The sequence below is a fragment of the Myodes glareolus genome, chromosome 5, assembly GCF_982192425.1.
Source record: "Myodes glareolus chromosome 5, mMyoGla1.1, whole genome shotgun sequence".
In the NCBI taxonomy this organism is placed as follows: Eukaryota; Metazoa; Chordata; class Mammalia; order Rodentia; family Cricetidae; genus Myodes; species Myodes glareolus.
In genome coordinates, this window is record NC_142030.1 from 93,125,369 (window position 1) to 93,196,829 (window position 71,461).

At 44.8% G+C, this 71,461-nt stretch overlaps 2 protein-coding genes, 1 non-coding gene and 1 pseudogene across 3 annotated transcripts; 3 read left to right on the forward strand and 1 right to left on the reverse strand.

Moving 5' to 3' along the window:
* Positions 1–3,102: 3,102 nt before the first annotated feature.
* On the reverse strand, positions 3,103–3,312 carry LOC125398353 (small ribosomal subunit protein eS28 pseudogene; annotated as a pseudogene).
* An 18,164-nt stretch (positions 3,313–21,476) lies between these two features.
* On the forward strand, positions 21,477–29,162 carry Il19 (interleukin 19). The gene is made up of 6 exons (XM_048431101.3): positions 21,477–21,696; positions 23,395–23,584; positions 23,719–23,784; positions 26,576–26,728; positions 27,788–27,859; positions 28,620–29,162. Exons 2-6 carry the CDS (start codon positions 23,441–23,443, stop codon positions 28,695–28,697), a joined length of 513 nt encoding a protein of 170 aa, XP_048287058.1. The 5' UTR covers positions 21,477–21,696; positions 23,395–23,440; the 3' UTR covers positions 28,698–29,162.
* Positions 29,163–35,504: 6,342 nt separating this feature from the next.
* Positions 35,505–35,608, forward strand: LOC148122140 (U6 spliceosomal RNA). Its single transcript, XR_015737962.1, has one exon. It is a non-coding gene; the product is annotated as a U6 spliceosomal RNA (small nuclear RNA).
* Positions 35,609–39,632: 4,024 nt separating this feature from the next.
* Positions 39,633–51,172, forward strand: Il20 (interleukin 20). Its single transcript, XM_048431099.3, is given in 7 exon segments — positions 39,633–39,660; positions 47,858–48,030; positions 48,296–48,361; positions 48,471–48,623; positions 49,551–49,588; positions 49,590–49,623; positions 50,544–51,172. Coding segments are annotated over 6 exon segments (528 nt in total). The 5' UTR covers positions 39,633–39,660; positions 47,858–47,871; the 3' UTR covers positions 50,622–51,172.
* Positions 51,173–71,461: the final 20,289 nt, after the last annotated feature.

Consider the following 71,461-nt stretch of genomic DNA (forward strand, 5'->3'; position numbering starts at 1 on the left):
ATTACTGCAGTTCACAGGATTCACAGGTGCGTAAGACTGTTGATGACTTTGTCTCTCTAGCAGTCTCATAGTGTGTTCTAGTACTATGAAAGTTAGCTAGTAGAGAGAAAGCTTTCAGGCCAGTGTCCATTTGATTTCTTAATGCCCTGTGACCAATCTGTGTGGTGTCTTTAACAATAGGTACTTGTCATCAGGTTCTGGTGAACAACCAAGAGAAATGGCAATGAAGTCTCTGCCATACTTCTAACCTATGACTTTAGGGGATTTATCTATCACTTGGCATGGGATTTTTCTTTGGCATCATATGGCTTCTGGGATGCGTATAATATGCGACGTAGGATAACTCCAATAAATCAAATTTGCATTTCTCTGATGACTAAGAATGGTGGACACTTTAAAAATATTTCTGCCAGGCAGTGGTGATGCATGCCTTTAATCTCAGCTCATGGGAGGCCGGGGGCGGGGAGGCAGATCTCTGTGAGTTTGAGGCCAGTCTAATCTACAAAGCAAGTTCCAGGACAGCCAGAGCTGTTACACAGAGAAACCCTGTCTCAAAAACAAACAAACAAACAAACAAACAAACAAAAAATCCTAGCCACTTGTGTTTCTTCTTCTGAGACCCCTATTCAGTTCCACAGCCTAGTTTCTAATTGGACTGTGTGTTTTCCTAGGGTTTAGAGTTTTGAGCTCCTTGCACATGCTAGACAGGATCATTGCCACCAAGAACTCACAGCAAGCCATGGCTGTATGTGTGCATCCTCTGTCAGATGTCTAGCTGCCTGTTAAACTAGCAGACTCTTTGAAGTACAGAGGCCTTTTAATTTTGTGATCACCAGGTTTGCTTGTCGATCCTTGGTCCGTTTTCCCAGATGACTGGAGTTCTATTGAGAAAGTCCCTACCTAAGCTTGAATCCTGAACTGTATCCCTTACTCTTTCTTCTAGATGTTTTGGAGTTTCATAGCTCTTGGATCCATTTGGAATTGATTTGTGTGCAGAGTGAGAATGAATACTCAAATTTCATCTTCTACATGTAGTTACCTGGCGTTTCCAACACCGTTTGTTAGAGGTACTCTCTTGTCTCTAATGTATGTTTTTGGCAGCTTAGTAAAATCAGGTGTGTAAATGTATATCTGGGTCATCAGTTTCATTCCATTGACAGTGCGGCCCGTTACAATGTCCTCTTGTAGAGATGACGTTGAGGGAGGAGAGCTGTTTGGAGAGGTAAGACTACGGTATCATTGGGATATAAAGAACAGTGGGGAAAGAGGGGGGGTGGAAAACACACACACACACACACACACACACACACACACACACGCACACACACACATTACTGGCCTGAATGTTGATTTCCTCGTCTTGACTCTTTGGCCGCTGTTTCCTTGATCCTGAGCCAGGTTGCCTTTAAGGCTATGGTTCTTGGGTGGGTTCCCAGCATCCCTTGTGCATATGGTTTTCTTGACTCTGTTCCACCAGGCTGTGGATAGCCGGATAGCCAAGGCAAACTCCTCCCAGCCAGGACTGCTGTGTTCCTTCCTAAGGGCGGGGAAGCAGCTGGTGGCTGTGTGGTGAAACCCTCCTGCGGCTTTGTCTTTCTTTGGTGCTTTACTGATGGTGACTCTGGCTCCAGTCCCTGGGGAACGCCTCTATGAAATCCCTACACTTCTAACTTCCGTGAATTTCCTCGTTGGAGTCTTTTAGCCCCATCTGTGTGAGGTAGATGCTGCTATGGTTTTGGTGACTGCTTTTGTTGCGTCAGCTGAGGCCAGTCTGATGATAAAGTACACGGATTTAGGAGATGAGGTTTACTGGACGTGCTCATTAAGTCATCTCTGGGATGTGGAGATGCAGCGGATGGAATGATAAAGCATTCCTATTCCCTTTAGTCCCCAGCTGTAGTTCTATCCACCATTTTACCAGGAAGATCCCGCCTCTACTTTCACGATCTCATATGTTCTACGCTCCGCTCACCGTTCAAGCCTCCGGGGCTTTTAGTAGGAAGTCCATGATCACGGCACTCGTTCTTTCAGCCCACGCAGTATCCATCGTCTGGTATCTTCATCAATTTCCTTCTTTGGTGTTCTTTTCATTCTTGTTTTTATTTATGTGTGTATGTGTGCATCTTTGTGAATGAATGCCTCGTGTGTGCGGGTGCCCATGGAGGGAGGACGGAAGAGGAGTCAGAGCCCCTGGAGTTGGAGTTATAGGAGGTTGTGAGCCCACCGGGGAGCGTGCTGAGAATGGAACCGGGTTCTCTGGCGGAACTCAGTAAGTGTTTGAATCATCTCTCCAGCCTCGTCTTCAGTATTTTAAATTTGCATTATAGAGATCTTTTACTTAATTTGTAAGGCCCGTTCCCACTTATTGTATTAATTTTTGAGGCTATCGTGCATGAGATTGTTTCCTTGATTCATTTTCAGTTTGCTTGTCATTGATATGCAGCGAGAGCCCTGTTACACGATGAAAATCTTTATTAGGTATGAGATCTTTCTGCTGTAGTTTCTTTTTGTGTAGAATCACGCCATCTGCAAATAAAGATACTTGGGATTCCTTCTTTTATATTCGCATCCCTTTATTTTCTTCTCTTGACTTATTACTCTAGCTATGCCTTGTCGTGCTGTGTTAAACAGGACTGCAGACAATGGGGCTTTGTTCCCGATTTTAATGGAAATGTTTCATTTTGTTCTCCTTTTTCATGATGTTGGCTGAGGTTGTGTCATAGGTAACCTTTATTATGTTGAGACAAGATTCCTTAACTTCTAGTCTCTTCAGGGTTTTCAGTCATGAAGAGATGGTGGGTTTTGTCAAAGGCATTTTCTGTCTTTTGATCACATGGTTTCCGTCCTTGAGTACATTTTTGTAATATATTTGTTGATTTACTCGGTGTCTCTGGAATGAAGTTAACTTGATCATGATGGATGATCTTTTTGATGCACACATGAAGTCGGTTTGCAAGTGTTTTATTGAGAACTTTTGTGTCTATGCTCAACAGGGGATATTGTTCTATATTTGTTCCTTTTTTGGAAAGCAATACAAATGCTTTTTAACAGTTGCTGGTCACCATGGGCCCAGTGGTGGGTATCCAAGACCCGGCAGTAAGATCAACATGACCTCCAAGCCTCTCATTCTGACTTCAGTAGGGTGAGAGCATCACTCTCTCAAACAGGGTCTTTGATGTTTCGGATGATAGAGTGACTGGTGTCATCCATAAATTCCATGTGTATCTGCATGCCCTGTCCCTGTGAATTGGTCCTGACCAGAACATTGGTTACCCTAGCCAGCTTGATGGGCTCCACACGACTCGTGTCCATGATGGCAATGATCTGGCGGAGAGCCCTGCCTGCGACTTGTGTCCATGATGGCAGCGATCTGGTAGAGAACCCTGCCTGCGACTCGTGTCCATGATGGCGGCGATCTGGCGGAGAGCCCTCTTTTGTTTTGAATCTGGTTTCGATATCAGGGTACTACTTCAAAAAGTGAATTTGAGAGCATTCTTTTATGTCTTATGGAATAATTTAAGAATGGATATTGGTTCTCTAATGGCCTGGTAGAATTCTGCAGAGGTGAGGACTTCTTTTAGTTGGGAATTTTTAAATTACTGCTTCAATCTCACTGTGTGTTGCAGATCTACTTAAAAAAGTTCTGATCTCCTTTTGATTTAGCTTTGACAGGTTATATGCATCTCTGAAGACATTCATTCCTTTTAGATTTTCCAATTTAATGGAATATAAGTTTTTAAGATATGTCTTTGGGATTTTATGAATTTCATTGGTAACTATTGTAATGCTCCCTTTCAGTTCTAATTTTATTAATTTTAGTATTCTTTCTTTTGACTAATATGGCTAAAATCTTTCTTATCATTTCAAAGAAACAATTCTTTATTTCATTGATTCTTTGTAATTTCTTTGTGTGAAGAAACCTGACACTTTTATGCTGACTTCCAAGCCTCTTGCTGAACTTTCCTTCTCTGTGGCTGCAAGTTCCATCTGTATTGCTTTCTCACGCATTTGCTGGCTTTCCCTGCGCATCACTGACTTCCCACGTCAGGTCTTGGACTTGATACATCTGCTTATTTGTGTCCTCTTGGAGGTCATGGATACTTCTTAACAGTAAACTCTTCCTATCCCAGTTTTCCAGTTCAGTATTTTGAATTCAGTAGCCTCAATGTTACAAATTTTTGGAGGAGCTGTGCTGCCTTGCCTTTCTGTGTTTCTTGGGGTTCTGTGTTTGTGTTAGCTGGGAATCTCTTCCAGTTTTGTTGGCCAATCTTCATATTGATCAGCCTATTGTTGAGTTCACTCGCGGGAGAAAAACTGCTGTTCCAGCAACGGCATAAAGCTGTACAAGACACTGACTTACATTTATGATGGTTAATTCTCATTCCCAACTTGATGGGATTTAGACTCCTCCAGGAGACCTACCTCTAGCTGTGTTCTGAAGGCGTTCCACAGAGGGTTGACACACCCTGACTCTGGTTGGTACCATCCCAGGCTGGAGGGAAGCGAGGAAGTAAGTGACTTTACCAGTGTCTGTCTCTCCTCACTTCCTGGCTACTGATGGGCGTACAGTGCGAACAGCTGTCTCACTCTCCTGTTTATATATGTAACTGAGGATGGCCTTGAACTTCTGACCTTCCTGCTCCGCTTCTTGAATGATGAGCTTTCCAGCATGCTGGTTCATGAGGTGCTAGAGATTGAGCTCAGGCAAGTACCCCACTAACTGAGCTCCATTCCAGTCCCCAAATGCCCAAAGCTCACAGTCACTTACTGGAGTATGCAAGGTATTTAACTCTATCTGTTTGACCTCAAAGTCCAAATTTTAGGTGAGTCTCATATGACCAGGTCATATTAATTAGCTGATACACTTAGCTTTCACGGACTTTCTTTTCATATTCAGCCAACAGTTTTGTGGTTATCCCTCTTAAATTTCACCTGGTTGGAATAAACTTATTGTTCCAGATTGTCAAAAATATTTAAGCTCCTCATCCTGTCATTCTTTGTCCCCACTTCTATTCCAAGTGTCACATCCATCTCAAGCTTCTTAAATACGCCCTCCTAAGCCTCGATAAGACAAAGGATGGGCAGAAGAATGGTTCCGTGGGCATGCGCACGCTTCGCTTCTTCAGAGGCCGGGAGTTGGGTTCCCAGTACCCATGTCAGGTGCCTGGAACTCCAGCGCCAGGGCATCTGATGCCCTCTTCTGGCTTCTGTGGGCCTTGAACATAAACACACAGAATACACCTACATAAAATTTATTTTGACAATAAGTGGACGGAAAGGCTAGAGGCTTGTGACCAGGTTGTTAGAAGCCACTACCCTTTAGGTTGACATCAGTTTACGAGTCTGTGACCTTTTCAAGGTGGGAGAATCCCACCTTACTTCTGACTTTTTATCCAGATTTTGGGGATATGCCAAAATCCTACCTTGGAAGCCCAGAGACTCTTTTTACATCACCTAGAACCATGGGCTGATACTAATTAGCTGATACACTTAGCTTCCAGATGTTAGCTTTTAGCCAAGTATGAGGCCCAGAAGGAGCAAACTTTTGGCGCTTAGTGTGAACACTTGTCCTTTGCTCTCAGCCTCCTTCCACCACCTCCAAGCTGTCTCAAAACAGTGGCTTCAAACAACGGCAATTATTTATTTAATCATGGATTTGAAATGTGAACATGGTTTGGCAAGAACACTTGGCTTTTAATCTGGGTGTATGAGCTGGACTTGCAAAGTGAGGTTCACTTGGCACAGCGCTCAGCAGCGCATGCAATTGCTTCAGGTTCCTCTGCCCCTCACTTCCTCATCCTGCTTCCAAGTTCTGTCCCTACTGACCAGTGTGTGTCGCTTAGGATTTATCACCCTGTGCCTCTGGCCAGGGCGCCTGTCTTTATTTGCCTGGCTTCCATTCTTCCTTGAAGAGTTAATGAAGTACACCTTTGCCTCTCTGCTTTTTCTGAGACCTCATACCTCATCTCCCCCATTCTTTTCCACCACATTTTTCAGCACGCTGTGGGCCCTCTTCAAAGCACTTATCCCATTGCAACGAACTGCCCTTTTCATCACTGACTCTTCAGGGAAGGAGATGTCTCTTTGTGTTCCCAATGCCTAGCATACTGTGTGCTCAGTATGCTAAATCAACAACTAGTGTCATGATACCACAATTATTTTTTTAATTAAATTTTTAAAATTTGTTTTACATACCAACCACAGTTTCCCTTCCTCCTCTCCTCCTGTCCCCTCCCTCTACCTCCTTTCTACCCCTCATTTACTCCTCAGAAGGGGTAAGGCCTCCCTTGGGAGTCAGCAAAGCATGACATATCAAGTTGAGGTAGGACCAACCAAGCTCTTCTTCCTCGATATCCAGAATTCTTTGAAGCTAAAATAATCTTATCAAAATGACAGACTGGCAACAAGACCCAGTCCCTATAAAAGGCTCGGAGAAGCGAACTCTTTTGGATCAAAGGTTACATGAGTTCAGATTTGTTAGCTGTTTGGAGACATGTCTCCCACACAGTAAACTCTAGAAGCATCCGTTGCTGGTATTCCTAACATTGCTACATCTGCAGTTTTCAGAGGTGTCTCTATCCTGGTCTCAGGCTCTTTCTGCTCTCTCATGAGGACTCTTCTCTGAGCAGTGTTTTGAACTATGTTGTCCTCTGCCCAATGGTGCTCCTCTACCTCTGGGGACTCCCTGGGGTTAGCATCCCCAGAAGATTATCCTCTGGAAGAGAAAGTATGTTCAAGAAACAGTCTGAGCAGGGTGGTGGTGGCGCAAACCTTTCATCCCAGCACTTGGGAGGTAGAGGCAGGAGGATCTCTGTGAATTCAAAGTCAGCCTGGTTTATAGAGTGAGTTCCAGGACAACCCTGGCTGTTACACAGAGAAACCCTGTCTAGAAAAATTAAAAAGAAAAGAAAAGAAAGTAAAAAGAATCAGTGTCCGGGTGCATCTTTCTCTTGGCAAAGATTTATTCTCCGCTCTAGTCCCACCAGCTTCTCTGCTCTTTGTTTCTGTCCCAACAGATAGATTCAGGGTTTGCCACCTGCCAGGTGTTTCTGAGTTTCCCCAGGTGTGGCAGAGTTACAGAGAAGCAGGAGTGAGTTCATGGCAGGTTGATCTGGTGTGCAGCCACTTGGGATCAGCATCCCATTTTCCTTCCCCTTCTTCTTCAGCTAAGGGGTCATTTGGTGGAAGTCTGGGAGGAAAGGCCAGCTGGTTGGAATAGATCTAATTCCACCCTAAAAGGTTCGATCTACATCTTAATTTAGTGAAGAGTCCAGGTTCCCCAAGTTCCCAGGCTTTGCTCTTGCCTGAACTTTATGGGACAGCAAGGTGCTAAAAGTCCCAGAGTTCCCCCTTATCAAGAAGTCTGTGCCCCATCCTGCCCAAAATTTGAATAAACGTCACTTTAGCATTTTAGTTTGAACTGTGATTGATGCTGGGGGTTAGGAAAGCTTTTCTAGGGAAGGAAAGAATAGAAATTTCAACTTGGCTCTGCGAGTGTATGGCAGGCCAGGGTTCTGGTTAAAGGCTTGCATCGAGAAGGGGTTGGAGGAGGCTTACTAGGGAGAACATCCCCGAAAAGGAGGATTGCAAAGCAAGACAGATGAGGATGGGAGAAGTAGAGCTCATGAGAGCCATAATTGGGGGCAGTTTGAGGAAGCCTCTTGGGGAGATGTTGAAATCTACCGGGAAACGAGAGGAAAGAGTGGAGTTGACTTTATTCCTATTTCTCTATTGTATTTCAGACTTAAGACCCCTTCCTTAGGGTATTCTTCTCTGAGCATGGACCGGACTAGGTTCTCTATCACAGGCTCCCATAGCAACACCATAGCAACCATCATCATTCCACTGGAGCATCTCTTTGAAGGGTCAGGTCCCAGCTTTTGACTCAGTAACCATAACCTAGTAGTTTTTTGTTTTTGTTTTTCTTTAACAAAATCCCCAAGACTGGGTTTTTAAGAAAAAAAAAAAGGAGAAGAAAAAAGATTTACTTGCCCATGATTCTAGAGGCTGGAAATCTAAAATTAGGTATTTCCAATTGGTTTGGCCTCTGGCGAGGGTCTAATGGCAGATGGCATCATAGTGGAGCCCGGCTGAGAGGAAGGAACCTCAATTGAGGAAATACCTCCATAGACAAGTCTGGAACATTTTCTTCATTACCAACTGATGGGAGTGGGCCCAGCCCATTGTGAGTGGGGCTATCCCTGGATTGGTGGTCCTGGGTTCTATAAGAAAGCAGGTTGAGCAAGTCATGAGGAGCAAGCCAGTAAGCTGCATTGTTCCAAGACCTCTGCATCAGCTCCTGCCTCCATCCGTTCCTGGCCTGTGTGAGTTCCTGTCCTGACTTCCTTCAATGATGTGGAAGTGTAAGCCAGATGAAACATTTCCTCCCCATGTCTCTTTGGTCATGGTGTTCCATCGTAGCAATAGTAACCCTGACTAGTAAGACTTCCATGGTAAAGCAGGATTCCGGAGTGAGGGAGAGGGGCAAGCTTGCTCCTTTTGTAATGACTTTCTCAGAACTAAGTCAGAGTACCATGAGAATCCTTTCTAAGGGTGGTTCCCAGTGACTTAAGCACCTCCCATAAGACCTCACTTCTTAATAAGACCAACACTTGTAGCAAAAATAAAACCACACTCAAAGCACAGGATCTAGGTCCTCAATCTAAGTGATGCAGCTGGAAACAGATCCCTTCTCGAAAAGTTGAGAAGTTGAAAGAGTTAAATATGGTGACCAGTGCTTGGTTGACGACACCTCCAACACCAGCGGGGGGGGGGGGGGGGGCTGGTGTCCTCTGCTTAGACCACACACACTGCCCTTGCAGGAAGCCTGCTCCTGGGGTGCAGACACGCTGGCCTTTGATACCAGGTGAGGAAATTATTTGTAGAAAAAAATATGGAATTAGAGAACATCATGTTTAGCAAATAAACTGGACTTAGGAAAGATAAGTATTGCATAGCCTTGTCTCATATGAAATCTAGTTGAAAAAAAGCAACAACAAGAACGTGAAGGAAGAACTATTAGAAGAGAGAAAGGGGTGGGGTGGGAGGTGATAACAAGACAACAATGAAGATGACCAAAGCCCATCCCACAGATGTCTGAAAACACCTTCATGAAATTCATTAGTTTGTGTATATGCAAATATATTTTTAAAAGAAAAAGAAGTTGAATATACCAATACACTGAGATTGTTCACACGGAGCCCTGTTCAGTAGTGAGTGTTACAGCGGTGTTTAGAGGCCCGTGTCTCCCGCTACTGTGAGATCTTGGGAAGCAGGGCTGTCCATTGATATCCATCCAGAGTCTGGTGGTGCAGAGATGACATTTAGCAAGAGTCTTCTGACTGAATGTCAAAATGGCCAAAGCGGGTTCAAGGACAACAGAATGCCTGCTGGTGACTATTTTTTTTTATTCTTTCTGTTCTCTGTATTTGCCATGGCCTTTCCATGCCAAAGGAAAGATTTTTTTGTAGGGATTAAAAGTGTTCTTAAATATGACACCATGTACCTCCTGGAAGGGAGGCACTGCCCCAGTGGTAAAGAATGGGCAGGTAGAGTACTGTGTGTACTACTGCCCCGCTTCCGGTGGGAACATACGGTCAACATCCAGTTGTTGCTCATGCGGCAGCTGGCTGCCTTTCTCAGATCCACTGAGACATGAAGAAGATGCTTCCTCCGCTGCCACTTGAGCTCTGAATTCTTTCTTCAGAGACTCCCTCCAACCTGTCTGTCTCTGGTGCTGGGCCCTGAATGCCCTCTGATTCCCTACTGTGCTGTTCCCTCTCTGGCTGCCTAATAAACCTCCTTTACCCAGTGATCTGTCTGAGTGTTCTCTTGAAATTCCCCCTTCAAAACTTTCACTTCCACCAGCCTGCTCAAATCTTTGGAGGATCTTTGGCGGTTGCACAAGGGAATTTTTTATTGTTTTTATTGAGCTATACGTTTTTCTCTACTCCCCTCCTTTCCTCTTCTCTCCCCTCTCCCCTGTCCTGTGACCCCCATGCTCCCAATTTACTCAGGAGATCTTGTCTTTTCTACCTTCTCATGTAAATCCATATTTGTCTCTCTTAGGGTCCTCTTTGTTGTCTAGTTTCTCTGGGATTGTGGCCTGTGGACAAGTTTCCCTTTGTCTTTTGTCTAAAAGCCACTTAAAAGTGAGTACATACTATAGTAGTCTTTCTGGGTCTGGGTTACCTCACTCAATGTATTTTTTTTTCTAGATCCATCCATTTGCCTACAAATTTCAAGATGTTATTATTTTTTATTGCTGTGTAGTACTCCATGGTGCAAATGTACTACATTTTCTTTATCCATTCTTCACTTGAGAGGCATCTAAGTGGTTTCCAAGTTCTGGCTATTACAAATAATGCTGCTATGAACATGGCTGATCACATGTCCTTGTGATATGATTGAAAGTCTTTTGGGTATATACCCAACAGCAGTATTGCTGGGTCTTGAGGTAGATTGTTTCCTAATTTTCTGAGAAATCCCCATACTGGTTTCCAAAGCTGCTGTGCAAGTTTGCACTCCCACCAGCAATGGAGAAGTGTTCCCCTTACCCCAATCCTCTCCATCATAAACTGTCATCAGTGTTTTTGATCTTGGCCATTCTACAAGGGAATTCATTAAAAAAAACCACCTGTGTGTGTGTGCATGTGTGTGTGTGTATGTGTGTGTATATATGTGTGTGTGTATACACCATTGTGCTTGTGTGTGGGTCAGAAAACAACTTGCAGGAGTTGGTTCTCTCTCTTCTACCACATGGGTCCTAGGGAATGCACTCAGTCTGCCAGTCTTGTCACCAAGTGCTTACCCACTGAATCATCTCTCTAGTTCATCAAAGTTCATCAAGGTAATTATTTTTTTTTCCGAGACAGGGTTTTCTCTGTAGCTTTGGAGCCTATCCTAGAACTAGCTCTTGTAAACCAGGCTGGCCTCAGACTCACAGAGATCCACTTACCTCTGCCTCCTGATTGGTGGGATTAAAGGCATGTGCCACCATTGCCCGGATTAATCAAGGTAATTCTTAAGCACAGCCACAGGGACAATGATCCTGCTTCTCTCAATCTCAAAAAGGGAAATAAGATTGAATCTTAAGAAGAACTCCATACCTTCAGTAGAAAATGATATCCCCAGTTTTGTAACTTTTGGTGCCAAGAGGTAACCATGGGTATGGGAAGGTGAAAGTTTTCCCTTGGTGACATGGACCAGCAGGTCATTCTTCAGTGACAGGTTCCTGGTAAGGAGGATAAGGAGATCAGAAAATAAAGACAGAAAAGTTAAGGTCAAGAAGATCTAATGAAAACTGTATCTTATGCCAAACACAATCATTAAGAAGCACAGGCGTTTACATAGAGTTTGTAGGGGGAAATGAGACAGAGGCCAGAGAAAGCTATCATACAGTGGGAGAAACTCAGCAGGAAGCTGATCAAGCAGTGTTGCACAAGGGAACACAGGATATCTCAAGTTCGTCACAGACTGAACACACAGCGGCTGTAGGACTGATTCTCTGAAGAGGGAAGAATTAGGTTCTCAGGATGTGAAGCCACAGCTCCCCTATGACCCTTGACCCCAGGCCATTACTGGTTCTCCCTAGAATGTTCCTGATTTTAGGCAAGGAGCTTTATTCCTTCTCCATACATAAGAGCCTCAGGGAGAGTCTTGGATTGCCCTTGACCGAAATACTTTGGGGCTCATCTGCTTTGTATCATGGATTATTTGTCTCTAGAGACGAGTACTCTGGATCAAGGGCAACTGTAGCTGTTGTCCCATAAGGTGGGAATGGAGAGCGATCCAGACGGTACAGTCTTTGATGACGAGCCAAGATGCTTAGGGTATAATTCCATTCTAGCCTGCTGAAAGTCCTTCAACCACTGAGGTTCAGAATTGCCACATAGAAGAGAAAAATCCAAACAGCTTCCTTATTTATATGGTTTTAATATAAAACAATATCGTACATAAAAATTCTCTGGAGAGCGTGCAGTAATGGACACCATCTGTGAATGAGATGGGTATTGGATAGTGTAGTGTCAGAACACAGTCCAAGAATGGAGCCGTGTGAGAATTCTGAGTGTGAGAAAATAAGTCTTGTGACCTCAGTTTCTTCCAAACACAGAATCATTCTTGGAATGTGTTTTCATGATCTTCCCAGGTATCGTGGGAGAGGAGTGAGTTTACTTCAGCTGCTGTTCATGTGCTTCTGTGGAAAAACGTGTTTTCGCCATGTGTAGCTTATCCGTGTGATTGCACACTTTACTCATGCGCTTCTTCTCAACCCTCAGAGTATAAAGTGTCTGATGCTCTGAATAAAGCTGGCTGTTGCGTGAGACGTTAGTCTGCCTCAGGTTCACACTGCCGACCAGAGCTGTAACCGTGGAGGAAACTGTGGTACATGCTTGCATGATAGGGTTTAAAAGCATGTATTGGGTCTCTTTCTTCTTCTAGGAGCGTCCTGTATTTCATGTTGTCCAGTTCTCATTTGTACTCAGTTCTAGAAGGCAAAACTGAGTTTCGCAGGAGGTAAACGTTTGTGATTTGGCCAACCTCCCACAGCTGGATATTGACAGAGCCTTGAAGCATAACTAAAGCTTTCTTATAGCCCAGTCAGTGTTTAAACACAGAAATAATTAGTTATGCACAGACTACAGGCTCAACGTATAGAATTTCCTATAGAGTCAAAACTCAAATCTGGCTTTTCCAGTTTTAGTTCACGTAGTGTGACCAACTTGTCTGGATTTGTCTAGGATTTTCCTGATTTGGGGACAAAAAGTCCAGTTCCCCAGAACTTAACAGTTCCAGGTAAATTGGGTTGGCTAGCTACCCCGTCTCTAAGTGCTTACTCCATAATCCAATGTACTTTGACTTTGCCAACCACGCTGATGTGCTAGCTGTAGCTTTATAAGAGCCACAACTTATTTATCCTCATTGCTTCCTAAATGAGATGTCGCTTATGCCCTAAGATATGGGAAGATCCTATTACAAGAAGGACTAGAGTGAACAAATCCAGCTGGAAGAGTAAGCAGGTAGTTGTCTCCTAGCATGGCATCTCTTTCTGTCACCTCTTGGAAGCAAAAACCAAGCCTTCCATACCCAACTCTTATGCTCTTAGGTCCTGGGCTGGGAAAAAGGCGGGTGCAGGCTTCTCTGTGTGTAATGCTGATCTCATACAAATGTGTACAGCTGTGATTCCCAACATAGGAGGGCTGGGAAGACATTGCCACGGGTACTTCTCTACGAGGAAATGGGGACAGAGAACTCATCACCTTGTCCAGAGTTGCACAACTGGTGATATCAAACATACCCAGGGTCTAGCAAAGTCTGAGTACGCTTGACCACTGTGGTACATTTCATGTTCCACGTCTTTTCTCACTAGCAGTTTAGGTTCATGGGCTCCTAAAGAGTTTATGCATGGACACTAGAGGAAAACTTGTATATCGGTGTAGTTTCTTATGTGTACATGTGGTGGTTTGAATAGGAATAGCCACCATACACTCATATATTTGAATGCTTAGTCACCAGGGAGTAGCATTATTTGAAAGAAGTAGAAGGATTAGGAGGTATGGCCTTGTTGAAGCAGGTGTGGCCTTGTTGAAGGAAATATGTCACTGGGGGTGAGACTTGAAGTCTTGACTTGAAGGTCAAGTGTTTCAAAAGCTCTCACTGAATCTGTGGACCAGGATGTAGCCTTAGCTACATCTCCATGTGTGTCACCATGCTCCCTGCCATGATTATAATAGATTAGACCTCTAGAACTGTAAGCAAACTCCCAATTAAATACTTTCTTTTATAAAAGTTGCCTTGGATATGGTGTCTCTTCACAGCAACAGAACAGTGACTGAGACAGTACATGTATTCATGTTTTAAAAGTCAGTTTCTTAAAGGAATGAATCAGACATTTCAGCTCTGCAGTTTGTGGACGATGCCGTTTTCTGTGTTTAAACATTGGTCCTGTGTGAGAAAAGCATCAGTGACGGAAAAGCCACTCTGCGACACACATGCGCTTTACCGCTATGGGGCTTCAAAGTTACTGGGAAAAATAACTCATCTTACTTTGATACAGCTGGAAAAGCTGAAGGTTTTTTTTTTTCCTGTTTGATAATCCTTCCATACCCGTAAAATGCTAAGTTCGAATGTTTTCTTCTGACACCACATTTTGCTGTGTCCTCAACATAGACACATGCACTGGGAGAATAAAAAGGCTGCATAATTCAATAGCCGGTACAGCTTTTTTCCAACCTCTGCTGAATTTAATTCTGTTGGATACTGAAAAAGAATCATGCAGACTTCCTGGGCCTAAATTCCTTAAAGAGTCTTCCCTAAGGAATGCAGACTAGCCTTTTCTCTTTCTTCATTTTTAATTGTTATTTATGATGACTATTATGAGATGATGATGATGATGATGATGATGATGATGTGTGTGTGTGTGTGTGTGTGTGTGTGTGTGTGTGTGTAATGTGTCAAGGCACACATGTTGAGACCAGAGCTCAACTTTTTGTAGAGTTGGCTCTCATTGACATTTACGTGGGTTCCAGGGACTGAACGCAGGTCATCAGGATTGCACAACAAGGGCTTCACCCACCAAGCTGTCTTGCTCTTCTGAAAGCAGCGTTTCTATGACACCAGTCCTGGTCTTCCCTCCCACAAGGTGTCTAGCTGCTCCTCAGGCCGCTTATTCACTGTGGAATTTCCAAACACCATGCCGATGTACAGGCGGATGGGAGGCAACACCAAAGACCTACATCTTTGTCCAAACCTTCGGGAGGCCCCTACCATTCACTCACTCACTCATTCATTCATTCATTCATTCACTCATTCCCTCCCTCAACAACCATTACAGGAGTGCCCACTCTGTGTAGCTTTCTAGGGATAAAGCAATGAGCAAAACTGACGACCTCCTTGTCATCACGGGACTCATATGCAAGGCAGAACTCGACTTATAAGTGTTCGAACTAAAGAACTGACTTAACAAAGGAACAATTTATTTTAATTATCCTGTGTCCTCTAATCAGAAGGCCTGGCCTCAGTTCCCCTGAGCCGTAAATCTGAAGGGAGATTTCTGAATGCCCATACCTTCTGAAGTTAAGGTGAGCAGAGCACAGAAACACATTTGCTGGTGCTGAGGAGAGACCAAGGAGAGCAGAAACGCTGCGAGGGTAAAGAAACGCGATTCCAGAAGGAATTTTAGGTGCCTTTGCATTTTGGACCTAAACTGAAAATTTTAGCTCGCTTCTAAGTAGATAGTCCCATCTACTACAGCCGGGTTCCATGCAGCATGGCATGCCGAATGAGTAGGGTAAATTTCCTAGAATCCTCTAGGAAAGGGAGTCTAAACTTCTGGCTTTCTGAGTCTACCTGATCCTAGGAGCAGGTCTTCCAAGGTGACTCCCTCCCCCAGGAACTCCCTGGCTCCTCTGGGTGCAGTGCTTTTCAATCGACATGGGTGGTTTTACCAAGGAGGGAAAAACCACATTCAACTTCCACAGAATGGCTTTCTTCGGACAGGCCTACACTTGTTAGCCGGAGAAGATGCTGGTGAGCTGCTCCCCACCCCGTTTCTCCAAGGGGGAGAAGAAAGAGATTTCTTTTTTGCTCCAGGAAGAAAGTTTGACGTTAGCAGAGGGGACAAAGGTCCTCTGTATGGAAAGAGCCCCGGATGTGAGCTCCAGCCACAGAGCCACCATGGGACTTGGCTGTGAAGTTTTAAGAGGCACTGTTCTTTCTGAACCCCGGCTGTTTCCTCCTCCATAAGAGGGAAAGCTTTTCTGGATGGTCTTTCACGCCTGCTACCCTGCAGGGGTTAAAATCAGAGGTACCAGAGGGAGCCCCTTCTGATTGCATTTGGTTTGTCAGTCAGCACTTGACAGCTCTTTAACAGCTCCAGGCCTCAGCTTCTTCCTCAGAAACAGGAGATCAGAGATGGTATCTACTTCACAGAGCAAGTGTGAAGATTAAAGATGATAGTACATTCTGGTGTTCACTGCAGAGGCTGGGCACAGTACCAGCCAGCTAGTGTGGGACCCCATTACTGGCTGTATTTCATTTATGACCTGATTTCTTTAAAGGAACCTCACCAGTACACCAAGTTTCAGGAGTTGGGGGGGAGCTACACCCCTTTAACTGTTGGTTCTTCTAATAGGATGTCCAGTTTAAGCTACCAAATTTAGCAAACGGAATCCCAGGATGCCCAGTTTATTCTGAACTTCAAGGATACATGGAGAGGAGGGGAAGTGGTGTGGGTGGGGAAGCAGGAGAGACTTGAAAGCTGGATGGGTGCTTGACTGTCAGGAAAGCCAGGAGGGAGCTTGCTGGTGAGCAGGGCTAGCAGAATGTGGTACTTGTCAGGAGAGGAGGTAGGAGATGGAGGCCAGGTTTGGACTGTGGTGGGTCTGAGAGTCATGCTGACAAATGGAACATGGAGGAATGAGTGGGGGTCCCCACACAACTCTAAGTGCCCTTCTACATCATCTGACTCTAGGATGAGAGGGGATCACCGGGGTAGGCAGGCCACCCTGTCGGGAGCTGGGTTTTGATAAGTCTTTCACCTGGTCCATGATAGCAGGTTTGATTTTTTTTCCTTTTTCTTTTTGGTCTGGGAGCACCAAACCTGTATGTAATTTAATGAGTATGTAATTTAATAAGTCTGCCTGTGAAGGAAGGGCAGGTTGCTTGCTACTGCTGGAAGTAAGCCTGTTGAATGACTCTGGGACACACGCGGGACCTGTCTGAGCACGGAGCAGGTCCCTTCTGTTCCTTGTCCCCGGCCATTTTCATCTCCGTGGAGGCTGTCTCATGGCATTGGAGCCACGGACACTGGTGACAGAGTCCCAGGCTCTGATGGTCCTGCTCCAACGAGGCGCCCGATAGCGGCAGCAGGGAAGGAAGAAAGTCCACGTCGCCATAGTAGAGTGGCAGGTGGATTTGTCTTTCTCTGCTCACTGACATGGGCGTGCCCAGGTTAGATCTCTCCTCCAGCTAAGGAACTTGACTAAGCACAAGTCAGAACAGCCAGGACAGATATATCCTTTCCTCCGCTGAGCCAGCTTGAGGTCCCGCAGCACTAAGCGCCTTTCCACTCCACCCGACTCTGGGATGCGAGGGGAGCGTGGGGGTGGACAGGGACTCTGTTTGGGAACAGCCTGTTCTTGATCTCTGTACTGTGGAGATGGCGGAGATGGCGGCTCATCCCCAGTTCATTGCTGGGGTGGGGAAGGCTGACCTGCGTGTTCTCTGCTACTGCATCTGACTCATCTCAAAATCCCAAACTGGGAGAAACATTTTTGGGGGTAAATTTATAAGAACTGGAAAACTTACCTTTTTAAGAAATTGTTTTATTTATTTTATGTGTGGGGGCATTTTGCCTGCCTGTAAGTCTGTGTGCCACGTGTGGGCCTGGCTTCCCTGAGGAAGTCAGATTCCCTGGAACTGGAGTTTCTGATGTGTTTGGTTGGTTGTTTCTCTTCTCTCTCTCTCTCTCTCTCTCTCTCTCTCTCTCTCTCTCTCTCCTTTTTCTTTCTTTCTTTCTTTTTTTTTTTTGAGACAGGGTTTCTCTGTAGCTTTGTAGCCTGTCCTAGAACTAGCTCTTGTAGACCAGGTTGACCTCAAACTCACAGAGATCTGCCTTCCTCTGCCTCCCGAGTGCTAGGGTTAAAGTCGTGTGCCACCCCTGCCTGGCATTCTTTCCTTCCTTCATTCCTTCCTTCATTCCATCCTCTCTCTCTCTCTCTCTCTCTCTCTCACTCTCTCTCTCTCTCTCTCTCTTTCTTCCTTTCTTTCTTTGTCTTATTATGTAGCACTGGCTGTCCTGAAACTCACTACATAGACCAGGCTAGCCTTGAACTCACTGATAGCCATCTGCCTCTGCTTCCCAAGAACTGGGATTAAAGGTGTGTGCCGCCATACCCAGCCTCCCACAATTTATTTTAAATTTGACGTTATCTACAATTCAAAGGATAGCTATAATCTGTGTATTTGCCAAGATCTTTAAACATTTTATATTTGTGCCCCCCTTTTTTTTTTGATACAGGGTCTCACTGTGCAGGTGTGGGACTCACTGTTTAGACCAAGTGTTGCCTTGAACTCAAATATCCACCTACCCCGGTCACCCGAAAATAGGGATTAAAGACATGTACCACCACACTGGGTTTATTTGTTCTTGAAGTTCTTATTTGCATTCCAAATCGAGTTTTCATTCATCAGTGCCAACAACACCCTTTTTTTTTCCTTTACAGATTTCTTTTTCTGTCACACTTTCGAGTGTTTTCTAGTCTTCCTAATGGATTCTTCCTGAAATTTAATCAAAATTATTCCAGTAGACCTAGCCTGTTCTTCCCAATCATGCCCTGAGGCCGTGTATCTCTCAATTCCATGGAAGCTCCTTCCCAGGGAGAGTGAGGGGCCTGCTAGGACCTGCGCTTGGGGGTGGCTCTGCTCTAGTCTTTCACGGACAAGAACTTGTCGTGGCACCAACACGAATGATTCACGCAGCTTGAGCGAATGCTGGGTGGGGATGGCGGTCCGGAGAGCCTGAAAGACACTGCGGGACCGCTAGACTCAGTACTTGCGGCTCCAGCTTCTTGGTTTCCCCTCACATGCTTACCGCTTCCCTATAAATGAAGTCCGTTGTTGGTGTGGAAGGGGACAGAGTCTCCCATCATAACCCAGGCTGGTCTGGACATGAAACACTCCTCCCCACCTGTTTCCTGAGCTCTGGGATTACAGGCAGACACCACTATGTGCAGCCCAAATAGGAAACTGAGCCCTAGTCTTGTACTGGTGGCTTAGCTGGACCTAGCTGTCCTGATTTTCAGGCTACATGTACCTCTGTGTCTATAGCCCACATTCACAATTTCACTGCAGTTTCAGAAAAGGTATCATTCTATCTCAAGCTATATTTTAATTTTTAAATGTTAAATATTAGACAGCAAAGCTTCGGCTAGAGAGGAATCACTTTTTCTTGTTCTTCCTCTCAATTTAGGAATTTAAATGGAGCTGTAAAGTTAATCACAAGCTAGGCAGAAGTGGTGCACACTTGTAATCCCAGTGCTCGAGAGCCTGAGGCAGGAGGATCATGAATTTGAGGTCAGTCTGTGCTACATAGCAAGGCTCTGTCTCAAAAAAAAAAGAAAATTAATAATGCCTTCGAGTTGTTTATTACATACCAGCCTCTGTGCTGAGGGCTAGCGTGTAATTATTTAATTTCCACACCAGGCCTACATGGTTAGTACTTAGTAGGTACTCTTTGTACAGAGGAACCAACAAGCATGTAGAATGAATGGCTGGTATGCAGACTGATAGCCACCGGGAGCGGGGCCTGACAGCCTGGCTTGTGATCACGGCCACTCTGACGTTGCGTGCTAGAAGTGGGTTACAGATGCTGCACACATTTCCTTTCCTCTCAGAGCTTCTGAGTGTGACATCCTGGACCTGAACTGAAAGCCGGATCATTCGCATCAATGTGGACAGGGACTCTGCATGGTCATGTTGCAATCCTCTCACATGTGGCCCCGGGCCCTGAGCCAGGCAGCTGAGCCCATGCTGGGAAACTGGCACTCACCTCCCTGGATTTTCCAGGGGATGAGGATGCGGGGCTGCCCAAGTCTCCCTTTCCAGAAGGAGCAGTGATGGAGGTCCTGACATTCGCTTGCCTTACTCTTACACACTGTCTTACTCTTACACACGGCGTAAATACTATTTGTTACTTACTATTTATATACCGGTATATACTATGACACAGGCCAGGCCCATTGGCTCGTTGGAATCCTTTAAGTTAATTTTACCTGTCTGGTGAAACTTCTGTGAGGTTTTCAGCAGCTTGTGCTTCCCAGAGAAGAGGGAAGGCCTGGTGCAATTCCGTCTACACTGCCGTGAGCAGGGAAGGCCTGGTATAATTCTGTCTACACTACTGTGAGTATGGAAGGCCTGGTGTAATTCCGTCTACACTGCCGTGAGCAGGGAATGCCTGGTATAATTCTGTCTACACTACTGTGAGTATGGAAGGCCTGGTGTAATTCCATCTACACTGCTGTGAGCAGGGAAGGCCTGGTGTGATTCCATCTACACTAATGTGAGCAGGGAAGGCCTGGTGTGATTCCATCTACACTAATGTGAGCAGAGAAGGCCTGGTGTGATTCCATCTACACTAATGTGAGCAGGGAAGGCCTGGTGTGATTCCATCTACACTGCTGTGAGCAGGGAAGGCCTGGTGTGATTCTGTCTACACTGCTGTGAGCCACAATAGCCTACAGGTTCTCTCAGCATGCATTGTTTAATGAAATTTAAGACTTTGGAAAGAGTCTCCCAGATTCTGGGGTTCATTTCTCTTGAACCCCACCAGAGACTGTTCCTCTGATTCTCCTTCTTGTCTTCCAGTGCCCCATCTGCGCCTCTGTCTCTTTAACTTGGTAGCAGGAGTAGGCTCTTGCGGGGAGGAAACTAGTTTTTTCTTTTTTTCTTTATTTTCCGCCTTGCTTTTTAGTTTCTCAAGACAGGGTTTCTCTCTGTAGCCTTGGTTATCCTAGAATTCAATATGTAGACCAGGCTGGCCTTGAACTCAAAGAGATTCACCTGCCTTTGCCTCCCAATGCTGGGATTAAAGGCGTGCGCCACAACTGCCCAGCCAGGAAATTAGTTTGGAAAATTATGTTTTTATCTATTCCTTGAAAATTTCCTTCTTTCATATACTGCATTTTGATTATATCCACCCACCAGTACCTCCCTCCAACTCCCCTATTTCCCTCCAACTCACCGCAGTGCCTCCACCCCATCTTTCTCCCAGCTCCATCCCCCCCCCACTTTCTAAATTACTAATAACCTTCTGAGTCCAATTAGTGTTGCCCATATGGGCATGGGAGTGGGGCCATCCGCAGGGAAAATGACCCTCCTGGGGAGGAGTCGATTATACCCTGTCTTTCTGTTACTTACAATCCTGAACCCTGGAAAACTTCATGATGGAGAATTCTAATAAATAAGAAAGTAGCCTGGATAAAGGGCCTTCTGGCCCCAGTGTAAGGGTCCTAAGTTCTGTTCCCAGCTCTGCCACTGTCATTTCTCCTCGCATCACTCGAGAACCACAGGGCCTTCGGAGGGACGAGATCGAGGGGAAAGAGATGCCATGCTAAACAAACAAACAAACAAACCCTTGCCTACAGGAGAAGAAAGATTGGATTCCCGTGAAGTTAAATGAAGTAATTTAATGCATGTAAAAGCTTGGCGTGTGGTGAGTCCTTGGAACTTGCGTGTGACATCAGAGCCAGAGGACCTGCAGAGTCTCATGGAGCTGGCTGCCGACAAAGCCAGGCCATCCGCGCTTTCCTGACTGGTGTGCTGCAGCTCCTAGGAAAGTGACCCAACTTGGATTTTTCTCCATGAACACAAAATTAAAAGTAATTCTCATTTACGTGGTCACAGGGAGTTTTTTTTTTTTCCTTCCCAGAAGCTGTGTGTCAAAATTCAGAAAAACAGGCCATTTCTTAATGATGATTAATCAGCTGTATCACAAAGAAAAAGAAAGAAAAGAAAACAATTAAGGAAATGGAATACTAAAGAAGTGAGGATGGGGAGGGCGGAATCTCCTGAAGGTGGACCCACCCAGTAACCCTGGTCAGCATTTCCTCCTAGCCACAGTATAAAAGTGATCAACCCTTTCCAAATGGCAAAGGACACAGAGAGACCAGTCCCCTGCGGCAGGAGGCGCCGGGAGAGGTGAGGCAGGCATGGGCTGTCAGGAGCCTCACTCGGGTCCTTAATACTTCACGGGTGACTGCTGTGTATGACCTGTGTTGTCCAGGGCACTTTGGTTTTTTTTTTTTTGTGTGTGTGTGTGTGTACTTGTGCATGCATGCATGTGTGAGTGAGTGCATGTGCGTGTGTGTGTATGTGTGTGTGTGTGAGAGAGAGAGAGAGTGTGAATTTTCTGGTACCTTCTTTTTAACAAAAGGAAATGAGGAAAGGATAGAAAATAGAGTATGAAGGAATTAAATATCTTTACCACAGCCTTCTCATTCTAGGAACTTAACTGTTTGCAGAATTACTGTCTTCTTAAATACAAAGCACATTCCGGGTTCAGTGGGAGCTAATCAGAAATGGGTTTTTGTCTAGTGTGAAGTTGTGATCTCCAGCAGAGATGAATATGCAGAACTGGTTTGTAAGAGGAAGGCTTTGCTCTAAGGAGTGAGTGAAGACAGGGGTCAGCTACTCAGCCAACTCGGGTGACCTATTTCATTGTCCTAATTCTTAGTTCCCTCCTTGGTAAAATGTGGATAGAAACAAACCTTCTGAGGGGTGGGTGTCACATGAAACATGGCAAGTATGCAAAATGTTTCATACATTGCCCAGCTCAACACGCCTACCGTGTAGGACAAGGGTTGCCTCCGCTGTTACCTGAATTGGCCAAGATGTCTGGACTCTGTTTTAGAAGGAGCAGAGTCGGGTTAGGGGGCATGGGATGCTTCCTACCAATTTCCCTTGCCTATGGGGTCTGTTTCCTTGTTCGGTCAGAGAGTTAGAAAATCAAGTTCTGTAGGGAGAACTGTCTGTCATTTGGGAGGTTTCAGTATCTACCTGCTGGTGTCCCAGGAAGGATTTCCATTAAGAAAAGGCTCGGCTTACTCTTTCTTGGCTTTTTGGACAAGGGGCTCAGGATTCCCAGGACGATGTGGTCTGTGGTGGTGGGGAGTGGGGCAGTGTGGCTCCCATTCAAGAGCCCGTTCACAATTACAGCCCTCTAGCACCATAGTGAGAGTCTAGAAGCAGGTGCACTGTGGCTCCCCAGCTGCCTAGCTGTGTTTGGGGCCCTCCTCTCCTCACTGGCCTCTGCACTCACAGAGGGAAATGAATGCCTCAGTGGTAAGACTCACACTGTGTAGAGGGCAGAGGGCAGAGGGCAGAGGGCAGAGGGCAGGGGGCATATTGCATGCTGTTGTAAGGTTTATCTCTTTGTGTTGCTTTGGCACCTTTGTGCCAAAAGACAGATCCTAGGCTGCACAGTGATGTGTGATATGTCTCTGTGCATGCTTAGCTCCAAAAACGATTTTAGGCAGATAAGCACTATGGGTTCCTTCCTTTGGGGGCAAACACCAAAAAGCCATTAGGTTTTTTTTTTTTTTTTTTTTTTTTTTTTTTTTTTTTTTTTTTTTAGATCTGTTGCTCAATCTGTTCCTTTTATTGAGTTTATTAGAAACAAGACTTTTCACCCCCGTTGATGAAGGGCAGAGTCAGAGCATAGCATGATACAGGCTGCGTTGAGGGCCTGTTGGGCATAGGGTGGGGGATCAGAGTCAATGACTTCAAGTAAAACCACAAGAGGAGATGTGAGCCTTTGAGGCTCCCCAAGGCCAAGGCCTCTGCCATGAGGTCCCCCGGAAGAGCACACACGCGGTTTTGATTGTCTCTGCTCTGCAGTCTAGGCAGACGGAGAACCGGAGAACCGCAGTCCTTGCTGTAGGACATGAAGACCCCGTGCATTTCCCGCTGGCTCCTGGGCATGGCGCTCCTCCTCTGCTCCGTGCACACCCGCAGCCTCAGGAGATGTCTGAGTTCCGTGGACATGGACCTTATAGGACTCAGTATCTGTGACATCAAAAAAGACCTGGTGAGCACGGGTCTGAAGGAATGGGGTCTGCCTTACCTCACGTCGTAGCCTGAAAGGCATGTGCCTTCCTGTTACTTGTGTGGTATCCTGAGAGAGTGGAGAGTTCTCATTGATGCCTGTCCTGTTTGTTACAGCAAACGAAAGACACCTTCAAAAATATCACCATCCTGTCCTCACTGAAGAATCTGGACAGCATTAAGGTACCAGTTGGTTTGTGTCTGCTTTTTAAAGACTTAGTGCAAGGAAATAAGTCCCTACCCAGGGTGCTCTTAATGCTCCAGGCTCCTTTGTCGGCTGAGAAGTCTGGGCGGGACAGTATTCCAGGGACTTTGAAATCATGGGCGTGACCAAAGGAGTGACACTTTCCCAGAGGGTGACAGAAGTACCGGGTACTCCAATGGGACAGGAATTCAGTGACTTGGAGATTGTTTTTGGAAGATTCCATGGGGAGAAATGAAGATAAACAAAAACAAAAACCGGAGTCATTTAAAAGCGGAGGAGGCTGTAGATAAGAAGATAAAAGGTCTAAGATACAGGGCGGAAACGGGTGTGATGCCACTGAAGGCAGGGCTGTGTGACAGGGACAAGAGCAAGCAGGTGTAGGAGGCAAAGAATGTGCTGAGTAGGGTAGGGAGCTGGGGGGGGCAGCTACCTTTGGAACCAGGCAGAGCCTTGGCTTTCTTTCTGACAGAGACAACAGAGCAGCCGAAGAGACTTCTGGGATGAAAGTTGTATCACTATTATAGAGAGTCTGGGAGTGTGCTCTACAATTGGCAGCTGGATGGGGAGGCCAGTAGGGCTTCCAGCTCCCTGCCCAGAAAGGATGTTACCAGCTGGTAGTTTGCTGCTGAGTCTTTGTTTTACAAAATGAACCCGTGAGGTGCTTTTAGAGTGTGTGTGGGTGGGGGGGGAGGGCAAGCTTATGCTCCCAGCACTCGGGAGGCAGAGGCAGGAGGATCGTTACAAGTTTGAAACCAGTCTGTTCAAGTTTGTGAGTTCCAGGCCAGCCAGGGCTACGTTGATGCACAAACCCAACTTTCAGTTCAAAGGGAATAAGAGATAGTTTATTCCATAGCCAAACAGGAACAACTACACCCTGGAATCTAGATTATGCCAAATGGAGTGTTTCAAAGCAGTGCAGCATCATGAAGTTTGTATAGCAATAGGACAAAAGGCAAGCATAATTGAGGCATTTAAAAGGTAGTGCTGGGAGCATAAGGTAGGCAGGTTACAGCAAATTGTGGAGAATCTGCTACAGGCCTCAGATGCTATCTGATGACATTCTTAGCTCTAGGGACACGAGTGGTCTATTAGTGTATTCCAGAAAGTGTCTCCTGGTAGTCACAGTTGCTAGGTCACACACAGAGATGCATGCCTGTCAAGGGGGGGTCAAAGACAACACGAGATAATTTGACTCTCTATACACAATGTTACAACTCCCCACAACCACAGAGGTTCTATCTAGTCAGTTAGCCTTGGAGAATCTTAATCATATTTTAGGCTTTTTTTCCCCCCTGACAATTTCCAGTTTATGGTTATCAAGACCCTGTCTCAAAAAGCAGAGCAAATTGAACAACAACAACAACAACAAAAATGTTTTGACCTCTGCATTTATCCTAAAAATGACCTACATTTTACTTGTTGCTGAGTTCTTAGATGACAAACTAAAAGTATGCATTTATGAGGAACTGAGACTTCAAAAGGTGAGGGAACGATGAGCTAATGGCAAGGCCAGGAGTAGAACACCCGATTCCAGTCTATGCCTCTGTTTCCAGACTCGTTCTCCTCCCGAGCTGGAGATACAGCTGATGTGGAGTAAGGAAGGGAGCTGGTGAATTAGGTCTTTATTATATATTCCTGTCGTTTCTTTTCTCCTTCATTCATCCCATTTCTTTTCTCTTTTAAAATTATTCAGTGATTCAGTGTGTGTGTGTGTGAGAGAGAGAGAGACAGAGAGAGAGAGAGACAGAGACAGAGACCGAGACAGAGAGAGGAAAAAAACTTTTGGGCTTTAGTTCTTTCCTTTCTTCACATGGGGTTTGAGGGTGAAACTCAGGTTCACAGACTTAGTCAAAAGTTTGTCAACTGCTGAACCAACCTTCTGCCTGCCCTCCCTCCTCCTCCTCCTCCTCCACCTCCTCCTCTTCCTCCTCATTCTTTTTCCTCTCTCTCTCTCTCTCTCTCTCTCTCTCTCTCTCTCTCTCTCTCGGATTGATTTTTTTCTAATGCCACAGTCTTTAATAACACAGCAGTGTGTAACCCTTTTCTCTGGCTAAGAGATCCACTGAGGGCAGGGGAACAGAAGGTCCTGATTCCAATTAGTCTGCCACTGTCTAGGTAAAGCTTCCCTGGGGCTAGAGGCTGGGGAGTGAACCTTGTGCAGCACTTCCTCAGGCCTGCGGAGCGCAAACTGCTAGAAGGCAGCTATCCACTGCTTCTCAGGGCTGTGCTTTGTCTTTGAGGCATCTGCTTTCCATTGCAGTCCACTGAGCTCCCCAGACGTGGCTGCCGGTCGCCAGTCTCACAAATTTCAGCTCCTCGCCCTGGCCCAGTGTAAGGGGACAAATTGCGAGAGAGTCCAGTAGTGTGTGGGGTTCAGGGCTTAGTGGTCAGGATGAATATATTGGTCATGCCTGGTAAGATCCCTGATGTCCAGGAGCCAAGGATGTTGCGAGCTGGGAGATTACAGAGCAAACAGCCTTGGCTTGTGGGATGCGACCCCTCTCAAAAAGGAGGCACCTGGTTCTTGGAGGGAGCTGACACCTTACATTTTCCCAGGGAGGTTGTGGTGAGAATCCTTGTCTGTGATGGCATTCCAAGCCCTAATCTTTGTGAATACATCTCCTGGCTGTAGGTGGCTTGACTGTGGAAAGCATGGAAGAAAACCCTGAATTCTAGAAAAGAATGTTCAGTTCTGTAACTTCTTGTACTTTTTCACCAAAGTGTTGCGAGCAGAGGGCCTCTAGGACACGCTCTAATCTGTGTCTGTAGCCTGTAGATGTGTGCTGCGTGACCAGCCACCTCCTGACCTTCTACAGAGACACGGTGTTCAAGGACCATCTGGAGACAAGCAACGAGGACATGGAGAAAATCAGCAAGCTCTCCAACTCGTTCCTCCAAATGCAGAGAACACTGGAGCAATGTGTGAGTCAGTGTGTCCGAGAGTCAGTGCACCTGTGAGTCAGTGCACCTGCGAGTCAGTGCACCTGCGAGTCAGTGCGCCTGAATCCCAAGCAGCTGCTTCCATTCTGTCCAGAATGAGCCCAGCACTGGTGCTGTTGGGTTATTTCTTGCCCTGTTATTCACTTCTGAGTCCTTCGAGGCTTTGCAATGGTTTTGCCTACTGATACCTTGTCAGATATGTTGCCTCATGGAGTGGCCAGCTGATGCCAGAGTATCTCCTAAGTGTAGAGTGGCCTCTAAGAGGGACACGCCAAGGGTTTCATTCTGACCATAAGCACACCTCTGGACTTTCTGTTTCTGATCCTTTGAAATTTCCATACTAAGGCATTTCTGGGAAGTCGTACAGAAAGGCCTATCTCCAAGGGTCACCTGTAAGTTCACTGTCACTTGCTAAAAATCAAACAGAGACAAAAGTAAAAATCACCAACCAAAACTCAGGCCAAGAGAAACTGTGGGCTCCATCCTAATGGCTGTGGATGAGTTCCTGTGTGGTGTGGCTCCTCTGTGGCAGGTGATGGCTTCCCTCTCTGTCTCAGATCCCATTAACGGTTAGAAAGGGTAGCAGTCCCTGTCCTGCTTTAAAACTTACAGCTGGGCAATCACATGGATATAGTTACTCAAATAGTTAACCCTGTAGGGTGTTGCACTCAGCACTGTGACAAGGTAGACCTGGTGCTTGCTCTTCTGAGGAGCAGAAGCCAAGGTCAAATGCAGACTTTCTCCACGCCTTCTAAGCTTTAAACTTGACTAGGGAGGAGGAGCACGTAGGGGAGGGGCACGTAGGGAGGAGGGGCGTATAGGGAAGAGGGGCACATGGGGAGGAGGAATATCTAGGGAGGAGGGGCATGTAGAGGGAGGGGTATGTAGGCAGGAGGAACATCTAGGGAGGAGGGGCATGTAGGAGGAGGGGTGTGTAGGGAGGAGGGGCGTGTAGGGAGGAGTTGCTATGCAGGGAGGAGGGCTGTCCTGGGAGGAGGGCATGTAACAGTCTTCTAATGAGTGCTGCCTTGTGTCCCGCAGGTTCACAGTCAGTGTAACTGCAGTCAGGAAGCCACCAATGCAATCAGAATCATCCAAGACAACTACAATCAGGTGAGGGCCGAGGAGAGCACAGGGAGGACAGAAAATGAGATGCTGAAGAGAGTACAATGCGTCAGCCTTCTCTCCAGGCCCAATCATTTACTCTTCCCTCCAGTCTTCATGGAAGGCCCATCTGAGCCGATGCCTGCAAAAATGTTGTAGGTCATTGGGCAATTCCCGGGTCCTCTCCTCCATCCTTCCTCTACTGTGTTCTTACACCTTCACATCAGGCCTGGCCTGTGTAAGATATGATCATACAGGGGGAGCAACGGTTCCCAGTAAATCTGAAACTGTTACCCACGAAACATAACACATACAATGTTCTTGTGGTCAGGACCTGGCCCTTGGCACCCTGACTAGTGCCACACTCAGTACTTCTCACATGGGTGTTGATGCAGGAGAGTTACTAGGGTATGTCATCTACAGATTTGATTGAGGTACAGTAGTTCTGGCGTGTGACCGAAGTTCCTCATTCTCAACCCTCTCAAATGATGCCAGTGCACTGAAGGGAGAAGAAGTTAGGACTGTTTCGGGGCTCGGCTTTTGGGAGGACAGCCTTATTGCTGGAGGGAGAGTCAAGATTCAAGTGGTTTGTACTGGAGCCAGATATTGTTCCAAGACCACTAAGGAGGTGTCACATGACTCTCCGCATCAAGGCTCCAAGTGAAAACTGCATTGGATAAATTGGGGGAATGGAAGGCACAAATGGGTTATGTGAATTATACACATGATGCCGTTTTTAAATTTTATTTTTTTATTTTTTTGGTTTTAGCTGGAGGTCTCATCTGCTGCCCTTAAGTCTCTGGGAGAGCTAGAAATCTTCTTAGCCTGGATTGTGAAGAATCATTGAAAGGCTTCTGCAGATTGACACTAAGTGCCTTGTCTGACTAGGGATACACAACCCACTGCGAGCTCTCTCTCTCTCCCGACCCCTCAGTGGTCAACAGCTAACTCTGAAGAGGAGAGAGATGTGGAAAGCTCCCATAATTATCTAAAGTGAGGGTCTCTTCTTGGAGATTGCTGATGTGGAAGGAGTCCTCTCTTCTGGGCTGGATCCTCACCGGAAGAGTCAGGGTTTGAGTTGCTCTCAGCAGCTGCTGAGGTCTCGGCTCTCTGATTCCACCTGACACAGCCGAGTTGGCAGCTATGGTATTTATGGCAGTGCGTGGCTGTTGAACGATCCCGGACACTGTCCCAGCTCCTCTAATTTATTGTGAAGTGGCTTCTCCCAAGCCTGTGCTGTGCACCTTATGGTGAGCTATAGTGCATATTGTACTGACTGTCATTTATGAATAAACTGGGCTTTACCTATGAGGATGAATTGTCTTCTGACTCATTGATCTATGGAAATGAAAGAGACACCCTCCCCAAATGGGGAACATGTGGAGAAGCTTAATTCTAGATGGGGATAAGATGCATGTAGGTTTTAAAGAAAGTTGGAGTAGAGAAGTGCTCTGGATGAGTATATGACTACAGTTTTCATCGCTGTAACAAAAGGTCTAGGCTGGGTAACTTTGACAATAAAAACAAACTTATTGCTCATAATTCTAGAGGTTCTAGGGAATGGGCTTGACTGTCTGGACCCTGACAAGGACAGGGGCTGTCACGGTGGAGGGAGCACGGTGGGAAGAAGACAGTACATTGAGACTGAAGCCAGAACAAGTAGGAGCCAGGCCTGCTCTTTCTCTTTTAAATATGCTTTTATTTATTCTTTGAGGATTTCATGGATGTGTGCCAGGGTCTCTGTCACCACCATGGCCAGCAGAGTAATTATCCATAGGAGGCAAGAAGGTAGTTTGGTTCAACATGATTGAGTAGCTGGTGTTGGTTCAAACTTTGGGAGTCTGATGCCAGGCAGTTTATTTTAGGTATAGTTAAGCACAGCACAATTTGTTAAAAAAAATCCTGTTGATAAATAACTCAATCCTGTGTGCACAAGAAAACTTAAGGCATGACTATGTTAAGACTCTTTATAAAATATGTGTGACATCTTCCATAAAGATAGACTCTATAGATTGACTGAGAAAGACAGACTCATGACAAGGGTCTAGGGGGAGGATCCTATGTGGCCTCAGTCACACAGATAGTGCAAAGGTCACCAGGCTACTAACCACATCCACTTCTGGCCTTCTGGGTGGGGAACAAGTTATACATCTCTCCCCAAGAAGAGACAACACTTTATGTTTTGCATTCCTGGTCCTCAGAGGCCTTATCTGTGAGCACAAGGACTCCTGCGCCTCCTACATATATGTGCGATGTGTTTCCTCCAAATCCACCCCCAGTTCCTCCTCTCTCACTTGCAGTGCCACCAAGTCCAGTCAGTTCTGCCTGTATGTGCATGGGTGTAGGGCCACCTGCTGGAGCATGGACAACCTACCCAGGGCTACATTCCTGAAGAAATCTGATGCTTGCTCTCTCAGCACCTATGACAAAATCATAAGGGCTTTGATCTACTTTACTTAAATTTTCTAATTTGTAACCTGCCTTTCTTGATTTAATTGTATCAATATAGAATGTAGGTGCTCCAGTTATTGGTAGTTGTCATATAATGAGAGGAAGGGTTCAATCAGTTCTCTTTATAAGTCATAGTCTCTCCCAAAAAATCACTACAAGCTCTTTGCCAGGGTTCTCGTTCTTCCCATAATTTGTCAATTTTGTAATTATTAAAAGGTACTCTAATTTCTGCTGACTCTATTCCTGCAAATTGATGAAATCTCAATTTTCTCTTTAGAATTAACTCAGAAACCTTTTCCACATAAGTTTTTAAGTTTTTACCCAGTTTATGTGGTAAAAAAGATCCATTCTAAGATAATATCTTCCCTCTGCATTAAAATTCCTGTAGGGGAATGTTTGGAGGATAATATGACCAGAATACAGTTAAGATTAGGATCCGCATGATCCATGTGCACCTTCTGTAATTTCTCTTCAATCAAGGTCAATTCTCTCTCAGCTTCCACTAATAATTCCCTTGGACTGTTTAAGTCCTGTTGCCATCTAAGATTTTGTTTACATTAATCAGGTCATCAGGACTTATCCCAATAATGCACCATAGATGGGAAATGTCTCCTAAGAATCTTTGGAAGTCATTAAAGTCTTCAATCAGTCTCTCATAATTTGCATCTTTTGTGGTCTAATTTTTTGCAAACCTATTTTGTAGCCTAAATAATTAGTAGAATCTCCTCTTTGTATTTTTTCAGGAGCAATTTGTAATCCACAACAAGGCAAAATTTTGTTTACTTCTTCAAACATTCTTTCTAAAGTATCTACATTTGAATCAGTAAAATATAATCCACATAATGGTTACCATAGATTTAGGAAATTGTTTATGCATCATTTTCAATGGCTGATTTACAAATTATTGACACAGGGTGAGGCTATTTAACATTCCCTATGGGAGAACCTTCCATTGATATCATTTAGCAGATTGAGAATTATTATGAGTAGGCACTGTGAAGGCAAATTTTTCTGTCTTTTTCTTATATAGGAATAATGAAGAAACAATTTTTTAAATCAATAACTATGAAATTTAGGTAATAGAGAAGACAAAGGAATGCCAGACTGCAGAGAAACCACTGGCTGAACCACCTTATTAACAGCTCTTATATCTGCTACCATTCTCCATTTTCCAGATTTCTTTTTAACAATAAATACAGAAGAATTTCAAGGTCTGGTTGTTTCTCCAACATGTTGAGATCTAGTTGCCTCTGTACTAACTGTCTAAAATCTGCAGTTTCTCTGTTTTTAAAGACTATTGCTTAACCCATAAAGGTTTGCCTGTCAATTTTAAAGGCAGGGCTGTTGGTGCCTTTGAAATATAAGCAGCTGTTGTGTCCAGTTCTTGTACAACCTGAATGGTCAATGGCTGTTCTTTAGAAAATCTTCTAAAATTTTTCCCAGAAACATACATTAATTTATGGTTTGTTAATTGGGGGAATGTTAATCTGAGTACTCCATTGCTGTAACAAATCACATTCCCACAAATTCGTTGTTATGTTAGCCACACATGGTTCTGACATTCCTTTCTGTCCTTCTGGCCCTATACATTCGACCCATCTCACACTCTGCTTTACCCAAGATAAAGTTCCAGTCCCTAAAAACTGAACATTTACATCCTGCAGAGGCCAATTTGAGTGTCAAGATTCTGATGAAATTATTGTTACATTCACACCGGTGTCTACCAGACCTTCAATGACAGCATCATTCACTCATATTTTTAATTTTGGTCTTTGTTCATTTATAGAAATTTTCCAAAATACTCATTTTATAATTTCTCCTGACTTATTTGCTCTCTCTTCTATGGCTGTTCCATTATCCAGAGCAGTATGGTTTCTTACAATAAATATTAGGTTCATTTATTGCTCTGGGAAGGAGTTTCCTCTATGATGGCAGGGAAAAACTGAACTGGATTTGGAACAGGGGTCTGTGAGAGGCCCCTCCCAGAATGCCCTGTCTACAATCTATTTTAAGATAACCTTGTTTGCCACAATTATAATATTCGACATTTTGATTTTTCCTCAAACCTCTAAAAATCATCTCTCCTATCCATATATCATCATGTTCAATGTTAATTGTATCTCAGATCCATTTCTCCAAAGGTGCTGACTTTGTTTTAATGCCCTAATTATCCTTTTGCATAGAGAACTGTCATTTTCAAAAGCTAGAGATTCAATTGTTATTTGTTTAGATTCTGAATCATTCTATTTACTGCTGAAGTCAATCTTTGTAAGAAATCCATAAAGGCTTCCATTGGGCCCTGTATAACTTTAGTAAAGGACTCAATTTTCTTTCCTGTTTCTCCAGTTCTGTCCCAAGCATTCAAAGCTGTTCCATGGCATAAATCCAAGGTGTGGTCATCATATACAGCTTGCCTTTCTATAGTAACATATTCTCCTTCCCCAAGAATTTGATTTTGGGTGATTTCCCTACCTCTAGCTTTACTCCATTGTTCAATAATCTTAGCCTCTTCTCAGAACCAGGCACTCTATTGTCCTTGTGGGCCAGGCTCTAAAACACCTTTAACCAAATCTATCTTGTCATTAGGGATAATTCTATTACAAACTGACCACGAGTTTAACATTTGCTTACAAAAGGTGAACACAGGCCATATGAGACTATTTCTTTCTTAAATCTAACACTGGCACAGGAGTTCAGTTAGCTGTAACAGAATCTCTGCCTTTTGCCAATTCCTGTAAGGCTACTGGATATATTAAGGTTGGTTGCCTGAAAACCTTAGGCTATTCTTCTCTATTGTTATTATGCAAAGCTGAAATTGGCTCTCTATTAAATTCTTCTGTCTGGATTTGAATATCTCTGTAATCTGTTTCATTGTGTTTTTCTAAGGCCTCTATCTTAGAACTCAAATTAACCAACTCCTAGGGATAAGACAAAAATGACAATGCTGATGTTTACAACTGACATTACATAAATCCCATTTAAATTAGATATCCTCTCATTTAATCATTCTATTTTTAAATTGTCTAACATATCATCATGCAGAGATCCAAATACCTCCATTATAATGATTTTTCTCATTTTTAAATTTTGGAAAAAAACTCCCTCTTTTAGCTACTTCCTCCCTTTAAGAATTCCCAGTTTTCTCACCATATCTACTGATGACGTTGATGAAGAGGTGAGACTTATTGCTGATGCGTAGAACAGTAAACGCCTGACTGGATTTCAAGGCAGTCACCTCGTTTAACAGCAGCCCAAGAAGGGGGAATTCAGGGAGAGCCTGCAATGGACAGCAGTGGACACACGAGGGGGGGAGGGAGGGGGAGAGAGGGAGGGAGGGAGGGAGGGAGAGAGAGAGAGAGAGAGAGAGAGAGAGAGAGAGAGAGAGAGAGCAAGCTATCTGAAAAAAATGAGCAAGGGATTGTTTGGAAAAAGAACGTGTGTTTTGGGGGGGGGGACTATCTGCTATCTGAAGGCTACAACAGAAAAATCCCAAACTTGCCCAGAGGCTCAGGCAAAAGCCAGAAAAGAAAAGAAAAGAAAAGAAAAGAAAGCCTAGCCAGGTTGGACTGGAGCCCCATGTGCTGCTCTGGCCTGGGCTGGTGACTTTTTTCATGCATTCATATCCCAAACGTTGAGTGCCAAATGTAGCACGAATAATAAAAACCCAGAGACAGATATTGTGGTTCAGCTTGAAGATCAGAAAAGCAAAGTAGTCAGCTACTGGCTCTTACCTCTACCTCAGACTGAAATGACGATCCTGCCTCCATGCATCCTCAGAATGAGGCTTAGACCTGTCTCCTCCCATTTTTGTGACTAACTAGTGTGGCTACTGGGATTAAAGGTGTGTGCCACTACTGCCTGGTCTGTAAGGCTGACCACCAGTGGGACTGTTTTACTCTCTGATCTTCAGGCAAGCTTTATTTATAAAATACAAATGAAATATCACTGCAGGTTAAAGTAACTTATCCTATGTCACACAGCTCATACATAGCAAAGCCACTCTTCTATCCCAAGAACATGGTTCCAGAATGAACAGTGACGTTAAGAGCAATAGACACGTGCTGAAGCCCTCCTGGCAAACACTGAGTGAGAACTTCAGCGCTCTCCTGAACTCCTCAGGCCTGTCCTGCTAGGTCCAGAGTACTGGGAGCAAATAAAGAAGTTTAGCAGGGCTCAACATCTACCGTTTTCTTAGTCAGGATTTGCTAAAGGAATAGAACTAACAGAATGAATACATACGCATATGTGTGCATGTGCATGTGCATGCATGTGTGTATACACATATACAACACACACACACACACACACACACACACACACACACACACACACACACGGGTGGCTTATAGGCTGTGATCTCAGTAGTCCAAAAATGGCCATCTCCTGACCAAAAGGCCAACGTAGTTGTTCAGTCTATGAGACTAGATGTCACAGCAATCCCAATCTGATGCTAAAGTCATGCGAATTCCTAGCCAACTGCCAGTCTTCAGTCTATGCTGGATATGGAAGAAGCAGGTTTTTATACCAGTGAAGGGATGCCTCAGTCACATGGTGGATGAGCTTGCCAGCAGGCAAAAGCAAGTTTCTTTTTTCCGTGAGCTTTATATAGGTATATAGGCTGCCACCAGAATGTGTGGCCATGAGTCAGGGTTGATCTTCTCACCTTAAATGACCCAGTAAGGGAAATCCCTCAGAAACATGCCCAGGTGTTTGGGTTTTAGTTGATTTCAGGTGGAGTCAGGATGACAACCAAAATCTGCACCATGAACTGTAGAACTGTAATTCAAACTCCACACCCCGGACCCTCAACCCTGGGGTTTGTACAGCGATGAGGAGAAGCCTGGAAGAGAGGAGGTTTACTGATTTGATGACCTGGATCTGCAGGGAAGAAATGCTGTTGATTTCGGTGGTGGTGGAAGTGGTAGCAGAGGAAGAACGAAGGGAGCAGAAGAAGAAGGAGGAGGAGGAGGAGGGAGAGGAGGAGGAGGAGGAGGAGGGGAAAGATAGCTCTCCTCTCATCTCAGCTAACAGTTTATCTGCACCCTCCATGCTGCGTCCACTTCCCTCACATCTCACCTCTCAGACTTGATGAACGCATTCTGGTTTGCAGCTTGTTTTGTTAACTGTACACTCGGCAGAGTTGGGACCTTTTGTTTTGCTGTTTTGTAGAGTTGGTGTTTGAGAAACATTCGCTAATGTGCTTACTCGGGCATCATCTATTCTATTCTTTAAGTGGAACAATACAAAGAAAATTAGCATGGCCCCGGTGGAAAGGATGTGCAGATTTGTGAAGGACTCTGCCTTTTGTGATGTTCTTACAAAGATAGTCTGCTAAAAATGAACCGAAGCAGAAACCAGCCTCAAGAATGAACAAATGGAATTGTGTAAATTAAAAAAGTTTCTATAAAGCAAGAGAAACTATCAGTGTGGCAGTTTCGGTAGCAGTTTCCTCTGAAGTTGAAGCCTTCCATCTTGGAAGGAAACTTCTTAAGACTTAGGCTGCAAAGGGAAGCGAAACGAAACAACGGGAGAAGAGTGTTTACAGTGAGGTGAGACAGCTTAATGTCCTAAGTGGGAGGTGAGACTCCCCATCCTGCAGGGAAGGGAGCTCCACTGAATGGTTTCAGAAAGTCCTAGAAACTGACTAGATGCACGAGGCTCCTCTCTCCTGAGAGTATGTAATAATAAAGAGTTCTGAGGGTCACTCTCAGACAGGCCAAGTTGTAAAGAAGGTTCTCCAGTAACCTGGGAAAAGGAGAGATCAGCTAAGTTGTCTAGAAGAAACAGACCAGCCCAGCTGCCTGCAAGAGGGTCAGACTCACTGAGGCACGTGGAAGGACACTCTCCAACCTGCTGAAGCTGTGCAGTGTGCGCCAGACTGGAGATGAAGTTGTCTGTGAGGTATTTCTGCTCTTGTAAGTAGCGCCATGCCCATATTCCTGTAAGTAACCCCGATAGAACTCATTGGTTCAACCAGTTGGGCTTTGATGGTGTCTGTAATCTGGTCTCTCATTGGTTCCCTATCCGAGGGGCACAGACGCTTGTCCACATCTCTCCAGGAGAAGTGTGTCACACAGCGAGAGCAAACAGTCCGCAGAATGGAAGGAAATCTTTTCCAGCCGTACTTCAGGTAGGGGGCTGACATCCAGAATTGACAAGAACTGAAACAGAAGCACCAAGGAAACCAAACAGTCACTCAATAAATGGACTGATACTTCAATAAACTGTCAGTTCTCAAAATAAGAATTACAAAGGCCAGCAAGTACTTTTATGAGTGTTCAGCTTCCCTATACGTGAGGAAAACTGAAACTTCTTTGAGAGACCACTCTGAGGAAAGAGAGTCAGAGCCCTGCTAGGCACACAGATGGAAGGAAGCTCTGGCACATTAATGTACCTTTCACTTAAATATTTAATATGGCTACCTCCCCAAAGACTTGGTGGGATTTCACCCTACCTTCTACTTGGCCCGAGGGAACTGTTCAGTAGGACTTTCAAATCTTCTACTGGAGTGAGTCTGTGGTGGGAAACAATCATCTTCCCTGTCTTTGTTCTGGATTATTCAATTTCCTGTCACAACCCAAACAAGCTAATGCCAAGGAGATTCTGTACGATATACACAGGGGATTCTGTATCACATACACAGGGGATTCTGTACCATATACACAGGGATTCTGTACCACATAAACAGAGGATTCTGTACCACATAAACAGAGGATTCTGTACCACATACACAGAGGATTCTGTACCACATAAACAGAGGATTCTGTACCACATATACAGAGGATTCTGTACCACATAAACAGAGGATTCTGTACCACATACACAGGGGATTCTGTACCACATACACAGGGGTTCTGTACCACATAAACAGAGGATTCTGTACCACATAAACAGAGGATTCTGTACCATATACAGAGGAATTCTGTACCACATAAACAGAGGATTCTGTACCACATAAACAGAGGATTCTGTACCACATAAACAGAGGATTCTGTACCACATAAACAGAGGATTCTGTACCACATAAACAGAGGATTCTGTACCATATACACAGGGATTCTGTACCATATACACAGGGGATTCTGTACCATATACACAGGGGATTCTGTACCATATACACAGGGATTCTGTACCACATACACAGGGGTTCTATACCACATACACAGGGGTTCTGTACCACATACACAGGGGATTCTGTACCATATACACAGGGGATTCTGTACCAAATACACAGGGGATTCTGTACCCTACCACAGAGACACTTGCACATTCGTGCTTATAGACGCTGTATTTATGATATGAAGACCATTTAGCCAGCCTAGACATCCATCAGTACATGAATGGATAATGAGAATGTGATGTATATGTGAAGGAATTTTATTTGTGTGAAGAAACCCCCTAAATTTCCATAAAAATAAATGTACCCGAGGAGGTTGTCACCATACATATCTTGGGTTCTTTGCCTCTATTATTAAACAGGGTTCTTAACTCTGTGTGTCATGAAGTTGCTATCATATTAGTGAAACTTATGAATTCTACTCTGAGTAATATTTCTAAATATACACAAGAGCTAAGAAACCAATCATGTTAAAATACATCTACAGGAATATAAAAATAAAGTTCTGCTTCTTTGTTTATATGTGAACACAGCTTAGCAGCACTGGTAAGCCCTGAGTATGAATCATATTTTGAGATATCTGCGAGCATTATCATGAGATATACCAGGGACAAAGTTTCAGTTCTGCCGTGCTGTCGTGACTGTATTTGCTGTCTGTCACCGAAGAAAATGGTCATGCTTGATTGAAGGTTGGTGTAAATATGTCCTTCTTCCCACCTGCCTTCTCCCAGGGTAAGAACTCGCAGTTAGATGAGCTCCCAGGACCCTGTCTTGCCCATTTAGGTATCATTTAGCGTGATCTCATCCCAGTGACTGCCCCTAGGAGGGTTTTCCATGTTCCTTTATGCAATTAAAAGGAAAATAATTGTGTGAATCCTGAATCTTCTTGGTGAGGAAACCTAATTCAAAACTTCCCCTGGATCCTTGTACCTGACTCCAGCCTAAGGGAGATTCTTCCCAAAGACTCACAACGTGCAGGTGGAGTTGTATGAGGGTTAGCCAATTCCAGAACCTGAGAAACGATGCCAGAAGGAGGGTTTGTGCACGTAGAAAGGGAGGGAGCGAAGTGAACTGGTGGAATGCTGCATGATATAAAGAAGGGGAAATGACGCCATTCATGTTGGCAGTGGGAGGACAGGGAAGTGAAAGTGCCCTTCTGACAGAGTCAGCTCTTTTCTTTATCCCCACCCTGCCTGTCTTCCCAAGCATCTGCAGCAAAATTCCCAGCGCATAGGCAAGGGAGTGGCAGAGGCTTCTTTCTACCTGCCAGGGCACCCTATGAGCTGGGCTTCTTCCTCCAGACCCGGAGATCCGTGTGTTTCCCTGCAAAATGATGCAACAGGGCAGGAAGCCCAGATGTCAGCAGTTATGACATCATGGACCAGGAAAACCCTGAGTGGGGAACTCGGAATCCAGTGTGGGAGAAGGAATCTCTAGATTTCCTTCTAGTTGTGACTTGCTTGGGAACTCGGGTTTGTTTTATAAGAGGGGATTCTCCCCCTTGTTTTTCTCTGAATGGATGCTCACAGCCAGTTTAGAAACCCCGCTTTTCTAAATTGACTTGATGTGCACATGAAATGTGAGTTAGGATAGAAAGACAGGGAAAATTATGGATATGAAAAGAAAAAGGCACCTCAGCCTGGGAGGCCTCTCTCCGTTGGGAGTCAAGAATTCTCACATAACTAACGGCATTTGCTTAAGGTTTTCCCTTTTCTGTTCTGATTTGACAATTTTCTCGGAACTAGACACTCCAGTTCAAGCGATCCTGGTGACACCTAGTTTCCCTCATCAGATCCTAAACCTTTGCGAGTCACCTCCGGAGCCCCTGTGTGATGTCACTTACCAAAGAGAGAGAGAGAAAGGGGGAACTGAGATTAGGGGAAAGGGTGGAGGTACTCCCAGGGAATTCCATTCCAGTTCAGTAATTCTGCTCTCTGCGTGGCTACCTTTATTCAGAGGGAACACGCAACCAGAGGAAGTCACAGCCCTTATTCACAGCTCTATCCCGTCATCCCCTCAGGCAGGACTTGTTGAGGAAGGAAGGTGTTGACAGGAATCAGGGTACAGTGAAGAGCTTTGGGACTTGAGGAAATGGGGTGCCATTGGACAGGTCCCAAGGGCTTTCCCGTTCTCACCTCCACCAGCTCATTTCCTTCATGTGGCATATATATATATAACTCACTGGGAGTCTCTGTCTGAGACAGACTCCCAGGGGACCAGAAGTAGCAGCCTTTCAACTCAGGTAAGAGACTTCCTCAAATAATTCCAGGAATGAGCCCAGCCCACTCCATCATTTACCCAGATAGATTGAAGGTCGTGACAAAAGGAACATTTTCCAGGATGATGAACTCTCTTAGGGGACCAAGAAGTTTCACTGTTACCTCTGTGTCTGTCGGTGATGGTGGCACAACTCTTAAAACAAATGGGTGTCTGACAGATGCTGGTCTGAATTTGTGATTGTGTTGATGCAAAAATTATAGTTCTCATCTTAAATCGAATAAGGGAGAGAATTATTCTGGAGCCATTTTAAGTAATCATGGTTACCCTAAATTCCATGTTCCAACACGGAAGACGTTTCATGAAGTTTTATAGTTCCACAGAACAAAGAAAGTAGGTTTCAAAAATAACAATTAAAAATATTTAAGGCTTTCTCTTACATAGGCCTGGCTAAAAGAAGGGTCTCGAAAGACCTGTTTGTTCATGCCTGTTTTTAACGAGGCAATAGTGGTTAAAAATTATTTAAATTCTCAAAGTGCACTCCCATATATACAGAATATATCTAAAGCACAGACATATGTCATCCTCGTAGTCTTTGGAATAAAGAGTTTAGTATCTGAAGGAAGAGCAACTACCCAATAGGAACAATGTACTCTGGGATAGGAGTAGTCATCTCATAATGAATTTACCACCCCAAACAATAGGGACCATGTTGTACAGCCAGAATAGGGATAGGGACCAGGGAGATCACACCTTGACCAGAATTGTATGATTATGGATGTCTTGGCCTTAAAAATGTTTTGTTTTTGTAAGTTTAAAAATCTCATGTTATTTGTCTCAAAGAAAGGTTTAGGACCATTAGCTATCTCTGTTTGCTTAACTATGTGGTCACATTGATTAAATATACTTTTTGTCTTTTATCATTATTTGCTTCATGAAATTTAATTTTATGAATTTTTAGTTTTACTGCAAGCCAAAGGAAGCTGGGCCAAACAAATAGCATTAATTCAAGTGAGCACTTACTTAAAAATCAGTTTGAGACTAAGTAAATTATGTTAAAGATCAAAGAAACAAAAATCACAAGCCGACACTGTAGAGACACAAACATATAAAATCACACGCAAGATATAGTTTAAGAAATCAAGATTTTGAGTGTTATTGTTTGTTGGGATTATACTTTCTATATCCTCAAAGGAAATAACAGCCAGAAAAGGTGGTGGCACATGCCTTTAATTCCAGCACTTGGGAGGCAGAGGCAGGTGGATCTCTGAGTTCAAGGTCAGCCTGCTCTACAGAGTTTTAAGACAGTCAGGGATACTCAGAGAAACCCTATATCAACAAAATAAAACAAAACAAAAAAGGGAAACAAATGTCTATTAATTTATATATAGTTTAGCCTTAATAAAAGCTAATATTTAACAGTTTTATATTAAAAATATTTTGAAGAAATTATATGAATTTTATGTTATTATATTATTAACACATATTGATTATCTTATATCAATAATTAAAATATATTATTGCATAATTAATATGTTATTATGGCAGTTTATGAGCTTAAAATTATATAAGTATATAGTTATAATTTTTTAAAAGAAAATCCTTATCAAAATCTATGAATATAACATTAAAATTTTAGTTGAATGGAATCTTATGGCTACAAGAGCTTTGTGTAAACAGCATTTTCAGGTTTGTGGAATATCTGGTATTTCCAATGACATCATCTTAGTAGGCTAAATTGTCTAGAGAACTCAGATCTATAAAGTGATATGTATTTCTCAGGCCTTAATGTATGATCACAACAGCTCCGCTTGTGAAATCACATGGGCATTTTAATTGGGAATGCCCCAAAATAATTTTTGCACATAATAAAAAATGAATTTACAGAAAAGGAGAACTGAAGTGGGCATAGTGTGTCAAAACATCCTTTAGATACGAATTTGTGAAGACAATCAAAAACATTCTAAAGCAATTTTCATGGACACAGTTGTATGAATTAGGTGAACCTAGGTTAGAAGAAAAGGGTAGAAAGTTTATCTCTATTCCTCTAAGATGTGAGAAAGTCTTATTGATGTGGAAGAACCAAAAGTGAGCTTTCTCTTTCTCTCTTTCCGTCCCCCCCACTCCCCTAAGTCCCCCTCTCTCTTTTTCTAGCTGAACCGCTGAGGAGGGAGGGTTTTTGTTTTGTTTTTTTTTTTTTTTTGCTTTTGTTTTTTGTAATTGTGTCTCAAGCCACTTTCCAGGAGTTAACTTGAGGGTTACAACTTGTGCCCTATCAGGTCGGGCCACCCTTTCCTAATAGGGCAGTTAAAAGAGCCAAACACACAGTGGAAGGTGGGGAAAGAACATCTATTCAATAAGGTCACATTAGGAAGATGGACAAAGAGACCCAGCGAACCTCTCAAGTCTATCTGTAGGGGCTGAAGGGAGAGCCAAGCTCCAACAGAGAAGCCAAGGGTGTGCACACCTGAGTTGTCCAGGTCAAAGTGTGGTCATGCCATCCCTGACTTGCCATCGTCCAGGCTTCAGTCTCATCCTGTATGGTGGTACAGTTGTTAGAACTATTTGACACCTTTTGGGAAGAGATTCGTTTTCTCTCTGGCTTGTGCGCTTTCCCTTTTCCAGGATCAATCAGATTTCTTGGAAGTTCCCATCTTTAGGGTCCATTATTTCAACAATCTGATAGCTTGAGACACAAGTGTCTCCTTAGAATGTCTTTATTTCTGCAAGGCCACTTATGTGGTAATGGTGGTGTGTGCTCTGTGTGTGTGTGTGTGTGTGTGTGTGTGTGTGTGTGTGTGTGAAGAGAGAGAGAAAGAGAGAGAGAGAGAGAGACAGAGAGACAGAGAGAAAGAGAGAGAGAGACTGATCTTTACAATGACATTCCTCAGAAAAAGCCACGTGTTGTTACCCAAGAGCAGAGTATGGAAGGGTCTAAAACATCTGTTTCTGGTGTCAATGGCACTCAAATGTTTAATGGGTTCCTGGTTAGGAAAACAGAAGCAAAGGAACACAGAAGCCATATTTAGCAGGACTGATGTGTCAAATGACGGACAGGGCAGCTCACCAACAATGCTTGAAGGTGGTCTCAGGATAAACCTCCAGAGATGTCGGGGAGGGACAGCCACAGATGAAACTTCATTTGGTTGTCTTTATCCTTTCCTTTCCTCCCTCCGCCTCTCTCCTCTTTCTTTCTTTTTTGTTTTTTTAAAACAGGATTCCTCTGTGTAGCTTTGGAACCTGTTCTGAAATTCACCTCAGACCAGGCTGGCCTCGAACCCACAGAGATCCGCCTGCCTCTGCCTTCTGGGTGCTGGGATTAAAGGCATGTGCTACCATCACCTGTCTCATTTGGTTATCTTTAATAACTGAGGAGTTTCTATAAGGGTCTGAGACGGTTGGCTTTCAGACTGGGAAGAATTTTAGGATTGGTTTGTATAATAAAGACATTTTAATATAAATATGAGCATTAAAAGGAAAATCGTGTTCAAGGAAAGCTGTAGCTCAGGGAGGAGATACAGGAACAAGGTCAGAGACAGGGGAAAGTAGGCAGCTAGCTCAGAATTCATCTTTAGTTTTGATAAAAACACTTCAAAAGTTTTAAATTAATTTTTTACTTTAGCATCTAACTTAACTCACATATAGCTTTCTCAAAGAGCTCTTTTTATTATGAATTACCAATTTCATCAGGGTTTTTTTTGAAGATCATTTTACATTTTAATTAAGGCAGGTTGCCTATTTGTGATTTTTAAATTTTTTTTACTTTCATTTCATCACCTAGGACTTTGTTAAGGATACAAGATAAACCAGTTTGGAGGAAGTAAATGTTTCTCCTCATTTTCCCAATTACTTTCAAGTTAGTAACTTACTACACATAAAGCCGGGTAGAGTACCAGATGGCAGATTATCTTCAAATACTTCCACCTTTTTGTGGAGTTCTCTCTCTCCCGAGAGAGAGAGAGAGAGAGAGAGAGAGAGAGAGAGAGAAGAGAGTGTGTGTATTTCCTTTTCTCCTGGAAAATTGCCTGTTTATCTATACTAGTGAGTGAATTTGTGTTTTGAGTCAGTTTTGGTGTTGCTTTGGGGAATGACTTTCTCAGTTTTTACCCGGAGATCATCTTCTCCCACTGAACCTCGGTTATTCAAACACAAGGGTGCTCAGCGGCCTGGTGACCAGTCCTTCATGCATCTGCCCCAGGAATAGGGTGTATTTGTTGTTTTTCTGCGTGGAGCTGCTGCCTGTCTGGGATATTCCCTTTGACACCTCCACACTTCTGAGTGTGGTGGAGGAGGGCTGAGGGGGATGGGGAAATGGGGGTGGGGGGTTGACAGGTGCCTCTGAAATTCCTAAGCTGAAAGCTTGGCAAGGTATCAGGAGAATCAGCAAAAGCCACACAGAATTGTGCTTAAGGAGAGTCAGGAGACAAAGGCCAAAAGACAATAAACCAAAGCATTTCAAAGACAAGGAAAACCAAGACAAACAAAATAAAAACCAAACTGCTTTCGAAGTTCCAAAAGCAAACAAAGCCCAAATGCCTTTAGAGACCCAGTAGCAAGAAAGCAAACACACAAAAGTAAAGCAAATGCTTAGACTAAATTCTTCTACAGCAGACAAACGGGTAACCTTAAACCAGGGCTTCTCAACCTTTCCTAACGCTGCACCCATTTAATATGGTTCCTCACGTTGTAGTGATCCCCAACCTCAAAATTTTTTTGCTGCTACCTCATAACTGTAATTTTGCTACTATTATGAACCATAATGCAAACATCTAATGTGTAGGATATCTGATACGTGACCCCTGTGAAGGGGTTGTTTGACCCCCAACGGAGTGGCGAGATGTCTATCAAATTAGGACAATTAACTAGCTCAGAACAAGCACAATGGAGCAAGCATCTAGCAAGCCAACCGTGCTGGAGCCCTGGAAAGACCTCACCAACAACTCACCTGAGGAAGTAACAGCAGGTGACCTGAGCGTGATGGGTCCTTCCGGGTGCCTGGCTTCCAGTCAGGTGACTCCTTTGGTGAAAAGTGGATCATTCTTGGAGTCCTACATCACGACACCATAATTGTCGATGTAAAAACCGCAGCTCTCATCTTTAAAAAAAAAAAAAAAAGAATCAGAGATTTTATTCCGGACTGCAACAGATTTAGGTTACCCCAAATTCCACGTTGCGACGAGGAAGTCATTTCATGAAGTTTTTATAGTTTTTACAGAAAAAAAAGGAGAGTCGCAAATAAAGATAAGTTTAAAATACATTGGTGGGTACCTCAAAGAGACTGTCCCAGCACAGCGGGGAACGCTGTTCTAGAGGACCAAGATGCTCTCTGATAACTGTCTTAGCTTTGGGGCTGTGGAAGTTAGTAGTCTAAGTTAATAGATTCCAAAAGGTTTCTATATATCAGTCACAAAATGTTAGTTCAGAGTTGGGCAGGGAAGCACTGCTCCGGAGGGCGAGAGCTAGCCCAGGATCAGTGACTAGCCTCTAGGCCTGCAATGTTCCAGTCTCACTGCAGTACTGAAATACTATCAGTCAGTCCTTCCAGGCACTCTTTTTCACAGTAGACTTACTCTATACCCTCTATGTTTCAGGCAACAACGTCAATCTCAACTTAAAGTGAGTCGTTCTCTCCCTGTGTGCTAGGTATAGATACTGTATTTGACTTAAATAGAAGATAAGTTTTGGAGTGAGTTTAATAATCACCATTTTGGGCTAAGAAAATGAAACCCAGAGAGATGAGTTGCCATACAGATATAGTGTGCCCAACTCATTCTGGTTTCCTTGTGAATTCCTATTGAAAAAAAATGTCGAGTTCAGTCTATGCCCCCAGTCTTGGGCAAACTGAGACAACTGACAGAGGTGGGAGCTTCTAGGGCAGAAATAGTATGGTTTTTCCTACCCTCCAAATCCACTAAAAGCAGCCAAACATATTGGGACATTAAGTAAGCTTATTACACTACTCACTGATTGTGTGTGGGAGGAGGGGCTGTGTGTTCATGTGAATGTGCATGTGAAGTGCATATATACTTATGTGTGTGATGTGGGATTCCCCTCTGTATGCTGTGGATGTGTTTTATTGCCATTGATTAATAAAGAAGCTGTTTCGGCCAATGGCCAATAGCAGAGAAAAGCCAGGTGAAAAATTAGAACAGAGAGAGAGAGAGAGAGAGAGTAGGAGGAGTCAGAGAGACACCATGTAGCTGCATAAGGAGACAGACACCGTGGGAACCTTACTGGTAAGCCACAACCTCATGTCAATACACAGATTAATAGAAATGGGTTAATTCAAGATGTAAGAGCTAACTAGAATATACCTGAATCATTGGTCCAAACAGTGTTGTATTTGATAGAGTTTCTGTGTGATTATTCAGGTCTGAGCAGTTGGAAAATGAATGAGCAGTCTCTGTCTACATGTGTGTATGTGCACATGGAGCATGTATGTGTGTGTGTATTGGGGTAGGACTTGTGTGTTTGTGCACATGGAGTGTGTATGTGTGTGTGGGTAGGACTTGTGTGTTCCTGTGTAGTTGCATGTGGAGTATGTATATGTGTGTGGGAAGGAGTTGTGTGTTCCTGTGTATGTGCATGTGTCTGCGTGAGATCAACATTGACGGTCCTTCCTCAGTAGTCATCCATCTTGTTTTTGAGACAGGGTCTCTCACTGAGACATGGAGCTTAGTGATTTGGCTAGGCTAGCGGGCTAACTACCCAGCATCTCCCTGTCTGTGCCCCTCCAGCCCTGGGACTGCAGGTGTGCCCAGCCCTTCACACAGGCTGGGGGTCTACAGTGAACACCAGTCCTCACGCCTGTGTGACAAGCACTTTACGGACTGAGCCATCTCCAGTCCCTCATCAACACTTAAAATTCAAATATTTTACTTAGACTCTCCAGATTTTATTATAATTTTACCTGGATTATTTTGAGGGAAGAACATCTATAAATAATATTTTCATCGTATACTTTTGAGTATTTTAATTATGAAACTACATATATAAAGGTGCATGAGTCTCCTTCTGTTTCAAGGGCTCGATATGACACTGTCAAATTCTGTTACTATTTAAGATTTTGATATTGTTTGCTACAGAAAATTTCTTGCTTGATGTAGCATTAAAATATTCTGTCCCAATCCTAGGTTCACTATCACAGCCAGCAGGTAAGGAGCAGCAGGCATTGGCCATGAGTTAACAGAGAACAATATTTCAAGAGAAATGTCAAGAGGGTTGCGTCATTTTGTGACAGAAGCGAGACTTACTTTCCTTATCTTAGGCTATTCTAATTTTACCTTTTAAGATAACGTTAAAATAGCTCATTTTAGAATAATTTATTACTGAGTTTTAACTCAGTAAGCATTGCCTTTTTAGCTGAATGACCTCATCCCAAGAATACACGAACTGTTTCAAATGTCTTTCTGCTTTTTAGTGGATCTCATTTTTTTCTGCCTAAGGCCTGAGGTACCGGCCAGAATAAAAACACATTGTTATTGGATCTCCCAAGCATGTCCGACTATGGCTTCCCTGCAGAGGGCGCTGTGGAGCCCCAAGAGCCTCTAAAAGGAGACCGTGAGGCGGAGCCCTTACAGTTGCCCATCAGTTCTTGCCTTTCCTCGGCTGTAGGGCTGTTGCGAAATAATTGACTCTGTTTTTTGGCTTCAGTGCCTCAGTGAGTGTATTATGCTCAGTGAAACACTCTGATCACGATAGAGCCAGACTCTCTGCCCCGTGGGTGTCTATAAAGTCTAGACAACTTTCCCCTAGGTATTTTTGGTGGCACGGTCACAGTTTCTGTGAAACTGTTTTCCCCTGTAGGTCTAAGGGGACCACAGAAGGAGTTGCAATGGCTTTCTGGAAGGGGCGGGTGCCTGGGTCAATTCCCTCAAACAAGTTTTGACATTTCTTCTGAAATGTCATCGTCTGTCAATTCACTGCAAGTGTCTGCCGCTCCAGGCTTTTCCCTCTGGCAGTGACTGTGGAACGGCAAAGGTGACACAATAAAGGAGCCACGACCCGTGGTACTACCCGGCACCTAGGCCCAGAAGGTCCGGGAACGCTTCTGTCGGAAGCAGCTTTTCTTAGGACGCTGTGTGAACACATAGCATCGCTTGCAGTCAGGGAAGGCTGTCTGGTTCCCACCCAGGGGACACCTGGTGCCGACCTATTCTTGCTGGATTGACTAGAGAAGACAATAGTCCTGATCTCTTTGAATTTTCACCTCTGCTTTCCAGGATCTCGGTAGAAGATGAGAGCTTTCAGTTTTGCCTTTGTTCTGCTCTCCGCTGTGGGTTTTCTCCTTTGGAGTCCTGTGACTGGACTCAAGACGCTCCATTTGGGAAGCTGTGTGATCACTGCAAACCTCCAGGCAATACAAAAGGATTTTTCAGAGATTCAGGATAGCGTGGTACGTAAAGGAGGGAATCCATATTTCTTGTCTATTTGTCCTCTTCCTCCTTTGTCTGTCCGTCTTCTCGGGGTATCTCTGATAGTGTGTTAATGGAAACAGGAGAGACTCCAGTGCTGGACAGTGTAGTGCCAAGAGATGCCTGTACTTAATAGTTTAAAAATGCCTCAATGGGTCCCTAGTGGAGAATAGGCCAAAGGTTGTGATAGCTAAAACCCTGGCAGCAGCCAATGACCTGTCTTTTCTTGTCCTTTCTCCTATTTAGCAAGCCGAAGATGAAAACATAGACATCAGAATCTTAAGAACGACTGAGTCTCTGCAAGACACAGAGGTATGGACTTGATCTGGGGAGCTCTGGGGAGGAGGTGAAGCCAGAGCTTCTCCATCAGGCCTGGTCTTGTCTTCTTTCTCATTCATTCACTCTCGGATGCTCTTCGCAGCATTCGGAGAGGTGCTGTCTCCTCCACCATTTAGTGAGATTCTATCTGGACAGAGTATTCAAATTCTACCAGAACCCTGACCACCACATCCTCCGAAAGACCAGCAGCCTCGCCAATTCTTTTCTGATCATCAAGAAGGATCTCTCGATCTGCGTGAGTAGAGCATGGGTACATAGTTTGAACCACGTAGCAACCAAGCTTTGTTTTCCTATTCTGTTGACTGGGTAGAGAAGTTGAATCCAGCATCACAAAACAAAACAGAACACCAAACTGAACCAACCAAACAGAAAAGTGTTGAACTATGTAACTCTTCAGAAATACTCCATTTTATCGAATACATGTTCTATTCAAAAAGCACTTTAAAAAGTCTGAAGAAATATAAAATGCTGGCTGTCTGATGTTTATAATTATTATCTAGTATCCATGAAAGGAGTTTTCCCCCTATTGTAAGGCATTGTACAATCTTACTAGGGCATTTTGTGCCCTAGGTGGTCAGTCAATAGGCTCTTGGACGTGATCTTGGGTTGTGATAGACCTTAGGATTGCATTCTTTCCATAAGAGACTGGGTTTGCTCTGGAGCCTCCTAGACAGGAGCTTTGGGGCACAGGAATCAGAAACTCCTTCAACACTGCTTCTCTCTAAAAGGACTCAGTGAGTTCCATATTTGAAACTGAAAAGTGGCTTTTAACCTATGTGATGGTTAGTTAAACGATCCCAAATGATGACCCATGAAGAGACTTTCCTACAGAAATGTAGGAAATGACTATTTACAGGATTATAGGTAAAACCCGAATTCTCTGCTTAATGCAAACAAGGGCAGAAAAGCCAAGTGTTAAAATAAAATTAGAAACAGAGAGATGACTCAGCAGTTAAGAGCACTGACAGAGGACCCAAGCTGGATTCCCACCAACCACATGGTGGCTTGTAAGGCTCTGTTAACTCCAGTCTTAGGGACCTGACACCCTCTTCTGGCCTTCACTGGCACGGCATGAATGTGGCACACAGATCTATATGCATGCAAAGTACCATATACAGTAAAAGGTAAAAACAAACCTTACCATTCTTTGGGTCTTTTCCAGCACTCCCGTATGGCATGCCATTGTGGGGAAGAAGCAATGAAAATACAAGAAGATTCTGAGCCACTTCACAGAGGTATGCCCCACTTTTGTAGGGACTGTGGTAGGTGTGTTTTTGGAACTGAGACTACAGATACGTGGGAGGTATATTCACGTTGATAAAAAGCCGGTTAATAGTTCACTATGGTCTCAGGGACCATTTCTAGAAGGATGCTCTCTCTACATGATGCCCTACCAGTGAAGAAAAAGTGTCTATCTAGAGACACCTGGATCTTCCAAGGAATGTAAATGAGAAACATTATTTTCCAATATGCACACACATGCATACCTTCAAAACCACTCACTTGCAATATCATACATACCCATCTGTCCTGTTTCTCACATTGATACTTTTGCACATCTGCCTAGAAATCCTAAGTCAACTCCTCACTGACTTCTTCCTCCTCCTCCTTCTCCTCCTCTTCCCTGTTCAGGATTCAGCCTAGTCATCACCTCCAGGAAGGCAGTGGATGCTTCTCCCAGGGTTGTCTCCCTCTTACCATGATGCGGGCACTCCTATCATTTGGTCGTCAGGCTGCGTTTCCCTTCCTCAACCAAGAATTCCTTATGGGCAAGGACTGTCATTCACTTCTGAACTGGTCCAGCGTTTGACACGTCAATATTTATTAGATCTAAGCATCCACAGTAGGGAACACTCACAGACAACACAGACACGCACATAGACAAACACACATACACACACAATTCTTGAGGAAATGGCCTTATTATTTTGATCTGTGTGAGTCAAGTTCTCTCTGTGTAAGACCAGGGCAGTGGGCTCAGTAGTCTTCCTTCCTTCCTTCCTTCTGTGAAAATTTGATATGGCGCCACCTCTTATAGTCTTTTCATCTTGAAGAGAATGCTCTTATCACTAGCTGACCTGATGATAGGAGGGAGGAATGTCCTTGGGCAAATGTCTTTTGCATCTCTGACAGCAGGCATCTCCTCTTCCTTTAGCTTGAACTTCAGGCTGCGGTAGTAAAGGCGCTGGGGGAAATATTCATCCTTCTGAGATGGATGGAGGAGATGATATAGATGGAAGTGATGAGGCTGCTGAGAACACTGGTACCCAAGAGTCCCAGTCCTCCGGACCAGGAAGACATGGCCCCAGATGCTGCTGAGAACACTGGTACCCAAGAGTGTCTGTCTTAAGTATGATGAAGAATGGCCCCAGATGTTCCTGAAAACATTGCTACCCAAGAGTTCCAGTCCTCAGTACCATGAAGACATGGCCCCAGATGCTGCTGAGAACATTGCTACCCAACAGTGTCTATCCTAAGTATATTGAAGACATGACCTCAAACCACCACATCTTTGTCATATAACTTATTGCTGGTCACAGTGTATGTTATTTATGTATTATTGGTTTACTTATGTGGATGCCTTTGTGTGTCCCCAATATTACCTTACATTGTAGTTTTGTAAAATTTTCTGTCTTTTCTACTGATAGCTGTATTTATTCATTAATATTGTATTTATTTTCTACTGAACTTCTATTTATTTTGTATTTAAACACAAGACCTTAAAAGATTATATTTATAACCTGCCCAGACAGGTGATGTATTTTCATATAATAAATGAGTCATTTAAATTTCGGAAGAGCGGCTACAGGAGTTCATGTTTAATTAAGGGCATACTTACTGCTGAAGCCTAATGAGTCAAGTGAGCCAATGGCTTCTTGATATGAATTTTGGGAGGAGACATAAGAAAGGAAATTATTTTTGGAAGATGATATCAGACAGAAAACTTTTAAGTGTCATACAATTATTGAGCATTCCAACCCAACTTCCCAGACTCAGATGTGCATATCTTCTGGCTAGGGACGCCTTGGCCCATATGTATTTCTATATAAAGTTTTCTTTGAGTGACAGCTGCCTGAAGTTGAAAATACCCCTAGAAAGGGATACTATTGGGGGTGAACCTGAATCTCAGTTTCACGCAGGATCCTCTGGCTCCCTCGGAAGGAAGATGTGTGAGGATCTGGGCTCCTCTCTTCTTTCTCCTGTTGATCCATCTCCAGCTCCGTGTCCTAATTCATTGCCACCTCCAGTCCTGTGATTGACCTCAATGAATGACAGACGGAATGAGGGGCTTGAGCCTTCTGGGTCTCAGCTCTCCAGCTCTGAGCACTGCCCTCTGGGCACTTCTATTTTCTTTCTTACCCTTGGTTCATTACACGCTTGTATCAGGCACCTTGATTATGGCACCGATTTTAGTGGGCTCAGGTTCTAGGACAAAGGTTTAGAACATGTGGATGCCCTAGTGCTCCAGAGTCTTCCCAGGGAAGGGTACGAGCCATCTCCCGGGGCCCTCCCATTTGGATTTTCTCCAGTCATTCAGGCTAGTTTGTTGCTGGATCAAGCCTCTGTCTTTGTGTCTTTGTTTAATCAAAATGCTTTCTTTCCAAGAGCTCTTCAAGCTGAGCTCCCCTGGTCCCAGGAGCTAGCTTCTGACCTGGCATGGGTCCCTTCTTTCTTTCCCCTCCCTCAGAACGGTGTCCTCTAGTTTTGTAATGTTCAGTGTCCCAAGCCAGCTTGGCTCCTTGGAGTCTACTGTTGCCTCTTTTTATTGCCTCCAATTTCTGCCTTGACAGACTTTTAAGAATTAACATTTTTTTATAAGTAACAAGTAGCCAATAGAGAAAATTGGAAAAATGGAGATAAATATGAAGAAGAAAATTATAATCACCCTTATTCTCACAACCATAGGAAATGATTTTTAAATATTCAGTTTCTCTTACTCTCCCTTCTCTCCCCTCCCTCTCCCTTCATCCCTTTCTTGGTTGAGTTTACATGACTGAATTCTCATTCCCTCCGCAGGATCCATCCATCTTCACTGGGTTCTTTGTATGGTTGTACTTGGCTTATACGGTGCAAATGAGAGATTCAGCAGTGGATCAGGGTTTGAGGGAGAACTCCAGGAAGGTGGGCTACTGGAGGACACATACTGAAGAGGGGCTCACAGGGGTTCCCTAAGCTGCAACGGAGGAATCAGTGCCCCTACCCTGTTCTCAGTTCTTCTTTGTGCAGTTGAGTAAACCATGGCCTGAAAATGTTAAGTTAGAAATTCTGAAAACAATGATCTATGACTTTAAAACGACTTTTATTATAGTGTGTCGTTATGGCTGCTAGTCTTTTATGATGCCCAATTTATCCATTAAGCTTTAACATAGGTGTGTATGTATGTATAGAAGAAAATGTAAGCCGGAGAGTTCGATTCCCGGCCACCGCAAGTAGTTCTGTACCGTCTGTCAGCGCCCCCCGCCGGCCTGCAGAACAACTCACAGGCTTCCACTGTCCACTGTAGATCCGTGTAGAGTAGTAGGCAAAAGAAGAAGAAGAAGAAGAAGAAGAAGAAGAAGAAGAAGAAGAAGAAGAAGAAGAAGAAGAAGAAGAAGAAGAAGAAGAAGAAGAAGAAGAAATAGAAGAAGAAAAAGAAATAGAAGAAGAAAAAGAAATAGAAGAAGAAAATGTAACGTAGCCAGTCTTCTGTCTGAGGGTACATGCAAATTCAACCAGTTCTGGATTAAAAAAAAATTTTGAAAAAGAATCACATCTGTATTGAACCTGCATAGACATTTTTCTTCTTTATTCCCTGACAGTCTCCCAGCTATTCACATAGCTTTTATATCATATTAAACATTATAAGTAATCTACAGATGGTTAAGGTACGTAGGAGGATTGTAGGTTGTGTGTAAGCACTACACCATTTTATATAAGGGAGTTGGATGTCCATGGAGTTGAATATTCATGTGGAGAGAGGACAGCCTGGAAAACAGTCTCCCATGAAAACTGAGGGACTGTATATAAGGTCATAATAATTGTAACTTTGGTTATCCAATGGAAGACTTAGAACAGTGGGAGGGGACTACTCTAACGAAAATGAGTGTGGTCATTAAGTACTTATGGGAGGCTCTGTATTGGGAGGCTGGTGAGGAAGGCAGTCTCATCACCATCAACAAGTGAAGATGTGCCAGGGATGCTCCCAGGCAGCAGAGCCGAAGGCGGCCTTATTTGCTTCGCACGGCACTAATGATGGGGCTAAGGTATGGCTGCAGGCAGGAGGTAGAGAACTGCCTCCCAATACCTACAGTCCAAGTCCACATGGCCACTGGTGACGGGTAAAGTATGCCTGCAGGCAGGAGGTAGAGAAGCGTCACTTTGGCGGGTGGATGAAATGACCAGGGCGGAGACAGCACTTGGTGGCTCTCAGCGCTGAGAGTGTTCAGTCTTTCCGCCGAGATGTGGAACTACCCATTGATTTCCCGGTGAAACCTATCTGTACAGCATCTCTGTTGAATTGCAGTCTCCTCTCTTTCCAGACAAGCTTCCTCAACAAACAAAACTGCAGTGGGTTTCTCTGCAGATTGCTGGAGAAACATGCTTAACCCAGAATGGCCTACCGGCTCTGGCCACAATGAACCACTAGGTTGTGGATGAACCACATCCCCTCTCTGCTTTAGCCTCTGATGAGAGATTGCTATACAGACGGCAGCTAGACCATACATCAAAGCAAAACTCTGACCTGCAGTCTGCAGCAGTCACCCCAGGAAACCAGCTCGGCATCTTCAGCCTGAGGAGTCAGCCTACCGGTAACCTCCAGTCAGATTTCCTGCTGTTTGGGTAGCTCATGCTCTCCAGCAACAAACTCAGGAGGCAATAACCCTTGTAAGCAATTGGCTCCAAATGACCAATTTATTAATAACTGACCCAGAAATCCTAATACGTAATCCCCAATCAACCCCACAGGATGCCCGGTTCAGGCCTAGATCCCTACAGCTTCCCCAGGCCAACTACCTCAAACCAGAGCACAGCTGATGGTGTCCATCTTGTCCACAACAAACCTTCCCACACCTCCGCCCACTCTGGAGTCTCTGCTAAGACACGGGAGACGGGAGCAACCTCTAAAAGGACAACCTCTGCCTGTCTTCGCCTGGTAGCTTGTTTTTGTGGCTGTTGGAAATATTTCTATAGAGCTCTATCAACGTGGAAGCAGTAGTATTGTATAGGTGGTTCTGGATTTGTTTCCACACACTGGATTCACCACGTCTCAGGGCAGCAGACGAATCTGCTGCCATCTTCCCTTTCATAGCCCAGAGGAGCCTGTGTGGTTCAGCACCTGGAATGGGTGTATATGATCAGGCAGGCCAAAGGGATGGCCCATGCTCTGGATGCTGGGAAGCCTGGATTCACTTTCCCTCTGGTGAGAGACCGGCTCCTTTTCAGAACGCACAACACCCCCGACCTAGGAATGAAGGCCAGAGATTCGTGACTCAAACAGTAGAAAGGACCCGCTCTATCCCTCATTTTCACCATGACTTTGTGGCAGTCCAAATTCTCTGTTTCCAGAGTCAGGCCTTTCCTGCCTAATTTGCTCTAACTTACGTGTGTCCTCCTCCATGTAGATGGACAAGACTTTCATTTCCTTGCGGGAACCTTCTGTTCCTAGAGGAACAGACTGTGTTTTTCCTCAGGTTCTAAATATTCCCTGCTCCACCCATCTTAGCACACCCCACCCAATAATATGTTGTCAGCATAGTATTTGAATCCAAAAGTAAGAGAGGAGACAGCGTTCAAATAAAAAATTAAGATGTAAAAACAAACAAAACCAAATTCCATTTTGTTTGTTTGTTTGTTGCATAACTGAACCTCTGCTGGGAATTCCTCTTTGCTCAGCAGGCGGCACAGCAAAGGGTAAAGGCGTGACGAGCTACGGCCACTCCCTGTTTCGCTGGAAGGCCAGGAGAACACAGGTGACACACTCACCTCAGCTCTCATGAGAGGAGTGAGTCAACCCTTAACGGGAAAAGGAAGATGCAACGCTCAGAGGAAGATGCAATGCTCAGAGGCCAGGAGGCATGAGTCAGGGGAGCCTGGTGCCACTCAGAGTGTGTTCTCTGTCTTAGTAACCGAGCACAGGGAATGTGCTGATCAGTTCAGAGAGCAGCCTGTTTCAGAGAGGGAAAGTGGCTTGTCAAAGGTTGCACAGTAAGCTGTGGCGGAGGTGGGGCCACAGTTATAAAGTTCTGGTGCTTCCAGTAAACGTAACCTCAATTCATTCAAGAATGAACTATACGCCATTGAGATTAGAAACACAGGCTCTCTGCTTCTGCGGAGGACTTCTTATCTAGGTCGGGCTGGCCAATGAAAGCCACCACAAGCTGCTAGTATAAGGAGTCTTGGTGAGAAGACAGAACGTACAACACAGATACAGAACCCAACTGTATTTCTACATCTCAACAGCACACTAATGGAACCTGAAGTTAAATAAAAATTGCTAATTATTATTGTACCAAGACTTGAAATACTTGAAGATAACTTCAGAAAGAGCAGGGCTGGAGCGACGGCTCAGTGGTTAAGAATACATACTGTTCTTGAACCTAGCAGGGTACTAGGTTCCGTTCCCAGACTCTTGAGTTGGGTGGGTGGCTCACAACTGCCTGACTCTAGCATCAGGGCGTCTCTTTGGGCACTGCACTCAGGGTTGTTCAAATTCACACACACACACACACACACACACACACACACACACACACTTAAATTAAATTAAAATAGTGGGGCTAGAGATAAATCTCAGTGGTTTAGAACTCTTACTACTCTTGTAGAGGACCTGGGAACAGTTCCTAGCACCCACATGGGGGCTCACAGTCACCTGTAACCCCAGTTTCAAGGGACCTGGTGCCTTCTGACCTCCATGTGGTATGCATAGACTCACAGAGGCAAACACATATGCCCATAAAATAAATAAATCTTTTAAAAACTTTTAAGTTTGAAGGATCTATTTTTCATCTTTCTACGTGTGGTTCACATGTATGTGAGTGTGCATGCCTGCACATGGGAGGGCTCATACATGTGGGGTTGTGTGTGTATGCATGTGTGTGGAAACCCCAGGCTGATGTTGGGGATCTTCCTCGCTAGTTCTTCCACCTTGTTCTTTGAGGCAGGGTCTCTCAGTGACGCTGGAACTTGCTGGTACGGTGGCTTGTCTTGCGAGCCAGCTTCCTCTGGCGATCCTGTATCCACCTTCCCAGACTGGAATTAGAGATGGAAAGCCACATCCACCAGGCACTTTGTAGGCTCTGGGGATCGGAATTCCAGTCCTCAGGCTTTCATGGCAGACTCTTCGGCTGCTGATCTCTCTTTCAAGACCTGAGAGTTGTGCTGAAAGCTGTGAACAATTACAGAGAAGAATGAGATGCAGAGCAGCGGTGGGGAGCTCTGCCACGTACATGAGCGAGAAGACACCACAGCGGTAAGATGCCAGAACGGCCCAGAGTGACCTATACAGTGCTCTACAATGACAGTAAAAGTCCGGCAAGTCTCCTTTAGATAGAATGAATAAAGTAGCCAGGCAGTGGTGGCGCAAGCCTTTAATCCCAGCACTTGGGAGGCAGAGGAAGGCAGATCTCTGTGAGCCTGAGGCCAGCCTGGTCTACAGAGCGAGTTCTAGGACAGCCTGGGCTCTTACACAGAGAAAACTTGCCTGGAAAACAAACAACCAAGACCAAGAAACAAACAACAACAAAACACCATGAAACAGACCAGATCATAATTGTATGAAATATTAGGATTTGAGAAATAAGAAAATGAAAGGATTAATACTATCTGACCTCAAACTTTTGCAAAATGCTAACAAGCGAGACAATGTAAAATTAGTATGAGGCTAGATGGACAGAGCACAGGACAGATGAGAAAGTCAGGGAGAGGCCTGTACGTGGAGAGACAACTCATTTCCAGAAACTATGTGGAGGCATACAACAGCCGTCTCAAGAAATGATGCTGCAATAACGGCAGCCAGGTCTTTAATCCCAGCATCTGAAGCAAGAGGTTAGCCAGCGCAACCCACCTGAGTCAGAGCAGGAGACCCTGCTGAAAAAGAAAACAAAAGATGGATGATTGACAGATAGGTTGTCTGTCCAAGTGTTAGAGGGATGTGGAAGAGCAGAGATGACCCTATTCTGCTACGAGGGCTGGGAAGGGGACAACTGAATAACCGAATATCCATACAGAAAGAACGCCCATTTACACTCCATTCTTTAAAACTTCGTCACAATGGGCTATAGTTCTAAGTATACATCCTACGACTGTGACACTTGGATATCTTGGAAACCTTTGTGGACTTTGAGTTGCTTAGATGTGCTCAGACATGACACTGAAATCACAGGCCATGAAAAAACACGTCTGTAATCTGGACTTCATCAAAGCTTTTTGTTGTTTTTTTTTTTTTTGCTTTTTGGTTTTGTTTTTGTTTTTGGCTGCTCATTAAGAGTCATCTTAAAAAAATGAAAAGAAAATTCATTGTCCAGAGAATATATTTGGAAGCCCTCTATCTGAAAGAACTTATGCCCTCTTTGAACGCTTTCTATCTGAAGAAACTTACATCCTAGAAGTACAGAACAGTTGGAATTTAACGATAAGAAAACAGAGCAATAAAAATTAGGCAAAAGATTTGAACAAAACCCAAGCTAGATAAAGAGGTGCCAGAAAGGCATCCAAAGAGGCACTCACCATTGCTCCCATTTGCGTAAACGCGAACTTAACGGTGAGACAGATGATACAGCACTGCCATTAAAACAGAATTAAGACTGTCTACACTGGGTACAGTGGCATTGGCCTGCAGTCCCAGTCTTTGAAGGCTGAGGTGAGAGGGTAGCCAGTTCAAACTGGCATGAGCTACAGTGTGGGACTCTGTTTAAGGAAGGAGGGAAGAAAGGAAAGGAAGAAAGGAAGGAAGGGGAGGAAGAAAAAGAAAGAAGGAAAGAAAAAGCCTATCCCAAGTGTTGAGCGTGTGTGGTGTGGAAGAACAGAAATAACCCTACACTGTAGTGGGGGATGTGAAGCGGATGACATCGGCTTCAAAAAGTAGGTTCACATTCTCTATACAGTAGGTAATGGCCATGTTTTCAGTCTTGAATGTATATTAAGTTGTTAAGTCTGTAGCAAGCAAAAGTAAAAGTATAATTAACAAATAGCAGACAGAAGGAAGCAAAAGACAACCAAACACCATCCAATTCTTGGCTTATAACATTCAGTAGAGGAACTGGAGTAGCCCAAGTGAGAGAGCCGGCGGAAAGCAATGGGAGCTTCCGAACACCCAGCGGAACGGGGGGCGGGGGATTCTGAGAGCTCCTGTGAAGACAGCCTAGGTAGGGGCCTCCCTGGCCTCCTTCCTGTTTCCATCGCTGCTCCCCGCCTCCCACAGTGGGCATTTTATATCTGGGACAAACCTTAGTAACCCCTGCTGGCAGTGCTTTACTTTTTAGCTGTTCTCAGGGACACAGCGTTTACACCCTAGGGCTGTTTTGTTCTTCCCTCTTCTTGTCAACAGGCGGAGGTGGCCAGCCTGACCCAGGACTTCACTAGAGATAAAGATGCTGGAGTCTGTGACTAGGGGGTCCTGCTCACTCCTGTAGTCTGCTTTCAACAGGCTTCAACAGCACGCGATAAGTTACCAGTAGAGGGTACGTTCCAGGCACTTTCTTAAAAGCCAAGCAAGCCTCTTCCTCATGCCTGATCACCCACTTTCTAGGTCTTTATCCAAGAGAAAACAAAGTGCATGTCTGTGCACAGACTTGCACCTGATTGCTTATTTGAGCTTCATTTTAGATCACTAATTATCAGCAACAACCTACATGCGCACCCATAAAGGAATGGCTAAGCTGTGGGGTATGTGTGACCCCCACATATGTGTGGGGTATCTTGACCCTCGTGAAGGTTCTGTAGGCTCCACCTATGTCAAATCTTATCGTATTTTATGCCTTAAATATATGTGGTGTATTTCATGCCAATCATAGCCCAGTAAAACTACTGGAAACAATTCAAAGCAACAGTCTGAAGGTACTAGGGTGGTAACAAGCAGGCATAGCTTCAGGGCCAGGATTCGGAGGAGGGAAAGCCAGAGAGCCTCGCCTCGCACTGGGGACCACCCTTCCCATAGGAATGTAGTTTAAATTCACAAAAGTGCATACAGTTTTAGGAGACGGAGAAGCTACATAGACCTTTCTAAGAATTGGCAGACTTAAGACAACAAATACACAACATACTCAGAGCCTACTGAAGAGGAGCCCCAACAACCTCCTGGCTGGGCTTCAGGAGACCCTAAAGACCTAAGCCCCAGGAGTAATGATGACTCGGAAGTAGGCTAACTAATAGGATGAGAAAACGTGCTCTGGGTAATCTCAAGCTGTAGAATAAGGTGACTTGTGGTTCCCCGTCTCCTGACCTTCTTCAGAGGCAAATACTAGTTTGCTGTAGAAGGTCAAGCTGAGCTTCAATTTTATCTTTGTGAGCCCGCAAGATGGCTTAGTGGGTTAAGATGCTTGTCGCCAAGCCTAAGGAACTGAGTTTGATCCCCAGAATTTGCATGGTGGAAGGAGAGAAACAATCCCACAAGCTATCCTCTGACCTCCACGTACATGTCAATTTGTGTGCGTGTGCGTGTGTGTGTGCATGTGTGCATACACACACATACACAAACTAAATTTAAAGATGTATCTATATTGATCTATCTATAATCTCTCTCTATATAAATACATATGCAGATACAGATATAGATATCTCTGAGATTTTCCAAATATGAAGACTGGACCTCAAATAGGATAATCAACATACTATGCGGTAAAGCAGTGGGGTTGAAAGAAGATGTTGAAACGGCATTGAGAAAGGGTAGTTATTAGATATATATCCTTCAGAGGAACTGTGATAAGTATATACAAAGAAATAAAAGACAAGATTGTTTCATATTCTAATCCTGAAATAGAACCATAAAAGTGGAAATATTTGAAATTCTAGAACTAGAATAATTCAAAACTTTCAAATTCAGTGTATAAAACTGAATGTAGATTAAGTATAAATAAAGAGAAAACTCATCGACAAGGACATGGGTCAAAGAAAAATGTCTGGAAAGGAACAGAGAACAGAAAAAAATCATATAAAAGACTTCATCTTTGAAGATGAAAGTTGTCCTGGGCTCCTTCACGCTCCATCAGCCATGTCTGTGGGTGAAGCATGAATCTGACCAATACTACATAACAGAGGTCCCTGCAAGAAAGACAAGAGAGTCTGGGGAAGAACTGGTATTTCTAGAGATGATGAACCAAGGATCTCAAAAGCTGGCTAAAGGCATATAATAGCATTTCAATGAGAAATCCTACCCTCCCCATAGGTTCACACTAAATGTTTGGTCCAGCTGTTGGCTCTGTTTGGAGAGCTGGTGGAAGGCTTTGGAGGTACCTAGAGGAGGTGGGACACCTGAGTAGGTCTTCCTCACCGTGTCACCCCCTCTGACTTTACCATAGCAGTAACTTGCAGAGTCGGGGATTCAGTCATAGTGTCCATGGCCTGCGTGTTTCCCATGCACTGGACTGTCTCCTATATGCCTAGAGTTGGCTAAAAACCTAGGATTTATTCCAGGTAGCTCCTGTTCTATGGGTTTAGGACAGTAACAAAACCTTGCTTTGACTTCGGAATCCAAAAATACAGAGATAATCTGTGTAATCTATCTCACAGAGCTTCAGTGACTATCATATTGTAAGATGTATTTTGTAAAGTGTTGCATAACTGCTGATTTATTGGAGTAGAGCAGAGAGTCCCACCCACCCTCCCAACGTTGCCAGCAAGGGAAGGCAACACTGTCATTTACTTCCACTGAGGTACAATGCAACCAAAGAACTTGAACTCTGTCACACCTAGGGTTCAGACACCCAAAGACAAGGCTCATAGACGTGGAGAGGGGCCAGACTGAAAGAGGCTTGGTGACAACCTAATCTTCAAAGATGAGTTACCATGAAAGAGAAACAAATTTGGCACCGTGGTCTTGATCCAGTAATAGGAACCAATGCCACTGTTACTGATGATCTTAATCACTGTCCTATTGCTGTGGAGAAAGACATCATGGCGAAGGCAATTCTATGAAAGAAAACCTTTAAATTGGGGGCTGGCTTACAGTTTCAGAGGCTTAGTTCATTATCATCATGATGGGGAGCCTGGCAGCATGCATGGTGTACAGTAGTAGCTGAGAGATGCATCCTGGTCTGCAGGTGCACTTGCGCACACACACACACACACACACACACACACACACACACCACACAGACACACACACACAGACACACACACACACACACCACACACAGACACACACACACAGAGATAGATAGATAGAGAGAGAGAGAGAGAGAGAGAGAGAGAGAGAGAGAGAGAGAGAAGAAAAAAAGAGAGACAGAAACACTGGGCAGAGTGTGGGCTTTTGGAAACCACAAAGCCTCACACACTTCCTCAGTGACACACTTCCTCCAACAAGGCCATACCTCCTGACCCTTCTAATCCTATCAAAGAGTTCCACTCCCAGGTGACTAAGTGTTCAAATATATGAGCCTAAGAGGGTCATTCTAATTTAAACCACCACACCAATCCCAACTTCATCCTGCCACATGTGAGTGTGAAATATAAGTGGGGAAAGCTGGTTCACCGACTCTGAAGCACTGAGTCCGATCAGGTGTGAAGCTGAAGAGTGCAGCCCCGTCTTCACCATCAGTGGGGCACTGGCCCTGAAGCAAGGCAGGTTCGTGGATTTATGAGGATCACACCTTTGGGAATTCTCCAGGAAATTCCGCATAAGCCTGATGTATTTAAAAGAATAGATGGACCACAGAGACTGGATATTTTTCATTTCTAATTAAAAAAATCTCTCTCTCTCTCTCTCTCTCTCTCTCTCTCTCTCTCTCTCTGTGTGTGTGTGTGTGTGTGTGTGTGTGTGTGCGTGCGCGCCTGGGAAGGCTAAAAAAGGACGTTGGAGATCCTAAAGTCAGAGTTAGAGGTGCCTGTGAGATGGGTACTGGGAATTGAATTTGGGTCCTCTAGAAGAGCAGCAAGTGCTCTTAAACCACTAAGCCAGTTCTCCACCCTTCAACTCTAAATTTAATCACAGGCTACAGAAACAGGGCCATTCAAGCTATCCTAGGCTCCATCATCATCATCATCATCATCATCATCATCATCTCTGTTTTATTGTGGGAAAACACTCACTTGAGCAACTAGATCTAGTGTGCTGTGGAGCCATCCCCAGGGCCTGGGGTGAGGGGGTGGTCACTTTTCCAGGCAGGACAGACCCAGTGGAGGAAAGCACCCTTCCTTCCTTTTCCTGGCTAATGATGTTCTACAAAAGAACTTCCTCTGGAAGATAAAGTCTGCATAGAGAAAGTCCCACCCATGGTTGTTTCTCATCCTTTCTTTGATTACCTGTACCTGATCACATAGCTATGGGCAAAAGCTAAAGCTCAGGAGCCAAAAGAAAATGGGAAATGTATTGGCTACGAATCCACCAGGAGGCTGCATTTCAAGCCTCACAGGTAAGCCTTTCAGGGCAGGATCTTTAGTTTCTCTTACTCTGGGGCAAGAACAGACCTGCTGAGCCTTAGCCTGGTTTTCTTGGTCTGTTTTAAGCATCTCTCTCTGTTGACTGAGCTAAGCCTCTACTACCATTCAAGGCCTCTTTCAGTGTGTCCCTTTGTCCCCCTCACCACGAGTCAAAGGCTCTTCTGGGGCTCAGCTCTCAGTCTCCTGCTGCCACAGCTGTGGAACTGCTGCACCCACTGTGTGATCCTGAGTGAACTATGCAGGCAATTGCTAGATCAAGGCGTAGCATCATCCTGTGTGACCTCATGCTGCTGAATGCACCACCGGGCACTGTGCCCCTGGAGAAACCAGTGTCTGCCATTGAAGGAGGAGCTGAGAATCTCTGACTCACAACAATTTATGTTAATAGCACACAGAAATACAGGTTTGCCTACACGTCCCCTGTTGGCGTGGCATTGTTTATAGCAATCTAAATTTGTTTCCCAGCGACAGAGTTGAAATCCATTTAGATGCTTTAGGAGTGTTTCTGTCTGTCTCCTTTCTGAGATCCTTTCTTCTGAGGTTAGTTTAGGGCAACTTTGCCGCAGGCGCTATCCCTAACCTTGTTCAGGAGCTTAGTACAACGAAATCATGTCTTATTTTTCTTACTCATGTGACAGATATTGGCGTGGGAGGCTGATGAGGGAGCATGGGTTGTCAACTCAGTAAGAGCAGGGATGAGAGATCAGAGGATTTGTGCATTGGCTCCAGCTGGAATGACACACCTTTCCAGTATTTTGTTGGTCTCGCTGTCACGCTGACATAGCTAACGTCAGTGAAATGGTGCTGTATAGTTTTCCCTGCCCATCCAAAAGAGAAAACACGTAAACATGTAGGAATGAATGAAATGTCCATCACACATTTATGTGGATAGGAAATCTTAAGATGCGTGCTTGAAAATATCGAGTTAGTTAGGATTGGAGACATAGTTGTACTGTTTCCCAGGCTGACTGGGAACTCACCAATGAGTGACGACCAATGGGTCATCCCCACTGCCACTGTTGTGGTGTACCTACTGTCTCTTTGCTTTCTAGCTCACTCTGCTTTATGATAATGAAGAGTAGGCATGAAAAGACCATCCAAAAGATCCTTCCTAGTGACCCAGAAGTTGCAACCTCTGGAGCATCACAGAGGATGGCTTCCACTGATTGGAAAAGTGAGAACTTGGAGGAAAGGGTGTTTATCTTGTTTTACAGTTCAAGGGTGGAATCCATCATGGTGAGGAAGTCAGGATGGCAGGAGGTTGAAGCAGCTGCCCATGTCATAGCCACAATTAGGAAGCAGAGAGCAATGAATGTAACTGGAGGCTTCTCTCCTACCTGCCAGTTCCTGAAAATCCACTCTGAGGTCTAATATTAATTACAAACGGTTTAGTCTATTAGCTCAGGCTTATTATTAACTAGCTCTTACAACTTAAATTAACTCATTTCTATTATTCTAGATTTCATGATGAAGCTCATGGTTTGTTACTTCACATCTTGCTTCTCTGGTGGCTGCTGGTATCTCTCTGACTCCACCCTTCTTCTCCCTGTAGTTCTGCTTGGATTTCCTGCCTGGCTCTATTCTACCTGGCTATTGGCCAAATCAGCTTCTTTATTAACCAATGGTAATAAAACATATTCACAGCATGCAGAGGGGCACCCCACATTGAATGAATGTTGGCACACAGCTAGCTTTCTCCTGTTTCATGAAGTCTGGGATCCAAGGCCAGGAAATGGGGCTGACCTCTTTCAGTACGGGTGATCGTCCTGAAATTGCCCCAGACAAGGTACTCTCTCACAGGTGTGTCCAGAGGGTAACTCATCCCTCACAGGTGTGCCTGGAGGCTGGCCTCCTATGTGACTAGAGGTCCTGTCAGGTAGACAGTGAACACTAACCTTCACAAGATAGGTCCCTCTGATGGGGTGGCAGTGTGTGTGTGTGTCGGGGGGCATCCTCACTTCAACCACCAATTGCAAGTCCAGGCTACCACTCTGCTTCTGAGCAAACAACTAGAAAAATTGGAGGTTCTTATTACGATCTCTGTCTTAGACTTGAAACACCCATAGAAATCAGGAAAACAGCTTATTTACTAGATCACCAGTTCATGATTCTGTAACTGCCAAGAGGAAGAAACACGTGGGGAGGAGGCATGTGGGAAGGCTCATAGAGCCTCCACAGCCTGCCTGAGCACACTGCCTTCTGGTGCCACCAGGAAATTCCCTGAACCCTGCCCCTTGGGGTTTTCATGGAAGCTTCATTGCATAGGCATGAAGTGTTGTCGTCTGGGGTCTTGAATGGATTGGCTTTCTCTGCCAGTTAGAGATGTAAAAGGCAGGTAGCAGCAGAGACATTTTCACAAGGCCAACAGGAGCAAGAGAATCAGCGGCTCAGGAAAGGCATCTATTGCGTGTGTGAGGGGAGCACATGCATCCAACAGATACACGGAGGAGAAGACCCTCCACAAAGCAGATGGGGGGCTGGGGGATCAAAAAATGCAACATTTTCTCCAGGGCTGGGGTTATAAAGTCTCAGAAGCATCTTCCTCCCCCAATTTAGGGTTGGTCAGTTTAAAGAAAGACAGGATAGCTGATGGGCTCACAACTGTTGTATAGATGTATCCTTGTCTGTTTTTGGTTTTTTGAGACAGGGTTTCATTATGTATCCCTGGCTGTCCTGGAACTCACTCTGTAGACCAGGCTAGCCTCAAACTCACAGAGATCTGCCTGCCTCTGCCTTCTGAGTGCTGGGATTAAAGGCATGCACCACCACTGCCCAGCTATATCTTGATTGGGCCTTGAACTTGTTGAGTCAGTCAGTTAGAAGTGGCCTATTGGTAGAAGAAAAAGCCCACAAGGCCTTTGTTTTAAGATGCCAGGCTTTTGTCTCAGGTTAGGAGATGTGGAGGGCCGGACCACATTCTCCATTGCTTCTAGGAACAAAGGCAGAGGCAGATTGACCTCTGTGACCTCAAGGCGTGGTAGTATACGCCTTTGGTCCCAATGCCTGGGAGGCAGAGACAAGCAGATCTCTGTGAGTTCAAGGTGATGTAGCACACGCCTTTAATCCCAGCGCACGTGCTTGGTAACTCTCTACCGCTGCGTCCCTGCCTACTCCCGAGGCATCATCTGGGATAATGGGCAGTGGACCCATCCAAGAGTGACACGTCAGAAGCGAGGACTGTTTCCTTTATAAGGGTTGGGTTCCATCTTATCTGGGTCTCCGCCATGTTGGCTGATGCCCGCTCTCCCAAGGGGCATTAAAGCTTTACTGCAGAAGTATCCTATGTGTACCCCGTGGTTCTTGCTGGCGAGACGGTAGCGCGGGACATCTGGTGCCGATACCCGGGAAGAAGAAGAAAAAGAAGAACTTTGCACCGCCGGAGACCCCTTGGACACAAGGAGGATTCAGAACTGCAGGAATGCGTGCTCAGAGAGGTACGTTCTAAAGTACAGAGAGCATATCAGAAACTGAGCAGCAGTGGGAGGTTGTGCGCGCACCCAGATAAGTTAAAAAATGACCCTCCGGTAAAGAATGGGGGAGACAGAAAAGAAAATAAGTTAAAAAGGACCTCCCAGTGATTTTAAAAAAGTAAAAATGGGGGAGAAGGCTGATTTACAAGGTCAAAAGCTTTATGTTATGTTATATGTGTTGTCTTTTGTGTACTGGATAGGAGAAAGATATTTAAACTTAGAAACTGCTAAGGATATGATGTTTTGGGAAAGAGGTTCTGTTTTCGTCTCCACAGAAAAGGAGAGCCTAAGGGTGTACTTGGGATTTATGTGGTTTGAATCACCGAGACCTCCTGAAATGTTGTAGTGTATACCCCTAAGAATGCAACGGCCCAATAACAGCAGGAAGCAGCCAGAGACTAACGACGCCCAAATTCCCTAAAAGATTAAATGAGGTCCTTGCAGAGCAGCAAGCCTGCTTCTCTGAGTTCCGCTTTGCTCCGTACACCGGTTTGGGCTCGGAATGGGTGCAGCTGGGGCTGGAGGGCGGCTGGAGCGGAGCTTTGCTCTGTGGCTATGGTGGGGAGCACGTTGCGCCGGCTCAATTGGTGCGGCTCGGTTGGTGCCTGGCCTGGAGGGTATCACAGCTGTACCGAGAATGAGAGCGGTGCCACAGACAGCCGGGCCAGAAGGCTTACAATGTACCTAAAACTGTGCTGGTCTCTGAGGGTAAAATGGCTCTGGTTCCATTTGGCTATGCTAAACGATGCTGACTTCAGGCAGGGCTGGTCGTATTTATCATAATAAAAGCGCAATTAAGGTTTAAATGCAGTAAACAGGCAGTACCGTATTACATCTACATAGTGTGACTTAAGTTTTTAAGAACTGCTTAGCATTTTAAGAACTCAAGTCCTCCTAAAAGATTGCTGTGTGTACGCTTGGCTTGTCTGGTGTTTCAGGATCCGCAGGGAGGTGGATGCGAAGGGCCCTTGGATTTTGGGGTGATTGGGTCGTTGGCTGGATCTGTGAGAGTTTACAGTCGCTTTTGCTGTGGCACAGGTGTTGAGAGTTGGCTAGTAGGGAAGCGGCCCTGTTCGCCGCCTCTCCCATTGGCCCCTTGAGCCGCAGGCTCTGGCGCGGACCTTGAGTTATTGCCGGCCTGTGCAGCCTTGGTCTGGGTGTCAGCTCCCGCCACACTCCGCCACCAACACAGCCTCAGACCTCAGAGAACGAGGCTAGCCCCGCGGGGAAGGCAGGGGCGCCTGGGGGTGGAGCCGCCACTTCTTGGCTTGGGACACAGGGAGCTGCGCAGCGAGCAGGCCCAGGGCCGCACACAGCCCTTGGATGGCGGGTGGGCTCTGGAGCCCGAGGCCACCGTACCAGCAAGAAATACGGGAGCCAATAAATCTTAAATCTAATATCAACAAACAGGTCCTGGGTTTTTCCTAGGCGCCACTGGGGCAACACGGCCCATACCGTAAAAAACAGAGATCCCCATATGGGTTCCCCAATGGCCACGTCATCTTAGGACTCCAGGCTGGAAACAGAAAAACGGTTTTCTCATATTTTTAAAACAATAATCTCATCTGTGCCAGATTTAAAATGGTTTAATTCTAAGGCCTACTATAATGACACAGACAAACAAGATTGCTCTTTAGAACAGAGACCTATAGGTCTCTAAGTTCAAGACCAGCCTACTTCCAGTACTGACTGCGCAAAATTTTTACACTGAGTTTTTTAATACTCTTAAATGTTATTTTGGGAGATGTTTTTTTTTCTAGGAATGCTAACATACATCTACTGACATTCATGCTGTGGATTCATCTGTCCAGAGGCCTGAGGACAAAGCCTCTGCTATGGAGCTGTCTGGCCTGATTGCTGCGTAGCTGGCGGGTTCCTGAGGGATGGTCCAGCTCCTGCCCTTGGTCTGTCAGTTATTGCTGTGTTGTTGTTGTACATTGCAATGTTGTTGTTGCTGTGCCATTGCTATGCTGCTAGATTTCCCCTTGTTTTGTCAGTTATTGCTTGCTATCAGTTTCCCTTATCCTGTCAGTTATTTCTGCTAAACACTATGGGTATCTTCAAGATAGGTTACAAAATGCCATGGTTATTTAAATTAAAAATTGGATAAATATCTATTTAAACAAAAAGGGGGGGAATAATATAAAGGAACTGCCCCCGATGCCAAGAATGGCCATCGCCATGGCTCTGTTCACCATAAATTTTTTAAATCTGGATGATAATGGCCAAAATGCTGCAACACGACATTGTTCGGATCCGCAGCGGCCCAAAGATTTGGTTAAGTGGAAAGATGTGCTTTCTAATGAATGGAAAGGCCCGGATCCCATCTTATTGAGATCCAGGGGAGCTGTTTGTGTCTTCCCACAGGATCAAGAAAGCCCATTCTGGCTGCCAGAGCGATTGACCCGAACAGTGAAGAGTGATCCACAACACACGGATTCGCCTGAGGACCTGGCTGCTGTTCCTCCTGCCATTTTGCGGATGGATGACAGAGCACCGATGGAGGACACTCTCAGCCTTCCTGAAGCTGTTACCAGTCAACCATAGGATGGCGGTGTCTCCCCGATTTTTTACAACCAATAAGACTCTGGGCCCCCTCCCTACCGTCCTAGAGATGATTTATAAGCTTGGCCGTAGGACTCCAGTCCTGGGCCGTGTCTCTCATTCCCCTACTTCAAAGTATGGGTGGGGGTGGAAATGTTTTGGAACAGTCCTATACTATGGATTAGTGTTTCTCCTCTGGATGGTCTGCTGACTCAAATCCCAAAATCGTAGGGACAAAGTGGTTATTGCACAAGTGCTGGCTGCCCTGGAACATTGGGCCTCTACTGATGTGTGGTTATCTATGTTAAAGCAGTAAGGTTTAAGCCAACCAGCTCCTGCACCCCTAGGACTGTGGTCCATTGCACAGGGTGGAGTGCTTGGCTTAGCTAGCCCTGAAGGTTGTCGAGCTGAAGAGCATCGCACAGAGAATGGCCCTCTCTGAGAGATAAGTCGCTCTGCTTAAGGGTTTCCTGCCGTATATTCCCTTTCCCAGAAAATTGGCAGAGGGCAGGCCGGATAGGTTCCAGGTGTCATGAGCCTAGGGACAGATTCCGTGTAAGCCCATTTTTGTTTTCATTTTGGGAAGTGCGACCTCTATCTTTACCTTCCTAGGGAGTTGCCTTTCTGCAAAGAAGTAAAAAAAGGGGGATATGTGGAGGGCCGGACCACATTCTCCATTGCTTCTAGGAACAAAGGCAGAGGCAGATTGACCTCTGTGACCTCAAGGCGTGGTAGTATACGCCTTTGGTCCCAATGCCTGGGAGGCAGAGACAAGCAGATCTCTGTGAGTTCAAGGTGATGTAGCACACGCCTTTAATCCCAGCGCACGTGCTTGGTAACTCTCTACCGCTGCGTCCCTGCCTACTCCCGAGGCATCATCTGGGATAATGGGCAGTGGACCCATCCAAGAGTGACACGTCAGAAGCGAGGACTGTTTCCTTTATAAGGGTTGGGTTCCATCTTATCTGGGTCTCCGCCATGTTGGCTGATGCCCGCTCTCCCAAGGGGCATTAAAGCTTTACTGCAGAAGTATCCTATGTGTACCGCGTGGTTCTTGCTGGCGAGACGGTAGCGCGGGACAAGGAGAGTGAGGAAGAAGCCAGCCAATCGGAAGTTTGTTACCTTTATTACCTAACCACGGCCTCTCTCTCTATCTGCCTACCTGGGAGTGTGCCTAACTCTGAGTCCCTAAGAAGGATTGAGCCATAGGCCCTCAGTGAGAAACTCAATTGTCAGCCTCTCTTCCTACCTAGAGGTGTGTGCATAGGGCAGGGGTTGAGCTTCACTTCTCTAAAGACCTGGTTGCTTTCAAAGCAAGTAGCCTCCATCCTAAAGCCCGTTTTAGTAGCATAAAAAAGACAATTGTCATTTCAAGGATTTTAAGAGCTGTGTGCCAGAGAAGAGAAGGAATGACGTCACCTCAGTCATATGACATTCCCTTATCCAACAGTGCTGACTAAACTCCTGCCATGTACCAGAGGGAATTCTGCAATGGATAAAATTCAAGAATTGAAGGATGGCATTGAATACACAAAAACAGATCATTGTCAACCATGGGCACGCAAGACAAGGGGAAAGCAATGCTTTCTGTAAGTCTAACAAGCAGCTTGTAGGTGGGGAGGATAGATGGGACACAAGGAGAAGGGTAGCATTTTGAGACTGACCTTAGTGACTATGAGAATGAACTACATCTCATTTCCATTGAAGCCTCCTCTTTCCCCCTCTCTCCCTCCCCCTCTCCCGCCTCTCTCCCTCCCTCCATGCTTTCCTATTCTTTAGAAAAAGCAAACTTGAAGGTGATCCCTGTGGTCACCTGTTACAGTGTAGGATCTGGTAGCTTTAAAATGTATTTAGAGTTGAGCAATCATCACCACGCTATAACTTTAGAACAGTACTTCTCAGTCGTGACCCTTTGGGGATCAAACAACACTTCACAGGAGTCACCTAAGACCATCTGGATATCATTTTACATTTACATTACGATTCAAAGCAGTAGCAAACTTACAGTTATGAAGTAGTAACAAAACAATTTTATGGTTGAAGGGTCACCATAGTGTGAAGAGCTGTATTAAGGGATCGCCGTGTTAGGAAGGCTGAGGACCACTGCCTGAGAACACTTGCTCTGCCCCAACCCCAGTCATGGGCAGCAGCTAGCCCCTTCTCTGCCCCAGTAGCTTTGCCTTTTCTGAGCATTTCGCACAACTATATCATATTAATTCTGGCATTTGGGAGCCCGAGGCAGAAAATCAAGAATTTAAGGCCAGTCTGGGGAGCCTAGTGAAATTCTATTTAGAAAGAAAGGAAAGGGGGGAGGAGCAGACTGGCCATCTCTCACTGGTTCTGCAGCTAGAGCAAAGGATTCATGGAATGGCCAGGTGTCCCACATCATTACAGCATGGGTTTTCCCATCCGTATGGAGATAAACATCTCTTAAAATAAAGATTAAGTTCAATTCATTGGGAAAAAAAGTGATGGTCATGACTCT

Bases quoted from the DNA above. Each gene is read 5' to 3' on its own strand.
- Il19 (XM_048431101.3), top strand. From the start codon at position 23,441: ATGAAGACCCCGTGCATTTCCCGCTGGCTCCTGGGCATGGCGCTCCTC. The intron at 23,585-23,718 runs GTGAGCACGGGT...TGTTTGTTACAG, and splicing joins GTGACATCAAAAAAGACCTG to CAAACGAAAGACACCTTCAA. The intron at 23,785-26,575 runs GTACCAGTTGGT...CTGTGTCTGTAG, and splicing joins AGAATCTGGACAGCATTAAG to CCTGTAGATGTGTGCTGCGT.